We start from the raw sequence: 72,089 nt of genomic DNA, 5'->3' as shown, positions 1-72,089 counted from the left end.
ACATTTTGAATTTTTGAAATTTTTTGCTCAAAAAATAGGAATTTCTTCTCTATGCGTCGCGCCACCTGGCGTTAACTTTTGATAGGAGCCTCCAAATGACAAAAACTTAGCATTTTTGGAGTTTTCATGAAAAATAATGCTTTCCTACCAATGGCCAAGAAATTTGGATAGGTTTTGATCCCTCAAAATGGTCAAAAACACTCAAAAAATGACCTCACTACCCCTATTTTGACACACAGGAAGCAATGTTGGGAGAATTGAAGTTTAGAGGGGAAAATGGAGGCCAAATTGAAAAATTCCACTTGGGTTGGAAAGTAGACAGGTATACCTTTCTAATAAGCATACTTGGAGTGAATTTATACACCGTAATGGCCTCCAAAAGTGGCTTCAAACAGGCACTACGCATAGAGAAATCAGGCGCGATGCATAGGGAAAATTTTGCCAGTTTGACGTATACTCTGTTTTTCGCCTAGCTTTTGCCAATTTGACTTTTTCACCTTCTTAATGTCAAATTTGTGATGTAATTTAATTTACATTGATGAATCGTGATGTAAATATGTCAAATTTTCACTTATGGAGGTAGATTCATCTATTAAAAAGTTGTTTGAAAGTGAATGAATTAGTTCCCTTGTTTCTAGAGGCACGCTGTTCCAATGCCTGATTTCTAGTTCTCAGTTTAGAATTAGTTGGAATAGCTCCTAAACATGTGAGCTCGACCCCTAGAGGCTAGGATGAGCTATAGTTTGTCTATATTATGTGGTTTTTCAGTCATTAGCATGGTTGGACTTTTGAGAAAGCCCTGAGCTTCATTGTACACTCATATCAGCATTTTGGCTAAGGAATTGAGACCAGGGTTTGTAGCACTCTTTGGGATCCATGTGGCAATTTGTCTTGGTACAATTCTTTCCTTTGTAATTGTGAATTTATTTATGTGATTGTATGCCATTATCTCTCTTATTTCTTCTCAGCTAAATCAAACAAGAGTGTAAGTAGAATCCATTGAAAAGTGCTCTACTTGAGGTTTGCTTTAGTTTCTTGATGTTTTCAGTTGTTTGGAGAGGATCCTAGATTTCTCTTGCCCTCTTCAACTCCTCATATGTCTAATCCCTCCATCTCATTCGATTTGAAGTGCCAAATCAGTTGCCTACCTTGCCCCATTGAGATCTCTGCAAAGCTAAGCCTCATTGCCCGCACCCAAAATCTGCTTTTCCATCTAAACCAACGAAAACATCATTTTATTCAATCAAACTCATTTACACACATACCTAGCGTAAAATCAGTCAGCATATCAGTCATCTCAAGCCCTCATCAATCATATTTTTCTGAGATTGACTCGGAGAGAGCCCTCTCCTGACTTGGTAGGGCTAGCTACCAGGTTAAACGTGGTTTGATGTTGGTCTTGGATCCTACCTTTCTCAGCCTGAGGTAGATTTCGGCACTAACATAGTGGCGACCATACTGGGGAAGAAAAGTTTATTTGTTTGTTAGTGTTCTTTGTTTTATAAACTACAGATGGAGTTTGAAGATTAGCAAAGTATCCTTCGAAACATTTTTGCTTTGCATTAGCGAAAGTAGATAAAAGCTACTTCAGTCAATCTCCAGTCTAGTTTATAAACTGAACATCTGACTTGCAAATTGCCCCAGTACAATTTCGTAATCAAGTTCAGATCTGATTGCTGATGGTGGATAACAGTCAGACACATATGAAGGCTGAAATCATCTACCTGGCGACTCCACTGTTCGAAGTCCCAAGTTTCAAAGTATTGATGGTGGCTCCACTGGCTAAATGAAGGACTCAAATGTTGCTTCTATTTGTTCAAGGTATTTATGTATTTATTTTTCTAATCTTCCTAGTTTTCCTAATCAATTACCAAAGGATGCATACATTTTGAGTAATGCCCCTAAATTCAATGCAGAAGATCTAACTTTGACTCTAGAACATATAGAAAATTTTAAAACATTTGTGGACATTCTTAGAGTTAAAAATGAAGATGTCTTCATCAGATTGTTCTTTGATTCTTTTCAAGGAAAATGTAGAAAATGGATTGAAGGTTTTCCTATCAGATCTATTAAGTCCTTTGCAGATTTCTGGCATATCTTTCTTGAAACATGGATGGAGAAAGAGGAAGAATTCAAAATAGAGGTGCCCTCTATTCAAGGTTTTAGAGAATGGGAAGATATGCGCACGGATGATGAGGTAGATGAGAACTTTGCTTCATCTCTTTCTTCTTATCTGAAATCTTGTCGATGCAGCCATGAAGTTAAGCTCAATTTTTTGCAAGAGTTTACCATCAAAATTGAAGGAGATCTAATTAAATTGGACACCCAAATATAGTCCCAGGATCTAGACTGTCGAGTCCCATTCTTTGGGGACCTTTTTCAGTATAAGGAACAGAAGGTAAGGCTGCCCATGGATATTTGCATTGATAATTTGCAGATGGAAGCATGTATTGAGGAGTTGGGGCAGCAAACAAAGTCTATTTTTTTTAATCCTATTGCAACGTACATGGAATTTTTTTTTCAGTTTGAATGATAAATCAAATTGTCTTTTACATAACCAGACTTGTTATGTGCATGTATGGCTGTCAGCATTTACATTTGTGTCCTGGTTGAAGCACTTTCAAGCAGCATCCTTGTCACAGTTACTTGATTGGTGGATATGGTATTACAACATTACTTGATCTATTAATTTTGCAGCAAAGTGGGTTAGATTTGTACATAAATAAGCTGCTCAAGGAAACATTTCATTTTTCAGTATTTGTTTATGTACAAGTTGCAGTATGTATATGTTTTTGGATTGGTATGAGTTGTTTTGGGTTTGTAGTTGTTTGACCATCCATGCCCAATGGAAGAGGCATTGCCTGCATTCTAGAGATCTATAGTTCTTAGGACCTCCAAGGAGCTACCATCCCCATTGGAGTTGATGTTAGTTCCAGTCTTTGCAGCCTGTCACCAGGGATCAACATGAGCTTTTACTATGTCTAGTTTTGTTAGATGTTTTGCACATGATGTTTAGCACAAAGCATGTCACAAGTGTTTCCATCAAAATAAGCTCAGAAAAATCTTTCCAACGGTATATCACACTCCCATAACCGGCTCCCGGATTAGAAGATATGATCGAAATGAATGAGTGATTCTTGGTTATGCATGTTTTGAAGTCAGTTGCTGCACACAATGACAAGTTTAGTACAAAATCAGTTTCTGAAATAATGGTAAGGAATTTTTCAAAAGTCAAAGATTTTTTTGTTCATCACATACTAAATAACAAAAACCCTCTTTCATTTTATGCACCGGTGCTACTATGTGGGAGATATACAGTGATATTTGGAGCTTACATTAAAATAAAGCAAATTTTTCATATTTTTTACTGTTTTAGTCATTTTAGTGCGGGGCCATTTTACAACAGATGGAAAGTAATTTTAAAAACATCATGGAGGTTTTTGTTAAAAACGATCCATATAACAAAAACCTCTTTCATTTTATCCACAGGTGTCATGGATTGGGATATGTGACTAGATCTTTACAGCTCATTTTCATAGATTTAAATTTTTAATGATTTTCTGTTTTAGAGATGATTTTGTGGAACAGATTTTGAGCTACTAGAAACGAATTTCCCAAATTTGAAAGAGGTTTTTCTCCAAAATGAACTTATATACAAAAAACTCTTTCAGTTTTGTAACAGGTGCTATGGTTTAGGAGATACGAGTTCATCTTCAACACCTATTTTCACAAATTCGGCCCAAGTTTAATGTAACTAATTTTATTTTGAAGAAAATCGTTGAGCTCAATCCCTTAGTAAAAGGATGAGAAAATGTATATATTATATGAATTTCATAGTGTAGGGGTTGGATTTTGGTAAAATGTTGGACTTTTTAGAAAGCCTTTAGCTTCAATGTACATTTCATTTCAACATTTTGGCTCAGGAATTGAGACCAGGGTTTGCAACACTCTTTGGGATTCATGTGGAAATTTGTCTTGGTACAGTGCTTTTCTTTGTAATTTTGAATTTTCTTATATTTCATGTATGCCATTCTCTATATTGTTTCTTCTGAACTAAACAAACAAGAGTTTAAGTAGAATCCATTGAAATTGTAGTGCTCTACTTGAAGTTTGCTTTAGTTTCTTGATGTTTTCAGCTGTTTGGGGGGGATCCATGATTGCTCTTGCCCTTTTCAACACCTCATCTGTCTATTCCTTCCATCTCATTAAATTTTAAGTGCCAAAAACAATTTCCTACCTTGCCCCATTGAGATCTCTGTAGGATTGAGCCTCAATCCCTGCACCCAAAACTTGCCTTTCCATCTGAGCCAACAAAACATTATTTTATTCAATCAAACCCTTTGCACATATACCTAGCCTAAGATTAGTAGTTATGTCAGTCATCTCAAGCCTTTAGTGATCATATTTTGCTGAGATTGACCCGAAGAGAGCCCTCTCCTGACCTAGTAGGGCTAGCTACTAGGTTAAGTGTGGGTTGATGTTGGTCCTGGATCCTACCTTTCTTAGGCTGAGGTAGATTTAGGCACTAACAAAAATGATGAGTACATTCACCTTGTGCATTTTCTAAGGTTTTGGAGAAGAACTAGTTGACAAAAAGGGCCAAAAACCCTCAAAAAATGACCTTTCTACCCTCTTTTTGGCTTCGGCACTGTGCGCTGAGCAGTGTTGGGAGAATTGAATTTTGACAGGGCAAATGAAATCTAAATGCCAAAATTCAAGATGTTCTAGAAAGTATACTTGAAGGGCTTTCTAACAAGTTATTTTGAGCCCAATTTGGACACCAGGAAGGCACTAAAAATTCCACCTAAAGATGAAGGGTACGCCTAGCATTGGCACTACGTGCCTGGCATTGGCACTACGCACCTAGCATTGGCATTGTGCATTTGACACTTTGTCCAGATTTTGACTGTTTCATCCCAGTTTTCACTTTCATCTTGGAAAATCATGAATTTATCTATGCAAATGATGAGTTAAATGTAATTATCATATTTCTAGTACTTACTATGGTAAATACATTAGGTAAATCAAGTTCATGAGGTGTGATGAATTAGTTTTCTTGGATTAGGGATGAGTCACTTTGACCACCCTATACTCTAGCTATCAGTTCAGTCTTTCTTGGATCTTTATGTCTTCTCATGGTTTCGACCCCCTGAGGTTAGGATGGGTGGTTTGAAGCCTATATTATGTATTTTCTTAGTCATTTTTAAGGGTTGGACTTAGTGGGATTCTTATGTTTTGATTAGATATCATTTTGTATCGCTTACAACAGGAGATTAATGAAAAATTGCAGCTATTTCTTTGGGATCCATGTGGTATGATGCTTAGTTCAGTTTTTCTTTTGTATTAATGTGTTAGAATGTATTGTTGACTCCATTTCATCATTTCATTACCTTTATGTGAATGTATACAAGTATGAGAGGTAGAATCCATATCTTTTATGCTCTGTTTTGGGTAGACATTTCATAATCTGTGTTTTCTTTAGTTTAGGAAGAATCCATGAGGTTTACATGCTCTTCCTAGCTCCTCACCCGTCTTTCCACCTCATCCATCAAACCCTAAGGTTCTAATCATTGTGCATACCTTGCCCCATTGAACACCCTGCAGTTTTGACCTAATTTCATTTCCCTAACTGTTTGGCTCCTCCTGATGCAGAAAAACGTTTCAAAATCAAATCGAACCTTGTGCTATGATACCTAGCCTAATATTAGTTTCTAGATCCAGTCAATTTGGCTAAGATCCTTACGGAGAGATCCCTCTCCTGGCCTAGTAGGGCTAGCTACTTGGTTAAGCGTGGTTTGTGGTTACCATGTCATTGCCTTCCTTCAGCCCAAGGTTCAATCCAGGTGCTAACATAGTTTTGACTCCACTAGGGAATGAGCGAAAGGTTTCGTATTCCCTGGGAAATATCATCAAAGTTCAGATATAGATCTGATTGTTGATGGTGGACAATGATGAGACACATGAAGGTTGAAATCATTCACCTGGTGATTCGAAATCAGTTTCAAGATCATATCCAAAGACTCCACTGGAGGATGAACCTGACCAATAGAAACATGAAAGGACAGTATGGAAAGATGAGGTATTCATGTTGGAATTTCATCCAAGACATTATGTTCTTTGTCATCAATTATTTTTTCTCTTTTCTCGATAATCTGAAAAAGGTTTTACAAAGTATACTATATTTGAGAAAATATCCTATACCTGCATGTGATTCCTTCCCTTTAAATATTGTGAAAACAAATTCTTCGTATGCCTTTGATCTTGATCAAGACCCTTATTCTGAATCTTATGATGACCATATTCAACTTAATGAGCCTAAAGAGACCAAGACTGATTCTACAACTTCTGTACATACTCCTACACCTTGTAAAATTCCAGATCGATACAAACCACTCATCTTTCCTCATATACTCCATGCTTTCCCTGAACATCATTACCTTTATCTGTCGAGGTATGATGGTGAATATGACAATATCGCTGCTGAGAGACATATGCATAATTTTGAGACTTTCCTTGACCCTTTTGAAGTCGATGAAGAGGATGTTAGTATCAGGCTATTTGCTCTTTCTTTGCAAGGAAAATTCAAGAGATGGTTCAAAAACCTACCTGATGCGAGCACCTCAGATTTCCAACAGTTCGTCAAAGTTTTCCTCGACAAGTGGGTGGTCGAAAAAAACCCTTTCTTGATTCTAGAAGAGTATAACCAACTGAAAAGACTGCCGGGTTTAACCAAGTCTATTTTTCGATGCCTATTAATATAAGGCCTCCTCCTGGATCTACTCTCTTGCACTACCCGGATGCCTTTTTGATTCGAAAATGGAGTTTTAGCTTAGGGAAAGGAACCTTGAAACACTTGAAGAGATGCAGAACAGTGTAGTAGATGTAGAGGCTAATCTGTTGATCAAAAGGGCAAAGCTGAAGGAAGAAGAGAGGGAGAGCATTGTAGAGCATCTAACATCTTCAGAGGTAAAGCTTGACATTTTGGTAAGTAAAATGGAAGAAATGATGCAAAGAATCACCTCAAGAGATGAATTTTCTATTCAATATCACCATGACCCACCTGTCTCAGAAAAATTAAAGATTGCTAGCCCTAAAATTTTCTTGCTAATCCTAACTACCATAGATTTGAAAATGGATTTGTAGATCAATCCGAGGAGAAACAATTTGATAATACAATATGTATGATTGGTGACATTACTTATATTGATGATTTGCAAAAGTTTGATCAGTACGACAATTATTATGTTCTCCAAACAGAAGCTAATATTGCAGAGCAATCAACAGCTAGTTTGTGGGAGGAGGAAGTTAAGTTTCAGCAGCTCGAATACAATAATCAGCCAAAGCATATCAGCTATGGCAGTGATGAGGAAAGTGCAAAAAATTTGGAAGTAAGTGAAGGATCTTTGTCTCTTTGTTTTACTTCATTTCAGTTCATTAGAGGTAACTTTGATGTGATCAGAAATTAGCACTCATTTTGTTTTTCTCTTGACAATCAAGAGGATAATCAAATTTTTTATCAGAGCTCCTTACCCTTGTGTTTCTCCTCATTTGCAAAAATAAGAGAAAACTATAAGCAAGAAGATAAGTTACCAGTCAACACTATAAAGGATAAACCTTCTCATGAATTGGTTGAGGAAATCATTTGCGACATAGAAGCCTCCCTAGCTCTAGATTTGCAGCCACTGAGTTCCATTGAATTTCAAATTACAGATGAAGGCTAGGAAGCTGAAACATATTATCAAATGATGCAAGATGACTCTGTACCACTATGTTTTGAAACACTTCGATTTTTAAAGAATTTTTTTCATAATATCTGTAAAACAAAGGATGAGCTTCCTGTAGAGTGTCATGTAGTCTCATTAAAACTGATGGAAAATAGGTTGTAGCAATCTTTGCATGTTTTTCAAGATCAATAGCTGATGTGTTGGATGATATTTGTAGTAAAATTCCTTCTCTATTAGCTAACTATGAGCATGAAAAGAATGTTGATATAAACTTGATCTGATAGCCGACTTCATTGTCTTGTTCAGTAAGAGTTTCATTACAAAGCTCATACCAGGATTTGCAATCATATCAGGAGAGTAATGAAGAAGATTTTTGTTTTGTTGTTGATCATCAAGAAAAATTAGTCATTCGTGAGTTTTAGGATCCTTTTGTCAATTTGTTGTAGTCATCAAGGAAGGAAAACATAGATGTTAGGAAAATTTTAAAACAAAAGTACGAAGACTACCTAGAGCAGAGTAGTAACATATTAGATGGGCTGGAAATCAATATGTATTCTTATGAAGATACTTTCACATCATTATTGAGGTTAGCAGGTGGGCCCGTGCATTGTAATTTCATCAAGATTCAATCTGTTGACAAATTTTCATGGGAGTTTCCTTTTATTAGTTCTCTCTTCTTTCTCATAAACAAGCACTTGTGGAGAATTCAAACAATAGACATAATTCTTACTCGGTTGCGTTGGTTGTTTCATTTCACTTGATCAGGTGATGAATGGAACAGTTAGAGTAGGTTTTATTGAATAAGCTCCATTTTGAACATCTTTTTCAGTTTGTCAGTTGTGTTTTAGTATTGAGTCAGTTTTCAGTTGAGTAAAAGTCAGTTTGTGTCTTTGAGTCATCAGTATTCAGTCATGTATTTCAGATTGAGTTTTTTTGTTTTTTTTACTCCATGCCCAATGGATAAGGCTACTTGGTCTATGGTGTTCTTGGCACCTCCAAGGAGCTACCATCCCTAATGGAGCTAATGTTAGAGTCAGTATTTGCATACTGCCATAAGTGATCAAAAATCCTCTTTTCATATCATTTTAAGAGTCCCACTCAAAAAAAATTTATCATTCCACTAGGTCATGCAAAAAAATAGTCACTAATGGTAGTCCTAGTTCAAAAACATCACTCTTCCCTAAGTGTGATTACTTGCTGGCATAGTTTCATATCTTGTTGACTGTACACCATTCATAAAGTTAGTTTTATCATGCCATTTGTATCAATCATGACACTCATTTTCATCATGGTTACAACCATTCAAAGTCTCCATTATGTATTAGGGTTTGCAAGGTCCACTAAAACATCATCTCTTGCACAAATGAATAGCAAGTGAGGGAGTAATAATAAACAAGATTTCATTAGAAAAATAGTTTATAATTTCAATATTCAAGCAAAAATGTAATTTTATCGTTTTAACATGTAATAGTTCTCATGGTTCCAAGTGTTGTAAGTTCAAAGTTCCATCATCAAAAAGGAAGAGTTTCAAAGTCATTATGCCTCCAAATCCACCAAGAAGATCAAATTAGAAGATCAAGTCCAAAGGTAAATTGTAAAAGACAAGTCAAGTTTGAGAAAGAAAAGTGGGTCCCAAGACTAATTTTGAAAATATAAACAAGGTATAAATGCCATAAAAGACCAAGGGAAGGCTCATTTTCACTCTTATACATCGATATATCACTCACCTACACTCCATCTACCTCCCTTGACCTTTTCCCATGCCCATTCCTCTCATTTCCATCTCCTAGGGTTTTGAGGGCATTTTTCTTGGTTTCATGACCTTCATGATTAAATCATCAACAAAATGTGTATCCTGATGCTCTTACACCTTACCCTATCCTTAATATACTATCCTAAACACTTTCCATCACTCCTATCCCTCAAAAGCATCATTTGTCTACAAACCCTAGCCTATTGCTTCACTTTTGACACTTTTCCAGACTAGGTCTGTGTTTTGCCCTTTTGGACCCCTTCCCCTCACTCAATCCTTGAAACTATAGTTTCCGCTACTTCCTAACATCCCTCCCTACCCCCTAAATTTTTTCTGAGATTTTAGAAGCCCCGTATCCCCTTTATTTCCCTTCATTCCTATAAATTTCTACAAATCCGGTGTTTTCCCTTCACTAAACCCTAATTTCCCTCCCACTGAGCTAGGGTTTGCTATGGAATCAGAGATATATAAGAAGAGGAGGCATAAGGCATATAATCAGGTATGAGGCCATTTCATATCATCAACATCAGTTCTCCATAATTTGTCAAGAAGTTATTCCAAGGGACAAGTCATTCACCACACATAAGGGCCAATTTTTCTTCAAACTATGTTTCTGACAAGGAAAAGATGAGGTTGACAAACGTGAGAGAGGTTTTTGTCCATCATAGAACAAGAAAGAAAAAAACCCTTCATTGTTTACACAGGTGTCATGGCTTTTGAAAATGTGAAAACTATAGTTGTCACAGGAGAGTTGCTTCACTTCTAGAGTGACATTGGGAGAATCAATTTTTGAGGGGTCAAATCAACTTGAAATGGGAAACTAAAGGCATATTTGGAATCTATATTAACCATGCTTTCGAACGAGCTATCCCAAGCCTAATTTGGACGTTAGGAAAGCATTCAAATTTGGCCTGCAAAAAGGTGTTGCGCGCTTGTTAAGAGTGTTGCGTGTTTGCCCAGTGAGGTATAGGGCCACTCAAAACTTCGCAAAACACTTCCAAAGTTCAGAGTTATGTCACCTAAAGGCTTCCATCACATGAAACAAGTAGGTTTCTCTCTATTTTCTTTGCTCATACATTGTTTACTTGATGTATCATTGTGTTTAATTTTCCTAAATTAAACTAAAAAACCTAACCTTAAGGCACCTATTTGCCTAGGCTCCCTATACCTTACCTCCCTGTCATCCCTTTCACATTCCAAATATCCTTCCCATCCCCTCAAAATTTCCTATCATTACCACATACTCCCTTCATCTATATATCCCTCCATCACCTCCCTATGGTTTCGTTTTTCACTCTAAATTACACAATGGTAGAGGTGGACATGTAGGAAGAAAAAGGCCTCCATCAGAAAGAAACATATTTTGAAATTATAGACTTGGACATAATGGAGGATGAATAGATACCTAAAATGGTAATTAAAGGTTAATATTCTAAGATCAATGAGCTCCAAACCAATCTTGATAGGGCAAGATATGTTATTGACTTCCTAGAGTAGGAAAACAAGCAGCTGAAAACCAAACACTTCATTGATGAAGTGAAATGCATCAAAGCACAAAGAGAAGCAAAGAAGGCTAAAGTATTTCTTGAAGAGAAATTAGAAAAGTATGGTGAACTTGATGATGAGGAGGGCTAGCCTCCAAGACAAATACCTAGCACTAGATGGCTGCAAAGAGCTCTAGAACTAGAAAGGAAAAGACAAGTTGAGCTTGCTGAACAACTCACTGTTGATGAACAATGGGAAAACATGATCAATCAAGACCAGGAATATTGGCTTGATAGAGTCAATGAGCATTTAGAGAAGCTCATGGGAAAGACTATGAAGGATAATGACATTCATAGGAGGATGGAAAAGTATTATGCAAGGAGAAATCAAGTTGTAAGGAGTAAGCTCAAAAGAGCTCATGAGAAAATTGACAAATTGACCAAGCAAGAGGATAAGAGAAGACTTAAAATACTTGCTGAGGCATCCCTACATGCATCTAACCTTTTATCAGTCATAAAATCACATTTTTGGGCATGTTGGACCATTTTTGAGCTTGAAGGAAGTTGTTGTGTTTTTCAGTCCAGTTTTTGCATAGTCATGGAAGGCAAAAGTGCAGCGCCTTGGGCATTGCGCTCTTTTTTGGGGCATCCAATGAGGAAATGGTCAACATTTTGGGATTAAAAATGATGAGTACATGCACCCTATTCATTTTCTAAGGTTTTAGAGCAGAAATGGTTGACAAAAAGGGCCAAAAACCCTCAAAAAATGACCTCTTTTCCCTCTTTTTTCCCTGGGAACTACGCGCTGAGTAGTGTTGGGAGAATTGACTTTGAATAGGGAAAATGAACTTTAAATACAAAAATTCAAGGTGTTATGGAAATTAGACTTGAAGAGATTTCCAAAAAGCTATTTTGGACCCAATTTGGACACAGGGAAGTAACTAAAAAGTCCACCTGAAGATGAAGGGCGTGACTGGCATTGGCCCTGCGCGTTTGACACTTTGTCCAGATTTTCACTATTTTGTCCCAGTTTTCACTTTCACCTTGGAAAATCATGAATTTATCTATGTAAAAGATGAGTTAAATGTAATTATCATGTTTCTAGTACTTACTGGGGTAAATACATTAGGTAAATCAAGTTCATGAGGTGTAATGAGTTAGTTTGCTTAGATTAGGGATGAGTCACTTTGACCACCCTATACTCTAACTATCAATTCAGCCTTTCTTGGATCTTTCCCACTTCTCATGGATTCGACCCCCTGAGGTTAGGATGGGTGGTTTGAAGCCTATATTATGTATTTCCCTAGTCATTTTTAAGGGTTGGACTCAGTGGGATGCTTATGTTTTGATTAGATATCATTTTGTATCACTTACAGCAGGAGATTAATGAAAAATTGCAGCTATTTCTTTGGGATCCATGTGGTATGATGCTTAGTTCAATTTTTCTTTTGTATTCATGTGTTAGAATGTATTTTTGACTCCATTTCATCATTTTATTGCCTTTATGTGAATGTATACAAGTCTGAGAGGTAGAATCCATATCTTTTATGCTCTATTTTGGGTAGACATTTCACAGTCTACGTTTTCTTCAGTTTAGGAAGAATCCATGAGGTTTACATGCTCTTCCTAGCTCCTCACCTATATTTTCACCTCATCCATCAAACCCTAAGGTTCTGATCATTGTGCCTACCTTGCCCCATTGAACACCCTGCAGTTTTGACCTAATTTCCTTGCCCTAACTATTTGGCTCCTCTTGATCCAGCAAAACATTTCAAAATTAAATCAAACCTTATGCTACTATACCTAGCCTAATATCAGTTTCTAGATCCAGTCAATTTGGTTGAGATCCCTACATAGAGAGCTCTCTCCTAGCCTAGTAGGGCTAGCTAATTGGCTAAGCGTGGTTTGTGGTTACCATGGCATTGCCTTCCTTCAGCCTGAGGTTCAATCCAGGTGCTAACACCCAAGTGGAGCCAGATGTTGTAGCATCCATTCTTATTTTAATTTTATTTTCAGTTTTATCTCAAAAATGAAAAAAAACTCAAATATTATGTTATAATGGAAATAAAAGAGAATGCAAAAATTTGAAATAAATGAGTTGTTTTATATTATTGACGACTTTTGAATGTAAGAAACCTGGGAGAAGGTCTGAGCCATCCAATCCATAGGCAACAAATATGATGTTGATTGTGTGGATAACAAGGATGGAGTTTAATTCAAAATCGAACGCGAGAAGTTATAAAACCGAGTTAAAACATTAGTTAATCAGGGCAGTTCGCTTGAAGAATGCAGATCTGATGGTAATCGCATGGTTAACATGGACGAGGTTTAACTCAAAAAATGGACGTGATGGTTTATGGAATCTAATCTAATCCATTGAAGTACGGATCAATCAAAGCCGCTCATCACGAAGGGATGAGATCCGACAGATATCACGTCAAAAAGTGTACGAGTTTTATTATGAATTTCGGACCCGAGAAGTCTATAAATTTCAGCTTTATTTCCTATCAGGTCAATGAGGAAGGCAAAGGTTTTGGGAAAAGATGGACGTGATAAGATTATGAATCGAAGTTTTGTTTCCTTTCGGTTCCATGGAAGGTTTTCCATATTCCACGTAAATCAACGAATTCCGTTGTTTTAGCATAATAACTAAAATTAGAGGTGGATGACCGAAACTCCAAAGGAATGGTGATTTGTTGGGTTTCTTTGTGTTTTTTCCAATCAGAACATTTATGATATATATGTGGCCACAAGGGTTTCTTTTCGTTTCTGCCAATCAGAACATTTCTGATGTACACATGGGTCCATAACCCACAAGTCCACGTATGGAGTTTGGTAAAGATGCAGTTTTCTGCGTTATCATCAGAACATCTACAAAGAAACTTCATCAACAATCAAGCCATAGATTCGAACAACAAGCAACCATCACCTTCTAATTTATGTTATTTCTTATTATTTTGTTTTCTTGAGAAGAATGAGGTGTCTTTTACCCTCTAATGTAATATTCTATAGTGACTTTTACCTTAGATAGTTAGGAGATAGTTAAGTAGTTTGATAGTTTTGGTGATTACCAACTGTCCCATGATGTATAAAAAGAGGGAAAATTATAGAAAAAGGGTTTGAATTTTGAAGAACCTGGAGACTAGGCTACTGTATTTTTGATAAACTGTTGATTAATGAAAGAATCAGAAGTTTTCCACACATTGTTGGGTATGATTTTGTAACTTCTCTGTTATGTGTCATCATATGTCTTATTTTATTTAAGTATAGTAATGAAGTTGCAGGTCTTTGTTTACTTATGTGAATGAAGTTAAAATTCCTTAAAAGAGTGCTCCTATACTTAAAATCCCTACTCCTACATTTCTTCTAAGTTACAGATAATAGTTTCTGTGAAAACAACATATTGTCTCTAACTTCTCAAAGTGTTACAAATAATAGTTTCTGTGAAAAACAACATATTGTCTCTAACCTTTCAAAGCATTCTTCATTCAACATTTATATCCAGCATCATATGTCATGTTTGTGAGAATAATTTTAGCAAAATCACATAAAAAATCATTTGTCGATGCATTTCAAACCAACCAATGTGGTTCATCGTCAGGACATGTTGAAGATCCAATCTGAGTGATAAGTTAAATAGGGACAACAGACCATTCCAACAACTATATTTGACCGAGCAACGGATAAACAAGACCTCTAATGGCTAGATTTGACCAAGGCCCAATGGGAGGGGTCAAGGCTTTTGTAAAACTTTTAAATAAATTATTTATATTGTTAATAATTTTATTAATATAAATTAATATTATTATTCTTATAAATAGTATAAATATTAGGGGAAAATTCTATTAAGAATAATATATTAATATTAAAGATCTTAATCTTATGGTAAATCCCATATTTTAAGTGACTGTTGTCTTATATAGATATTAATAATATTATTATTAAATACATATTATTACTATTATTAATAATGGTGTAGGGTAAAAAATAATAGTAATATTAATATTATTATTAACTTCAAACTAATAATATTATTCTCACAAACATGTTATGGATCACAGAAGTCTCAACTCTATAATCATATGTCATTCTGAGACTTTCATATCACCTAAGTATTAAGGGTTAAGAACCAGGTCTTTCAGGGCCTTCATTTGAAGATATATCATACAAATAAGTGACAAGAATAATAAACATTAATGTCTTAAGCATAATTTCTACACAACCAAGAAATTGGTTTCTTAATGGACAACAGGATCCATGTTCCTAGCCGGGTGGAAATCTAGGTCATTCATTACGTGAATTATCTAACGTAGAAGTTATGTGTATTTTGGGTTCTTTTCCCAAGAAGGAAACCCTCAATTTATATGAGGGGACTGTATTACGGTTGTGTATTAAGTGATTGTATTACTATGTGAGAATGAGAGAAGGGCCTATGTCAGAGCGAAGAGAAAATTATAGTGGATTTGTTGTAGGTTGTATCTCTTCATTTTGTTGGACAATATAAAAGGAAGGATTGGTTGTTTCTCCATGGATGTAACCCAAAATGGGTGAACCACATATTTATGTCTCTCTTGTTTTATGTGTTTTTGTATTTTTGTTTCCACAATATTTTGTGTATTTCATTTCTCCGTTAATTAATTTCTAACGACTAGTATCAGAGATGAAATTCTATTTGGATAGTAAACTTACAGGAGAGTATGGTTCCTGGTTCAACTGGGAGAAATGGTAGAAGATGGTAGGTTTATGGTCAAGAAGTTTAATGGCGAAAACTACCAATTGTAGAATATGTAGATGGAAGATTATCTATAATAGAAAGATACATACCTACTGTTGGGTCCAAAGTTTTTCAAAGGATAACAGTTGTGTAGGAAATTTTGGATGAAACTACTAGAAACAAGGCATCGGAAGACCAAAATGGAAGTAACATGGCTTGGAACTCTTGTAGTAGAAAATAAGGAAGTGTGCCAAAGAACTAGGAGCAGATTTTGATATTTTGATACAGTCAAACAGAAAACCAGAATGATGTCCCTAGGTATTGACAACCATGGATCAAGCGAGAGAGGTATAAGAGCAAGTGAGATTGGTTATAAAACAATACAAAAGGAAGTGAGAAATGAGTTTAGACAGTGTCGTAAAGATCATACCGAGCATGAAAAATAGTTTTCAGTTATGAGATCTGGATTTGTGACGTTTTGTTTGTGTATTTCCTGTAGATTTCGATATTGCACACAAGTCTATAATTGTCGCAAGATGTAATGCTATTGAATGTAATGAAATTGTTCTCTAATGATGATTAATATAAGAAACACATGAAGCCTGGCATTTAATTATGTAATTTATTGGCCCCTTTAAAATTTTCTGCATATATTAAATTTCCTGCTAAATGTATAATGTGAATGGTTAATAATGAATGTTTTGGTACTTTCGCAAGTCACATAATTGGAAGATCTAAATCCCATTTATTTTTCCATGGTTCTGAATTTCCTCGAGTGAGTCACTTCTTCTTTTCAAAGGAGTGAAAATTTCAGCGAAGCGCTAGACTATGCAGGCCTTTTGTTGGCATCCTCGGTTGAACCCTTAGTCAGTTTCAAAGAAAATTTACTACCAACAAGTGGTTTTGTTGCCATGACCGCAAGTTTCATGAAGAGGGGTTTAGATCATGCGACCTCGGTATGTTCGTCAGAATATCTAAACATGGTGGCATCAAATTTTGACTGCTTTATTTTGTAGCATGCACAACTAAGGCAAAAGAATATGAACTAGGTCAAAGAAGAAATGTTCTATGTTGAACTTTATTTCAACCAATATGAGATATTTTGGTGTGATTTTCGGAGAATTTAGAAAATTGGATGACTTTATATAACCATAAATCAAGGGTTCCCAGACAACTAAGGTTGCAAAGAAATTGGACAACACCAGATATGGCCTATATTAATCGATTGGATACAGAACTGATAAGAGCCATTTATTTCTTGGGCTAACGAGATGCATGATAGATATATTTTTGAGTTTGCAGCTAAAAAGCATCAATCATTTTCCCGTACAGAGGCTATATTAAAATTTGGAATACGAGGAAGGTTTTTGAAGGAAATCCCACTTTGGATTAAGATATTTTTAGTCGAACACAATCTATTGGAGTTTCAACCAAATCAAATGGAAACATAATTTACTTACACTGGGGGAATCGATTAAGGGAAAGGGAGGTTGTGTCATTGTGGGAGGATGAATGAATTTATATAATGAATAAATAAGAGTTGCAAAAGGAAAGGGACTTTATGGAGTTGTGTAGGGTGAGAATCACTTAAAAGTGGTGCAAAAATAATTTGAGGGAACTTAGAGCTAGATGAAGGGAACTACAGTGCATAGTTGATGCTATTAGGAGTTTGGCAGAGCGAAAGAGGGAAATGGACACTCTGGAGCTAAGGAGAGGGATTGAGGGAGAGATTTATTTTTCTCACATGATCGCAGTGACCATGGGAGTAGAAGCACAAGTGGAGCGAAGGGATTAGGAGTGGTTACTCTAATTCATGAGGATGTAGAAGGATTTCAAACAGCTGATCCAGATTTTTGACTAGCCCAAACACCAGAAGATGACACGAAAGTAGATGGTGATTTAAATTTCATAATGAGGTGGATTTTCCTCAAAGATGAGCCAACATTAGAAAATAGAATCTTGCATCATAGCAGCATGACTATTCCTCCTCCCCCTAACCTTCCCCTAGTGCTATATCAAAGTCCATATTAATATCTCTTGAATATCTATTCACGCATCCCCTGATGATGGAATCACTTGGTAGTCCGAGAAGTTGGGTTCTTAAAACTCTATATCAGGTCATTCCTCCTCTATCTAAAACTATCTTCACCTATATGGATTCATTATTTAACATATTTTCTCTTTTCAAAGGCATGCAAGTCTATTAAATTTTAGTTGTCACTTAAAATTAAAAGTTGTTCTATTGATGTTAATAAATCAAGTTTAGTTAGGTATTCTCAACAGGGTTCACGAGTGTTCATACTTATTTCTACAATGCAAAAAACCATGGTTGGAGTCACAGATGCATCACTTAAAAGATACCATGAGTTTATAGGAAAGGTGGGAGAATATGTTGAGCAACATTGGTATTTATGTGAAGTTGTTTGGAGAGCTCGTCAGATCCCTGATGCTACCAAGCTCATTCAGTTTCAGACCACATTGCAAGATAGGGCCCTAAGGTTTTTCAGAAAATGGATTGATGCTAACCCCAATGTTGTTATTGACAAGGCTAAGTAGGAATTTATTTAAGATTTTAAGTTACCACGATTAAATCACCATGGATTGACAAAGTTTCTAGACATTTTCCAAAGGGAGGGGGAATCATCTTGGCAATGCATGCATCAATTCAAGGATGTTATTATTAAATTATCTTACTTGATTGATCCCCATCACTAGAGAGACTATTTTATCAAGGTTATTCTACCAATAACCTAGATTATGTTAACTCAATAGAAGGTTAGCACACAACAAGATGCCTTGGAGCAAGAAATACAAATAGAGGTTATGGGTAGTTATCCACAAGATCACAGAGTTGGGGGACCTTCAACTGATTTTGCTATTGTGGGCCTCCAAAATCAAATTGATACATTGATAGAAAGGCTAAAATATCTATCTCCCACAAGTTTGATGAGACCTCATGTTTGGTCTACCCACTGTGAGGTCGAAGGACACCATGCTATAGAATGCTCATTACTTAAAGGACCAAGGCCATGTAGTGCACCCGTGCCACAGCAACTGTCACAGACTCAGGGAGTTTCACAAATATTGTCTGCACTTCCTTATCTTGGTCATACTTAGCTCTAGTCATTTCATAGTCTGCTAGGTATGTCTGCAAATGATTACTGTGAAATATGTCAAAGCTTTGGGCATCAGCCTCATCTGTGTCCTATTTTACATAAGTATTCAAATGTTCCAAATAACTTATTTTGTGAATTTTGTGGATCCCCTAATCATCATACAGATCAATGTCGGTCCTTGGATTCCTTAGCAGACTGTCTTGACCGTTCTTCTTTTCATGTTAATGAGACTCCTCGAGGGCGAGGAGGAGGATCTTTGAGGGGAGGAAGGATAGGTGGAAGAGGTATGATTAGATGTTATAATTGTGATCAAGAAGGCCATGTGGTGAGAAAATTACCTTTTCCACAAAGACCATTGTGTTCATACTATTGAGTAAATACGCATGCAACAAAAGACTTCCCTGAACTTATTGCTCGATGGGAAGAGAGAAATCGGGCAAAGGGAGCTAATTTAGTCTGTGTAGAGCCCCGGGATCCTAGTCCTTCAAAATAGCCTAATATCAATTTTTTTATGAGAGGAGGAAAGATAATGGGAGCTAATCTTGGAGCCTGCATCTCTAAAGAAATCATATGGTCCAAACTAGAAAAAGGACTATTATAGAGATGCAATTGAAATCTTTCTTTAGTTAATATCACCACAGGGACCTTGCAGTGAGTTGCAGAAGAAAGTAAAGGCACGCCAGGAGAAAAATTTTGCAGAATATTCCCAACCTATAATGGATTGGTTTAAATTATTTTTACATATTATGAATGATGAGCAGCTCTCTAGATAGTTGCGAAAGATATTGTAGACCATTGTTAATGATGATGTGTTCTCTAAAGAACTAATTTTTGTAAATATTCCTGAGAGGCATTCCAAACAGGTGCAGAGGAATAAGAAGAGGTTTGGAAGGGAATTTTGGGTAGATGCTCAAATTGCAAGATTTAAAATCAAGGAATATGTTTGATTTGGGATCAAATGTTAATATTTTTCCAAGAAAGACTTGGGAAGCTCTTGGAAAACCCAAGTTGGCTTATTCCCCTATTCAATTGTGGATGGAAAATCAGTACTGTATTTTCCCTGTTGGTAGACTGGAAGACGTTGATGTTGATATAGATGGCATTAAAAGTTATGCATATTTAGAGGTTATTGATATTAGTAGGGACAATGACCCATATCCTTGTATCTTGGGCATTGATTAAGATTTCAAGAATTATACAATCATTGATTTAAAGCGGGCGACTATGACTTTTGAAGTGGATGATATGTGTGTTATACAACCTCTTGATCCATATCAAGGACTAAGGTTTACTGAACCTGTGGATGATGTTGAATCCTCTAGTTTAGTGGACCAGTTGTAACAATTTACTATTGGAAAGTGAGAAAATCACATTAACCCTACAATAGCTAGCTCTATTATTTGTGGTATCCAACATATTGAAGTTGGTTTTGAAGCTATGATGGAAGAGTGACAATAGGGTGCCCATCAACTCCACTCCCAACATTTTTCTACTATTCTATGGATTCATTGGATTGGTACTGAGGTATGCAAGTATATTACTTTTAATCGTACTAATTTTGTTGTAAATTTTATTAAGGAAATTTATTCTTCCATAGAAGAATCAATGAAGATATTTGTAATGAGTGTTTCTTTTCAAGCTACCCCTATAAGGTGGTGGGCAGCACACTAGGATTAGATGCAAGGTTGGATCACTCTTAAGGTGTTTTGTTATATCAATTTTCTCTATCGAATGACCTTTTGAGCAATATTCTATCTATAGAAGTTGTACTTCTCTAGAAGACCATGTTGCACATTGTTCATCTATATGGAAGGCTAATGGTCTAGTAGTTGAAATGTGGCCCCATCTATTTATTCATTCTTTGGGAAATATTCCACAAGCTTGGTATTTACAAGAGGAGCTAAAATGTCAGACAACATTTTAGGATGTACTAACAACTGAGTTTTCTAAACATTTTTCTTTTTCTACTACCAATGAGAAGATGGCATAGGTTCTTTAATATATTAGAGGTTTATTGTTTTTTGAGAGAGGTTGTAGTAGCAAAATGAAGTAGGTATCGATTCCATCACCCTCTAAAAAGTGGTTCCTGTATTCTTATGACTGAATGAAATTTTTTGGTTTGAAAAAGTCTCCCAGTGACAGATAAAAGAGGTTTTGTGTTGATCATCTAGCTTGATAGTGATCTAGTTGTAACTTGAGAAGCCATCCATAAAGGAAAATGATTCATATCTAGTACAATCATCGATGATTTGGTCAATGAATGTGGTAGGATAATTGTCTTTAGGACATGCAGTGCTCAAACTACTATAATCGATGCATACACGGATGTTTCCTTATTTTTTATCAACAAGAATGATGTTAGATACCCATTTCATCAGAGAAACAGGATAGATGAAACCAACTCTCAAAAAAAATCAATTTCCGTCTTGATGGCAACTGATTTGTTGGCTTGGTGGGGCCTAACCTAGCTTTAGCATTAGTTAGCCAAACAAATCCCTACACTACTGACCATTTTGGCATCAACTCGCGCAGCGCGGACCGAAGTCTCACCCGAAGAAGTATGGGGGGATGCTGGAACCAACTTTCCGCACCCTAAGATGGTTGTGATGTCGGCTTATTCCTCTTATTCCTACTTCTGCGTAGGTCATTAAGTTCTAGGGCTTTGTCTATCTAGCCCTTTATTCTGCCCTTCAATACCTCTGCAAAGGGGTACAATTGGCCTTCACGCAGCCCTAACCTGCAGTTCAAGTACTTTCGAGCTACTAAAGCAGTGTATAGAATAGGTTTCCAAGTTATCCTTAAGTATTTAATTATCTTACTAAACAATCATAGTTAGCATCGCGTAAATAGATATTCTTACTTGCATTCGATTAACCAACGTAATTACATATATTCACGCATCACATAAGCATTGTAAATGAAATCCATACACAATATGACAAGATGCATTAACAAAGACATAGAATTTGTAGAATACTTCTCTTTATTGATATCTTTAGATGATTACAAACTCTATCTACCCTGCGCACACAGCTACAAGGGTCCATGCACTCAGTTGCAGAATTCTACCCTAGGCCTCTGCGCACTCAGTTGCAGAGCCTCTACCTACACTAACACCCGAAACTTAGACTTCTCTCCTTATCGCTCAAGACTTCTTCTACAACTTATGACTCATCAGAACTAATTAGAGCTTACTTACTTAGGTTTTTTTATACAATCCCATGGTCTGTGGACCATGGGTAGATATTTTACAACCAAATTTACTTTACAAAATAAGGGTGGACAACCCTTTATGAATCATGACACCTTCGCACTCCGTGACCACAAAATGCGGAGAATTTACAACTTTATTACAAAATTCGACCCAAAACATGGGCTTTTAGCCCAAAAATATCCTTGGGGGATCCCATTCCCAACAGGTCCCCAACACAAACATCACTACTCACCCTCAAGTCACTCGGCAGGTGCGAAGACCTTCCAGCTCGACTTGTATGACCACAACGTCAGCAGTGCACTGTGCGGCCACCTGCTTCATGTCTTCAACCATCTGCTCAGTCACTACTCCTGAACTGTTGGCCTGAAGCCTTTGCTAAGTTGCTTGCAAAGTCACAAGATTTCCTTCAATAGAGCCTATGACCATGTAAGCCTCATGCAACTAGGGCTTCAGTCATGCCTTCAGCACTACTTCCTTGTGCAACGCTGCATCCACCTGTTTCTCTACCTGCTTAGCCTCCTGCAACTTTGCCAATTTCTGTGTGAGCGTGATGGTTTGCACTATGCCTTTGACCCCATCATAGCATTGTCGTAGCTTGTGCACTTCTGTCTCAAGTCGTTGTACATTAGGGTCCTCCTGGAAGCTTGTCAAGACCTCAAATGACTGCTCAAAGAGTTGCATGTTGTCTGCTACTACACTATCAACGGCCACTATTGCTTCTATGACAACGATCACCCACTGCTTCTTTACTTCTTGTGGGGTTGAAGGTTGGGCCTTCAATTGTAACTCTGTGATCTGCAGGTTCAACTCCAACTGAGCTCTCGCCATTTATGTATGAGCATCGCGCACCCTTGTAGCCAACTTGTAGATGCACACCTTGACTAGTTCTTCCTTTGGAATGGCCAACTCTGGAACCATTCAGCATGCCTCCTTGATGACTTGCATTATAAACTTGTTCTCATTGGTCACCTTAGTCACAATGGCAATGGCAGAGTCTCGTTGTAGTGTCATCTGCTCATTGTTAATGCGCTGCTCACTAATCACCTAGAGGGTGCAGTACTCACAGGCCCTCAGCTCTGCGATCACTCCATCCTGCAAGAGGTGGAGCACTTCACCAGGAAGCGCTCCTAGATTCAACCCTACTCCCTTGAGGGTGCTAACAGTGGGCCTGTCAGCTTCATTCTCAATGGTCAGTGCTCCATCCAGAAGCACTATCATGCTAGAGGCCTTCGCGTGCAGCATCTCGACAACTTCTAAAGTGCCGATAGCAAGGCTGGTAGACACCATGCCAACCTGTGACGCATGGGTCTGTAGCTCCTGCAAACCTGTCTAGATAGCCCCCAAAATTATTTTTGCTACTACTCAAACTATTGTAGAGCCTCCGCGGTGACATCCCGCACTGGGTCTAGTGATGTCTTAGTAGCCTTGGATTTCTTCCTAGACCCTCCTTTCCCTTACTCCCTTGGACGCTTGATGCGGGTAGACATCGCCTATGGGTCCATGCCGTGTTGTTCTGTCTGCTCATCTGTCTCCTCCTCTATCTCAGGTGAAGGTGACCTTGTGCCTTTGTCAGAGCCATTCTTTGTTCCACCTGTTTTCTTCATTTTCTACTGAGCAACATCGCACTTTTCCTGGGCCTTATCAGCAGCCTCCTTCTTTCTCTTTTTGGCTAGCTGCGTCACCTTGAGATTGGCCTCCTCCTTCTTTTTCTGTGCAGTTGACCTTCTCCCTCCCACCACCAAGTTTGCTGTGGTGCACCATTCTGCTAGCCATTGATCAAGTACTACAAAAATGGTGTCATCCACTGCTAGATAAGGCAAGTCATACCATGTCTGCGTAGGTTCCTTCCGCGCCCTATGGACACATGGTGAAAATTTGCTTTAAACTCTACGTAGCCCTGCAGGTTGGAAAACATCGTAGGCGAGAATTACAGTTTGTGATTGATGGCCATGTGGATGTTCATCTCCATCAAGATCCAGAAGATCTTGTTATCCTTGATGCGATGTGCATCCTTGGTCACCCATAGTGAAGCGTACTTTGCTGCTTCTGGTAGGTTTGGCATGACTGAAGGGAATTGGCTATCCTCTAGTAGGTCCCATGCTACCAGCACAATAGAGAGCAAGAGCCATGCATAGTGGAACATATTGTTGAGCTCCTGTGCTTCGCGGTAGTTTGCTAAGAACACTCCATGAAGATAAGCTGACAAATTGAACTGGACTCCTTCGGTGCACTGGGTTGCTAGTGTGACGACAGGTGCTAACACCTCTTTGGTGCAACACTTCCTCATCACCTTCCCTGCTAAAACCTACGTAGCCACCTTCACAGCAAGGTCACTGATGTTAGATATGGCATATCCACATGGCTTCTTTACCAGCTTAAACTTCTCTTTCATGGCCTCCGCGAGGGCCTTCTCACCACCTTCTCCACCAAATATCATGGCCAGATTTTCTCCTTTGTAGGGCAACCATGTGATCCTATGGATCAACCTATCAATTGTGGGTATTGGCTCCTACATCCACAGACACCCATCATGCACCAAGCATAGCAGCTGCCTGATGACCAAGACTATAATCGGGGTGCGGTTGTACTGCGACACCCATAGCATATTGAGAAAACCTGCCTTTTCTACTCCTCTTAACCACCTCCGTGACTACAGTGCAGTCATTCTAGTGGTTATATTGATAATGCGATGCATCAACTACTAATTCGCCAGGTGTGGGAACTTCTCATGGTCAACCAAGTCCTAGTATTCAAGTTTTAATAGAGGAACCCGCCCCAAGCGAGGTCCTTCAAAAACAATTTCATCCTGCAGCAGAGGGGTTTCAAGGGGACCTTGCTCTCATCGATACAGTACCTTGGCCTTGCCTTTGTGTGGAGCGACATACTTAGGAAACCAAGTGATAGGTTCAGCACCCTAGGCTTCAACATGTTGAAAATGCAACAAGATGATGGAGCTTAGTGAAAAGAAGTCGCCTTCACTAAGTGGACCCGCAGGTTATTTTTGGCGCAAAGTGTATTTTTAGACATATGGATCATGGTCTATGAGTTGCAGGATGCTATTTGTGGATGATTGGTCATGTTGGTAAAATAGATGGACTTCTATTTTTAGACATATGGGCGGAGTCTATTTTTAGACTGCCAGGCTAAAAATAGAAGAGTCGAATATTATTAGCTCTTAATAATATTTGGACTATAAACATTATCTTATCCTCTTAGAGCACTTCAGTTCGAGCTACGGATGTGGCACATGCAACTGCCTGAAGGAAATACACTTTTCCTATGCGTTAGTTGAGCTATTGCATGATGGACTTGAGTTAGAACTCAAGTGATTGAGTTTGGTGGAGTTGATTGAGGAGTTGATGGAGTTGTGTTCAGTTTGACTTAGTTGAACTAGTTGTATTTAGTCTAACTGCAAAATACACTAGTGATGAGTGATGTGAATTAATTATTAATTAATTCACTAATTATTATCTCATAAATCAACTAAATAATACATCAGTTAACTCATTGCATGGATAGTTCAGTGGAGACAAGTGTTAGAGGTGGGTGAAATAGTGAGTCTACTATCAGTTGTGACTATAAATGTGCATGAGATTTGCACAATCAATGATGGAGATTTCCAATTAGGATTTCATAGTACAAAAAAAGGGAATTCGAGCTTGGATCATTCCTATTCTTGCTTTGGATTGCGCAGTAGAGGCAGGCAGACAGCGGAGGAGATTTGAACCTGTGACTTGATTCAGATCTGAGCTAGTTTGTGTGTAGCAGGTGGAGATAGTACTGAGTACTTGTGAGGAGTATTGTACTATGTATTGTTACATGTTCTCTATCATTATAATATACATATAGTTGGGGGTTTTCAGTTGTATGCTTTCCCCGGTTACATACTGTGTTAATGTGTGTATGCGATTGATGTTTCATTTTTTTTAATTCCACAAAATTGATGATCAACATAGAGGAGGTTATGTATTATGCATGCATTCCACAAATAGTGTATAATTGGGATAATCTTTATGAATAAGTGTCATATTATTCAAAATTTCTACATGGTATCGGAGCATAGTTGACCATCAGATCTATTATTTAGAAAGTGATTACATTTTATTTCTTCAGGCAAAGTCTGTAATCGGGCCAGGTAGCCTATGGATTCATCTTTCTTTTGGAAGGTGAGATATCCAGTAAAATCCCATACAGTCAATCTCTGTACAAGAAATACTTTGTTCTCACGAATTTTAGATCAAAAGTGGTTGAGTTTTGAGCTGGTGGAATTCGAATTTGCAGTAGTGTTTTCTTGGTGTCAAAGTTGAAATGTCTTTCAATGGATTGCGATTGGAGTATACTCTTGAAGGCAGCTCAAATTATATTGCATGGAAAGACAAGATGGAGGCGGTGTTAGATGACATTGGGCTGAAGGAGTTCATAGAGGCTGAGGTCCCAAAGCCTACTGATGTTGCTGACGTTGAGGTTTGGCAAAAGAAGACAGCAAAGTGTCGAAGGATTTTGTTGGAGGGCGTGAAGGATCACATTGTATCCAGCTTGCATGGAAAGGCTTATCCATACTTGATGTGGAAATCATTGACATATATATTCCAAAGCAAGAGCAACCAGAGGAAGTTGGCGCTCAAGGATAAACTCAGAAACATTAAGTGTGAGAAAGGAGACAGTATGCCCAAGTATCTCACGAAGTTCACTCAATGCCGGGATGAGCTGGGAAGTGTGGGGGTGACTGTTGATGATGAGGACTTGGTGAGCTTGGCTCTCCTTGGTCTTCCAAAGAGTTGGCATTCCTATCAGGACTCTGTCAATGGTTGGGAGAAATTGCTAGGATGGGAGAGAATTTGGTCAGATCTTGTGCAGGAGGAGATCAAGCGAAATACTAGGGACGGATCTTCATCAAAGGCATATGATAAAGAAAATTGCACTTTGGCTGCCAAAGGAAAGAAGGGGAAGAACAAGAAAGCTTCTCATTCCGGTGTGAAAGGCAAGCAGCAGGACATGTCCAAGGTGAAGTGATTTCACTGTCACCAGCATGGAGATTATGCCACAAATTTTCCGCAGAAGAAGAAAAATAAGCGAGCTGCTAGATCTGCAGCGGGAGAGACCTTAGCCTCGCAGTTTGAGTTGGATTTCACACTCTTTGCATGCATGGTTTCATCCATGGTGGGAAGTGGTTGGTTTCTTGACAGTGGAGCTTCTTTCCACATGACCGGTGACAAGAGTTTGTTCAATACTTTGGAGGAGAAATATCTCCAGATACTCATAGCGATGGGTAATGATGAGAAGTATAGTGTCTCAGGTGTAGGCAAGGTTATTTCTCAGAGGGAGCATGGAGCTCGCCTCACCTTGACCGATGTCAAGTATGTACCAGGACTGAAGAGAAACTTGGTGTCAATCGCGATGCTGGAAGACAGAGGCTATGATGTAGTCTTCAGTAAGGGAAAGGTTTTCCTTGGACACATCATCACTAGATAGGTGAAGCAGATTGGTTCATGGGTCAAGAACCTGTATGCTCTTGAGGTTCAAGATGCATGCAAAGCCTTGAGCAGTGAGGCAACTGATGGAGACTTGGTGGTTGAGTGGGAGCATTTATTACCTCTCAACATACAGAGCCAGAAGAAGTCTCAGACGATTGTGGAGGAGCCATGATTGGTGCAGCAGATTCAGGAGGTTGTGGAGCAGCCACAACAAGGGAAGCTGAGAGGAGATCGAGTAGAGACATCTGCTGATGTAGAGACCTCCAGTAGGGGGAACTTCGATCTAGGTGGGCTGAGGGATCGCATGTAGCCATACCTCCAAGTAGGAGGTGGGGCGATATAGAGTGATCGTCCCAAGGAGGAGGGGCAAGATCCTTGAGGTACCCAACCTCTTGGATGAGACCTTACTACGGGAGCCCCGATGTGGAGTAGTAGGAACTGACTAATTAGGTAGAGACAGATGCGGATGGAGCGGCAGAGAGAGCGACAGTCTAGGGAATCCTAGGACAACGCATAGCTAGCAGGCTGCAGCAATGCGAGAGGCACAAGTGTTTTACACAGTGCTAGGTGGCACAGAGAAGTGTGCAATGGTGCGAGATGCATGGAGATGTTGCAGTAGCACAGATGTCAGAGAGGGAGCACTTGTCAGCAGCAAGTAGAGCTTCAACATCAAAGTATGTTCCTAGCCCAACAGAGTGGTCAGTTGGGAGTGTTTTTGTTCCAAGTGTTGTTGGAGCAAGTGGACTGGGAAAATGTGTTACATGTAGAACATTCCAGAGTTGCAGGATAGGGGTTGTAGATAATACATATCGTTTTGAGAGGGAGTGTTGAAAATGCAAGAAGATGATGGAGCTTAGTGAAAAGAAGTCGCCTTCACTAAGTGGGCCCGCAGGCTATTTTTGGCGCAAAGTTTATTTTTACACTATTTCTATTTTTAGACATATGGATCATGGTCTATGAGTTGCAAGATGCTATTTGTGGATGATTGGTCATGTTGGTAAAAATAGATGGGCTTCTATTTTTAGACATATGGGAGGAGTCTATTTTTAGACTACCAGGCTAAAAATAGAACAGTCGAATATTATTAGCTCTTAATAGTATTTGGACTATAAACATTATCTTATCCTCTTGGAGCACTTCAGTTCAAGCTATGGATGTGGCACATGCAACTGCCAGAAGGAAATACGCTTTTCCTATGGGTTAGTTGAGCTATTGCATGATGGACTTCAGTTAGAACTCAAGTGATTGAGTTTGGTGGAGTTGATTGAGGAGTTGATGGAGTTGTGTCCAGTTTGACTTAGTTGAACTAGTTGTATTTAGTCTAACTTTAGAATACACTAGTGATGAGTGATATGAATTAATTATTAATTAATTCACTAATTATTAACTCATAAATCAACTAAAGAATACATCAGTTAACTTAGTGCATGGACAGTTCCATGGAGACAAGTGTTAGAGGTGGGTGAAAGAGTGAGTCTACTATCAGTTGTGACTATAGTTGTGTATGAGATTTTCACAATCAATGATGGAGATTTTCAATGAGGATTGCGTAGTACAACAAAAGGGAATTCGAGCTTGGATCATTCCTATTATTGCTTTGGATTGCGCAGTAGAGGCAGACAGACAGCGGAGGAGATTTGAACCTGTGACTTGATTCAGATCTGAGCTAGTTTGTCTATAGCAGGTGGAGATAGTACTGAGTACTTGTGAGGAGTATTGTACTATGTATTGTTACATGTTCTCTATCATTATAATATACATATAGTTGGGGGTTTTCAGCTGTATGCTTTCCTCGGTTACATACTGTGTTAATGTGCGCATGCGATTGATGTTTCATTGTTTTTAATTCCACAAAATTGATTATCAACATAGAGGAGGTTATGTATTATGCATGCATTCTGCAAATAGTGTATAATCGGGATAATCTTTGTGAATAAGTATCATATTATTCAAAATTTCTACACAACCTCCTCCACATATACTCCCACATCCTCATTGTCCAACGGGATGTCTTCGATTTCTTCCTCCTCGGGGTCTAGATTGATAGCTTTGCCCTTTTCCTATGTGGTGGGCTTTGGTTGGTTTCTTCTTGGTGATGCGTGCACTGGTATTGCAAGATGCTTGCCCTTCTTATCCTTTGCGCTCTCCTTGGTTGGGGTCAGCTTTGGTCTCAGCATCCTTGGTGATTTGGGGACTTCCGCTAATACTTCGGTAACCTCTGGAGCAACTACATCTACCTTGCTAACCACTTCCGACATACCCTCCTCGTTCATCACTGCTTTGGTGTCCATGGTTGAGGTAGGTGTTGACATAGCGCTCATCAACAATGCTTGTGATATCTCTAGTAAGTTCTCAAATGCTGGACTCACTATCAGAGCCTCAAAGAATTCTCGGTTCATGTGCGCCTAAGAGCTCAACAACTCAATTCTCAAAATTCCAAGTGTTTCTCTCTGGGAAACCACCTATAATTTATAGGGCATTTTGAATTCAAATCTGACCGTTCCCCCCAAAATCAGTTCGTTAATGCTGGAATGGTGGTAGATTTTCAAGGATCTAACCCATAAATTCCATCTTAAATGTCGATCACCCACTCCATTTGGCCACATTTCTACTATCAAATCATGAATAGTGACTTTAACAGTCACCTTTCGACCGACCTGCATGATTTCTCCCAGGGTGGCGCAGCTCCCTTCGTGTTGTCGTGAACCCTGTGACACTTCCTTACTTTGCACAATCCTCCAATCATGGAGAGCCCCAACTCGGGTAGTGTAGTTTATAGTCTCGTGCCTTCTTTAAGCTCCTTGGAGTGCTAAGACTGTGCTACCTTCATGTAGTCACGTGGCTATACCACCGGTGTATGGCTTCAATCGACTACCATTCACATTTCCTGGGAAGGGATCTCCATTCAATTGGACCAGTTGTACTACTCCTCCGTATGTAATCTCGTTAATGACATAGGGCCCTAACAAATGCATTCTAAATTTCCCTGGAAATTTATAAAACTTGCTATCATATAACAAAACTAGGTCATTTGCCTTAAAGGTGCACATCATAATGTGCTAATCGTTCCATGCTTTTTCATGTTACTTTTGGACCTGTTGGTGAAATCCATCTAGAAACCTCTCTTCCTCAAGCTCAGCCAGCTGCGCGAGTGTTTCTTCCAGTGCTCCATGATCCGTCATACCTGTGAGTGCCACTATACGTAGACTAGGCATAATGTATTCCATGGGCATCACTACTTCAACACCATAGACAAGCCTAAAGGGTATTTGTTGAGTCAACTTCTTACATATCATCCAATAGGCCCATAGTACTGCAGGTATGTGTAGGTCCTAATCACTTTGCTGAGAATTGCAAACCTTGGTTAGCGAGTTCTCCAACACTATTAAATTCTTCCACCATCCTGTTAGATTGTAGGTGATAATGCATGCTCTTCTGGTGATATACTTGAAATTCCTCTATCAGCACACTGATCGTTTCATTCAGAAAGTGCGTACCATGATCACTCATCAAAATCTATGGACACCTGAATCACGTTAGTACATACTCAAAGAAGAATTTTGCAGCAATCGCGCCTGTGCAATCCTTCATAGGCTATGCCTCTACACATCGATTCAAATACTTTGTCATGGTGACAATGTATCTCACTCCCATCTTCTTCCCTTGGGGCTGAATGGATCCCACAAAGTTTATGTTTTGGAGAATTTGGTATCTACAGATAAATACTAATTCCCTAGATAAGTAGCCATATCTAGAACAATGGTTTAAAGTATTTTAGTCTTTTCCTATAAATAATAGATAAGATGAGATGATGAGAAGACCTACTTGTAGTTTCTCTTTCCTCTCATCTCCTATGTATCGATCCTCTCACTCCTTCCTATACTTAATACGCTTGAGAAGTACCTGTAAACACAAACAAAAAAAAAAGAATCGATCAAAGAAAAATATCTATTGAATAGATGTGAATGGAATCAGATACATTTCACACATAGAAGAATTTTAAGACAATACAAACATATGGGAGAACAGTTCAAATACTTTATTAAATAGAAGAAGGAATTACAACCATTGTGTCTGATTCAAAGTCATTCCTCTAGCTTGGATCCCATCCACATCACATCAAAAGCATGACAAACTTGTAGCATTACAATACTTGCTTCGAAGCCAATTCTCATAGCAACATTATCTCCTTACAATTCAACATAATCTAGCTCCTCATCACTTAGATGAGTAGTAAATTTATAGGGAGATGAAGGAGGTTTTATCATAAATGGTGGCATTGAATGGCCTTCCATACTTAGAATTAGTTCCATGGAGGAAGGGATGAGAGGATAGGATGCATCTTACCTCATTCCTCATCCATTTTCGAGCTCATAGGAGTTGATAAGTGAGGGAACCTTCTAAATGACTCCAAAAGATATGAATATTCCCAAAACCCTATGTTAATTTCACTCAAACTCACCCATCACAGGTGAAAGGAAGCCTAAGTGCTCTACAGAGCACCTTGGCATGGACTTAATTGTTCTACAATGCACCCTTACATGGGCCTACCTACGCTGGTCCCTCTAGAGGCCATTTCTTGATGTCTTCAATTCATGAAACTATCTGGGAAGGAGGCATTCAAAGGGGTGACTTATTTAGGGCATGTAGCAACTAGAATTATGGTTTGATGAGCCCTAAAACATTGATCTAGATGATGCGATTGATGTTCCCAAATGGATCTGTATCAGTCTATCACCCATTTCTCAAAGGGTTGTAACGTCATATCTGGATTCAGAGGCAGCTCATCCCTCTGCAGTGGCCTGTCAGTCCTTTGACACACATCACACGCTTTGCAGTAAGCTTTGGAATCCTGATGGAGGGTTGGCCACCACAAGCCCGCGTGTAGAATCTTCTACGCAGTTGCTCTCCCTACATAGTGTCCTCCCGCGATGCCCCCATGAGCACCCACGAGGATACTTCTCCTTTCAAACTTCGGTACATATCGTCGTAATATCTCATCAAAACCCATTTTTTACAGATGCCCGACATTGACATAAAATTCTGTCTCGCACACCACTAACTCCTTCTGCTGGACAGTGTATCCTTCCTGGGTAGTTCCTGCTGTTAGGAAGTGTATGATATCTTCAAAATGACCATTCGTGACGCATACTACAAAAATTTGTGCATCAGGCAATCCCTCCTCCAAATTAGTGGGCTCTTCCCCTATTTCGATGTGCGATAGATGGTCTAGTCCCGAGTTTAGTCATCCAAGCTTTACAATAAATTCAAAATCATAGTCCTGGAACAATAGCAACCATTGCATATTCTCTCCCCCAACACAGGCTTATTGACTAGGTATTTCAACGTGGAATGATCTATATACATTTTAAAATGGCCACCTAGCATATAGTGTCTAAACTTCTGGAGCACGTATACCATGGCTAACCCTTCACACTCAATCGTGGAATAGTTCTTCTCCTCTTTGGATAACCTCCTGCTTGCGAATGTTATAGGATGGTCCAAGTCTCCTCCGCCAACCTGTGTAAGTACTACTCCCAATGCTATACATGACGCGTCGACATGTACATGAAACTCCTTCTTCCACCATGGGAAGACTAAAATTGGCACGGTGACTATGTTTTCCTTCAATAAATCCAAGCTTCTCTTATAGTCCTCGTTTCAGCAGAATGTGACATCCTTTTTCAACAACTTCTCCATATGCATTGTGATCTGGGCATAGCCTTTGATAAACTTTCTGTAATATCTAGTATGTCCTAGGGTAGCACAACTGTTTCAAACTCCTCAGTGCTTCTAAGTTAAGTATCACCGCAATCTTCACAGGATCTACCATCAGTCCCTCGCTACAGACCACATGACCCAGCAGGTTCCCAAAACAGGCACTTCCTCATATTGAGTGTGATCTAGTATCTTTGATAGGTATCTAGCATTAGGCACAAGCTTGCCACATGATGCTTCACTAGCCAAACACAGTCCAGTCATCAAAGTATACTTCCAGGAACTTATGAATAAACTCCTTGAATGCCACAATGACTACATGCAATAAAATAGCAGGTGCATTCTTCAATCCAAAAGGCATTACAGTGTACTGAAAGCACCCCCACTTAGTCACGAAGGTTGTCTTGCTCCTATCCTCCAACGTGATTTTGATCTGATGGTACCAAAAGAACCCATCAATGAAGGAATATGCTTCTTGGCCACCTACATTGTCCAACACCTCATCAGTGAATGGATTCAAGAAAGGATCATGTACATAGGCATCATTCAACTTCCTGAGATCTATGCATATCCTTATTTCATCCTTCTACTTCTTTTCCTATACTACCATTGGGCTTAACCAATTAGATTCTTCTACAGGCTCATTGATGCCTGCCACGAGCATCTTGTCTAGCTCTAAGTGGACCTTCTCCTTATACTTTAGATTGAGATGGTAAGGTCTTTTCTTAACCAGTTTGGCATTGGGCTTCAACATGGCCTTCATAACACCCAGGTCCCCGATTATCCCTTTTAGATCTTTAAACTTGGTAGGGAACAAATATTGGTATTTGCGGAGAAATTTAGCAACTTTATCCACCATCGCATCATCCCAGTAATCTCCAATCTTCATGAATTTGGGCTCCGCCTCCATACCAATATTTACCTATTTCTTTTTAAGTGGCACGGTTATATCAGAATTCTCAATCTGCAGTCCTTCAACCTCGCGGTGACCCTTTGTTTCAGGGATGTTAATATTTAGCGAATCCTCATCTTCTTCTTTAGTAGTTACGTTATAGCATTCTAGCGCATGACTCAGCTCAGTGGTCCAATCAAGTTGAATAAGGTCCAAAGGATCTTGCAGTATCCTAAAGATCACTGATTTCACTTCTTGTAGTGCTTCGTCAATACAATCAACCCATCTTCAAAGCTGAATGTCATTATGAATCCTTCGGGTAGAATATCCCATTCTCATGTACCATGGTGGAGCTCTGTTTCTAAGTACCAATTCATCAGGATGACATCCAGGGTGTGACAGAACAAGTGCACCCATTTAGGTTGGGGCTTTTCTCAATAAGCCTTAGCCCATTTGGCCAAGTGGGTGCATGGATCATCCTTCTTGTCATACTTGTCTGTCATTCGTACCTTTGACTTCCCAAAGTGTGTTCTCATGATCCTCCTACATTCGTGCCAATCCTCAAAGCCACCCTTGTGCGTACCCCACTGCCTTGCGGGCATAACGTGCAGTGCCCAGTCCAAATCCTGGAAGCGCTGCTTTTCTTGTAACTCCCTCTCAAATGCATCCAAAAAGATATCTACATCATTCAGGCCATCATAAGTCGACAGATTTCTTACCTCTGAAGACACACAATGTAGCGACTGGGTCATCATGTTACAACTTAGCATGGTTAATTCATGTAACTGATTTTGCTAGTGCTCTAATTCTTCATCAGAGTTTGAGGTGCAGGAGCTCTCGCGATCCCATGTAATTCGTCCATCCACTAATGGATTCACCCAATCTTGGTCTCGTTCTGTTATCTTATATATACAGTCCAAATCATCATCGCTCTCATAATCTTGGAGTGGTTCAGTATAGAGCGATCCTTCAGCAGGATCTAGGGGTACTATTACATGGAGCGATTCATTTTTGAATATCATCTTTCGCTTCTTTAGGTTGATTACCCCATTCATATTAGTAGCCCAATCAATGCCAAGGAGTGCAGGGTAGGGGTTGTTGTCATCCACAATTTATATTACTTCGAATTCAGCCAACGCACTTGCACCTTCAATATCTACATTCACCCCTTGCAGCCACCCCATGGGGATGATCTTCTGCTGATTTTCCATCCTTAACTAATCAGCATGGGTCTTCCCATCCATTCCCAAGTCTGATTTGGTAGGACATTTGTGTCTGATGCCAGATCTAAAATAACCTGATCCATTTCGTACTCTCCTATCTACATAGTCAACCTCATCTCTCATCCTGTTCTTGTTTTATGCTTACCAATCTTTCATACCACATGCAGTTCACCTGGTGTGTTTCCGACACATCTATTTATAAGCTCTTGTAATCCCTTCACAGCCTTGCTATCACGCAACAAATTCATGTAGGTTTCTAGGAAGGTTGTAAGCATAGAAGGGACCATTTCCTAATCAGGTTTATCCTTGCTCCCTGAGGAGGAGGCCTCAACGAAGCTCTTCTCCGCTTCCATGAATGTTTCGTGTGCGCACTCCAAATCAAAGTCAGCCTTCTTTGCCAGAGCTTTGTGAACCCATGCATTGTCTTCAAGATGTTTCCCCTTATCATCTCTTGTTGAAATTCCACTTTGGAGCACTATATTCACATTTGGATCCTCTTCAGGAGGATCAGACCTCATCATCTTCAAGTTCTGAGTCGGTTGAGGTGGTATTGCCCCTTTGTCACGTATCCTCACTATTAGTGTAGGACAATCCTTCGTTTCATGGTTAAACATGGTGCAATATTTGCACGATGGATGCATTGGGTTAGTGCAATCACGAGCATAGTGTCTTGGTCCTCCACAATTGTAGAAGATTAGTTGTCCCCGACCTCTGCCAGGTCCTCCTCCGCCTCGGTCTCGTCCATGCCCCTGAAAGCCTATTTGTACCATCCCCGCGCTCTGGTCAACAGGCCGCGTCTTTGACTGAACCCTATACGTGGGTGTTCTATCCATCATTAATTCATAACTTCTGTAGTTGCGCTCATCATGCCCTACAGACCTACAGAAGTTGCAGAAGAGTTGTCGTGTTTGTACAAACTTCTGTTGTGAATGAAAGTTATTCATCGTATCCTTTCCTGCTACCTGACATATAGCGCACCACAATGCAGGCCGTACGCTTGGTCCTACTTGGGCCTCCAGCCTCAAAGGCATCAGTTCTCCTCATGTAATATAGTTCGCAAAGACCAGGAAATGGTCTTTTTCATGCCCTTGATCCTTGCATTTCAGGCACCATACCTCTTCGTGCACCTCTAGTCGAACTGTCCTATCCCGCTTCAAGCTTTTCATTTCAATGAAAAATTTTGCAACTGTGCATGGATCTGCTAAACCCCTAGATTTGGATCCTGCATCGGTGTTTCATGCACTCTCATTGCAATCTCCAAGGCCTCTACCTAAGTTGTTATCTTCTATTGTGACAGTACAATGCTTAGGTGTGGAAGGAGTGAAGCCACGAATCATTCGCAATGCTATCCATCTGTTAAGTTCATATTAGCTTCGCAGATTTTACACTTCAACCTCTAATCTAATTCACAAGGTGTCTCACCTAGTTTCCTCACGATTTATTTGAAACCCACAATCGACTATGCCTTGGATCTAGGCCTACTAAACTCTTTATTTAGCGCAGTTTGGATGTCGGCCACCCCAGTGTTTGGGTTATCATTAGAGTACTTGATGTAGCAGGTTAGCACACAATCCTAAAGAGCACTAACCAGTGTTTACTTCTTCATGTGATCATCTGTAATGCCATGAGATTCCCATACAGCTTTCACGAAAAACCAGAACTCATCTGGGTCCTCATTCCCCAAGCCTTTAAACAAAGGTACCTTTACTAAATTTTCAATGCTAAACTGCGGTGGAGGTGCAGGTGGTATGGGTGAAGTCGCAGGCGATGGTGGTGAAGTTGGAGGTGGTGTGGGTAGAGGTAGCAGTCATGGGAAACCTTGTCTTATTAACTGACTAACACTTCGCGGAGAAACCTGCGCTACTCCCTCTTCGTCACCCAATGGAGGCGGAATCAAGGGACTATATTCAGGACCCTTTCTTACTTCGTTCCTGTAAGTTTTTCCACTTTGCGTAGCTCCAAACATCAAGGTAACTGCATAACCTATTTTTCACACAATAACATCTTAATCCAGGTATTAAAAGACTTTAAGTACTTACCTTGTGGTCCTTTGAAAAAGTGCTACTCCGTGTCGTTATAGTTGACTGAGGTATCAACCGTGAATTCAGTCACAAATCCTTCTATAATGCGATCGAGCCAATGATCGACAATGTGGGCGATCTTATCCTCAGAGGCTTCCAATATTTGTACTAACTCTGGGGTCCACACAATAGGACCGTCAAGTATCCACATTCCTTGGATATCTACTAGCTTTGTGATCCACTCATATATCTCAACCAAAAAGGAACAGAAAAATATCTCGTGGGTTTCTGTATATAGGTACCTATCCAGCCACTATTCCTTTGCCAGTCATGGATTTTTGTTCCCCTGTGCCGCAAATTCGTGGATTTTCCTATCCAACCAGTCTTCGATCTCTTTCTTAGTTGGATTCTAGTGATACAACATCACATATATCTTATGCAGATTCCGGGTCTCGACAGTGGAACCATTTGTTGTCTTGGTGGGGCCAGACTCAGGTTCATCATTAGTTAGCCAAACAAATCCCTACACTACTAGGCCTTTCGGCATCAGCCCATGGAGCGTGGACCGAAGTCTCACCCGAAGCAGTATGGGAGGATGCTGGAACCAAGTTTCAACATCCTTAGATAGTTGTGATGTCATTTTATTCCTATAATTCCTACTTCCATGTAGGTCGTTAAGTTCTAAGGCTTTGTCTATCTAGCCCTTTATTCTGCCCTTCAACACCTTCGCGAAGGGGTATGATTGGCCTTTGCGCAACCCTAACCTGTGGTTCAGGTACTTTCGTGCTGCTAAAGAATCATATAGAATAGGTTTCCAAGTTATCCTTAAGTTTTTAATTATCTTACTAAACAATCACAATTAGCACCATGTAAACAAATATTCTTACTTGTGTTTGATTAACCAACATAATTACATATATTCGCACATCACATAAGCATTGTAAATGAAATCCATACACAATATGACAAAATGCATTAACAAAGACACAAAATTTGTAGAATACTTCTCTTTATTGATATCTTTAGATGATTATAGACTCTATCTGCCCTACGCACATAGTTGCAGGGATCCGCGCACTCAGCTGCAGACTTCTACCATATGCCTCTGTGCACTCATCTTCAAATCCTCTACCTACACTAACGCCCGAAACTTAGACTTCTCTCCTTATTGCTCAAGACTTCTTCTACAACTTCTGACTCATCACAACTACTTAGATATTACTTACTTAGCTCTTTTTATACAATCCCATGGTCCGCAAACCATGGGTAGATATTTTACAGCCGAATTTACTTTACAAACTAAGAGCAGACAACCCTTTATGACTCATGATACCTTCGCACTCAGTGACCACAAAAATGTGGAGACTTTACAACTTTATTACGAAATTCAACCCAAAACATGGGCCTTTTGCCCCAAAACTGTCCTTGGGGGATCCCATTCCAAACACCCATCTTCTTATGATTGCATGAAATTTCTTGGTATGAAAAAGTCTCCCAATGATAGATAAAAGTGGTTTTGTGTTGATCATCTAGTTCGACAATGATCTGGTTGTAACTTGAGAAGCCATCCATAAAGAAAAATTATTCATATCTAGTACAATCATTGATGATTTGGTTAATGAACGTGGCAGGATAATTGTCTTTAAGACATGTGTTACACTAAAAAATGTCACCTTGACTACTTACAGTTAGTATGGCTCAAATCAACAAGTCATGCTACCCTCTTAGGCAAGTCTCATGCCTCTGTTATCCATCTCAAACTCAAAGAAGAGAGAAAGTCTTATAAAAATCATGTTTATCTCTGGGGTCGCAGGTTCTCTCTAGCCTTACCTGCGGGGACGCTGACCATGTTCACAAAATCTGCGTCCATAGACGCTCTGTATGTTAAGGGACAGGTGCGTCCCTCTGTAAAAGGCAAAATGCGCGAGTTTTATCTTGAAAAAGTTACTTGTGGTTACTTCTAGAACATTCTAGAGGTCGGTTTGATGAAATGGATGCGCCTCCAGTTGGTTCATGTATCTCTATTAAGGGGGAACTTATCCCATCAATAAGGGAGCTATCCCACCCATAGAGGGGGATGATCCCATTGATAGTGGACCTGAATAACCTCTTTACAGCACTATAAATGAAGGCATTGAGCCAGAAGGAGAGGAGGTTGGAGCTATACATTTTCTTTGGGTAAATGCTGCAGGATTTAGGTCTTCCATTAGAGCCTTTGTGAGGAGAGATTGTCTTCACTTGATTCTACTTGGGAGAGGGTGAGCTTTGTCAAAGTAGAGGAAAACCCTTGATGGACCCTGGGAGGAACTTGCACAACACCAAGGCTAGGTTGTAAGAGTTTCTTTGTTTCGTTATTAATACAAACTGGTTTATTTTTCTCAATAGCTTGTGTTAATGAGTTATTTCATGTGTTCCTTGGTCTGCATGTTGAATATATGTTTTATTATATGAAATGCAAGTGCTTGGTAATTGTTTGATTGTTTGTGGTTGCAGGAATTGACTTGAAGGAGGAGCTCATCCGGATTGGCAAGGACAAACTACAACAACAGCGTTTTGGAATAAGGTAAGCCTAAACACTTGTAGTTTTCATGTTGTAAAAGGTGTATTTAGAGAAAGATCACTCCATTTTGTCTTGTTTGTCATTAGAACGTCTTAGACTTCTAGGAAGGTCAGCTGTGTCCGCACCCTTGACAAATTCCGTGTGACAAATTGGCGACTCCACTGGGGATAGGAAGAAAGATTAGGAAGAGGAAGAAATGGAGGAAGAAAGATTAGGCAAAGAAGGTAAAGGGTCAACAGAAGGTTGGTGATGTTGAGATGGTGAACTCTGTTGAGGTGAAGCATCCGGTTGAGATGGAACAATTGGAGTATTTTGGGCCAACGAAGTTGAAAATAACCATATCGGTAAACCTATTGTAAATCCAGGTAATGACAAAGTAGCCATATAAGGAGGACCAACATTTCCAAAGTAAGGAAAAGTACTAGGATTCTCATTAGGAGGGGTTCCTAGGTTGATAAATTCCGGAACATTTGCCATTATATTCAACTTCAGTGAATTTTATTAACAATTTAAAACTAAAATTAACAATTAACAATTCACACCTAACAATTAAAATTCACAATTCACACCTATGGTCTCTAAAAGTAAAAACAAACAAATTAACACGCGCTATCAAATCTAGGAGTCAAACCACACACAAACAGTAAGCTCTCCGGACCAAAAACACTAGTTGGTGATGAAGCCCAACCTCGCAGAATTCCGTGTGACAAATTGGCGACTCCGCTGGGGATAGATTCCGTTGATGAGAAAAGTCTTTTCCTTTATGTGAACTTTGCTTTGAGAAAATTGGTTTATTTTTCTGGTTTTGGCTCTGTGATTCTGTCTCTGGGTGGGTTAGCTTAGGATTAGTTTTATTTTGGTTTTTCTTGAGTTTTTCAGACGGACGCACCCTCTGAGTGCTGCACAGTGCGTCCCCGGACGCACTTTTGCTGTGTGCACAGAGCGGGCCCGCACCTGTGCTAACGGGTTGCTTGCGTCCCCTGCCAAAATTTGAGAAAATTCCATTTTTTGCCTTTTTTTGCTCTTAGATTTTGTTTTTTCTTAGTTTTTTCTGCCCAGATTCATTAGTCCCTTGTCCAGAATCTTCACCTTAGCTTGTTCCTGCTCTTAGCTTTCATCAATTGGGTGTTTTGAGTCTCTTTCTTGAGAAATTCTTGATTTATTTTCCTTTGGTCATTACTTGGAGGTTTCTCTCAGTCTTTTCACAATTTTGCATCTTTTTGCTTCTGTTTTTGCAAAAAAATTTCCCCCTCATTCGCCGGGGGGGGCTAAATTGTGTATGAGTGTTAATCGCCTTTGAGTGTTTTTATTTTTGATCTTTGGAACTCTCACCCAATTTTCTCGACTTGCACTTGATTGGTTCTTAGATGACATTAGAATCATCTTGTGTTTGAGGATTCTCTTGTATAGATCACATTTGCATAAATAGATTTCTCATTTTCAGAATATGAATGAAAAATGTGCATAGATTACATTTGCATATTTTTCAAGTGAATTGTGCTTAGATTACCATTGCATAGTTTACATTCTGAAAAATCAATCGTAGATTTAGATCAGCTTTCTTTGATTTGAATTTACACAAAAAATAAAAATAAAAAATTGTTTGGGAATTGATTTGCATTAGTTTTTCTTGATGAAATTAGTGCATTAGAGAATTTGTTAAATTTTCTCTTAATGATCAATTTTTTGCATTGTTGGAAGTGAATGGAAACTCTCTCCTTACTCTAGTTAGGATTCATCGAATTGAAAGGATTGCATTATCATATTCGATTGCATTCAGTTGAGTCGGGTCATAACACCATTGGTTTCATCTCCATTTACCCATTTGAGTAATAACAGCCTTAATAACACAGCGCTTAATTAAAATTCATCTAGTAATTTTTACATTTCTAGGGCTCTGAAACACCAACATAGCTTAGGCTAGGGTCTTGGAGTAGGTAAGTACTTAACTCTCCAAGACAACAAAACCAAACAGATAGTTTATCTTGAGTAGAATAAATCCAATTGTTTCAATTGCACTCTGGGAAAGCTCCTCTTAAAGGAGAAGCACGAGCTCGTGTCCGAACCAGTGAGGGGATCATTCCCCCCTCGTTGGGAACGACGCCAGACAGTACGTATTACAAACGGTAAACCTCGGATTAACCATTGTCGAGGAGCCAGGGGTCACTTATCGGTAAACCTTGGATTGTTGTCAAGGAGCCGGTAAGGGGATTGAGCTTGCTACTCTGCCCTTGCGTGCTGTCGGAGTTTAGACTGTTCCCCCAGGTGTATTTGTTACTGTTGGTGACCTTAGTGACCATAATCTTTAGGGTTCTACCGAGGTGACGGTGGAGGGAAGGTCCCACTGTACCTGGAGCAGACGTCGGTTATACTCACTTGGATTTTCCGGGGGGTTCACTTCACTTCGAGACGGTTAAAGTGGAGGAACTTGGTCCGGTCTATTCATTAAGCAGGTTGCCGGGGTAACTGTTCCACCCGCCATTTCTGTACTGAATTCTGCGAGGTTGGGCTTCATCACCAACTAGTGTTTTTGGTCCGGAGAGCTTACTGTTTGTGTGTGGTTTGACTCCTAGATTTGATAGCGCGTGTTAATTTGTTTGTTTTTACTTTTAGAGACCATAGGTGTGAATTGTGAATTTTAATTGTTAGGTGTGAATTGTTAATTGTTAATTTTAGTTTTAAATTGTTAATAAAATTCACTGAAGTTGAATATAATGGCAAATGTTCCGGAATTTATCAACCTAGGAACCCCTCCTAATGAGAATCCTAGTACTTTTCCTTACTTTGGAAATGTTGGTCCTCCTTATATGGCTACTTTGTCATTACCTGGATTTACAATAGGTTTACCGATATGGTTATTTTCAACTTCGTTGGCCCAAAATACTCCAATTGTTCCATCTCAACCGGATGCTTCACCTCAACAGAGTTCACCATCTCAACATCACCAACCTTCTGTTGACCCTTTACCTTCTTTGCCTAATCTTTCTTCCTCCATTTCTTCCTCTTCGCCTGGTAAAAGCCTTGATGTTAGTAACTAGGAGGCTACGAAGAAGAAGAAAGGGAAGAAGAAGAAGAAGAAGAAGAAGCAAGATAAGAAAGAAGTCAACCAACCAACCATGGCTGTAAGTGTTAGTTGTGTTGAGGAAAATTCCGACATGCATCGTAAACCCAAATACCCTTGCAGGCTTTGTAAGGGTGACCACTTCCTTGTCAATTGTCCTGGTATTCCAAAGGTCTTGGAAGTATGGTCAGAAAAATCTCATCAACTGTCCATTGATCCATCAACCAGTGATAGTCAGGTTCCTGGGAAAAAGGGTAAAGTTAGGTTTCCTTGTAAGTTATGCAAAGGGAGTCATCAAACTCACATTTGCCCTCACATGGATGAAGCCTCAACTTTGTTGGAAAACCTTACTGTCCCACAGCAAGAATTTCCAACTGGTTACCGTAAACTTTCTCCCAACCTACCGTCATCTAACGGAGTGATTGATTTAAATTCAAGTATAGTCGATCACACTCTCCCATTGGAGAGTGAAACTCATGTCACTCAGGTTGATGATCCATTAGTTGATCAAGTGGTCGATTCAATTTCACATTCAGTCGATCACACTCTCCCTTTCGAGAGTAAATTTCATACCGCTGATGTTCTTCTCATTACATCAGATTCTTCTATGCCGGGGGGCATTTCACCTGTTTCTACAGAACCCCCTCCAAGTACTGAGGTCTTTTCCTTTGATTGGAATAGACTGACAGAACCTCGTCTTCCTTCCTCCATCCCTTTCCAAATCATTGTCAAGGCTGGTGGTAGGGACATACATCGTACTCAGGTAGATGAAGGTGCTTCTGTTAGTATTTTATCCTCAGCTGTTTGGAAAGCTTTGGGTTCCCCTCAGCTTGCACCTATTACGCAAAATCTGAAAGCTTTTAACAGAACAATTAGTGAACCTTTAGGGATCCTTCCTAAGTTTTCTATTACCTTGGAAGGTAAAACTGTTTGTGTTGATCTTATGGTAGTTCGAGGCCCCTTGGATTTCAATTTACTCCTTGGGCGAGACTATGTTTATGCAATGAAAGCCGTCGTATCGACACTCTTTCGCGTGATGTCTTTCCCTCACAATGGCAGTATTGTGACTGTAGACCAGCTTTCGTTCCCTAGTTTTTTTTCAACTACCAATAATATGACACCCCTAAATGTTCCTGATTCTAAAGTGGTATCTACCCTGCCACGGGTTAATTATGTGGCAACCGGTCCCATGATTTCAGTTACTGGTGTAAGTGAGCCTCTCACTGTTTGCTCATCTTCCTTTGATTTAGCTCCGGTAATTGACATGGAAAACTCTATGGGATTACTTGAACACGATGTTCTTATCCCTTTTGAGTCTCTTGACATGTGTTCCTTTCCGAGAACTACTCTTCCTTCTGATGAAGACCTCTTGGAAGCCATGATCAAGGTGTGTCCATTGACATGTCTTTCTTCCAGTTGGAAGCCATGATCAATGCTACGAGGATAGTTTTTTCTTGTATCAACCTCGTTAAAAAATGAAACAGGTGTCCACGAGGATAGTTTGTTCCTCTCTCAACCTCGTTAAAAAATGAAATTGGATGGTACGAGGATAGTTCCCGTTACTGAGTCAACCTCGTTAAAAATGAATCAGGTATGAGGATAGTTCTTTTACTGAGTCAACCTCATTAAAAAATGAATCAGCTAGATTTTAGGATATGTAGGTAGATTGTAGAAAGTAGGATTTTGAGGACAGTTCCTGTTACTGAGTCAACCTCATTAAAAAATGAATCAGGTATGAGGATAGTTTTTTCCTGTATCAACCTCGTTAAAAAATGCTTGTTATAAGTCCACATGCCCCCAGCATAAGGACGCAAATCAAGGTACAGTTTTTCGTTTCAAGCTTGCGTAAACATGAAACCGAATCCGAGCATAGTTCTTTTCCTGTGTCAAGCTCGTTAAAAAATGAAACAAATCCTCCTCTAATTGAGTCGAGAGTTTGACTGGATCTCGTAGATGTTAAGTTGTATTTTTAGGTTAGTTATTTCAGTTTTTGCATAGTTTTCTTACAGTTTTAGGTCGAGTCTTTCCAACGATCTCGTTCATGAACCTTCATTCCATCCAGCTTGTGCTTAGTTGAATGAAATGAAGTTGAGGGGCATCCGCTCTAGCAGTTACGCTTAGGGGGCATCAAGCACAGTTTTCTCTCTGTTTGAAGCTTGTGTAAAAATGAAACTACTATGAAGCATAGTTTTACTCTATTTCAAGCTTTTGTAAAAATGAAACCTAGCTCGAGTCAATTTCAGTTATTTTCAAGACTCGTTAAACTCATGAAAATACCGAGATTATTTTGCTATTTTTCATTCTCGTAAAACAAATGAAAATGCCGAGTTCTTTCCGTCTTTTCCTGCTCGTAAATTAAATTGAAAGTCGGCCATATGAGTACATTTTTATCATTTTTTCGAACTCATTAAAATTTACAAAAAAGTGAATGAGTACATTTTTATCATTTTTTCGAACTCGTTAAAACTTACGAAAAAGTGAAACCTTGGAGTTCTCTTTTAAGCCCTTTTCAGACTCTTAAAACATGAAAAGATTGCCGAGCGTTTCTTTTACACTCGTTAAAACGGAATTAAAAGACGGTCCCCTTTTAGCTCTTTTCTGACCGCAAAATCAGGAAAAGATTGCCGGGTTTTTGTCGTTTCGAACTCGATAAGGAAATAAAACGACGTGTCCTTGATCGCTTTTTACTTTTCAGGTCAACGACAATATTATGAAAGTACTCCTTGGTCGCAAGATCAAGCGGTTCCCCCAGGTATTATTTTATACTTTTTCGGGCTTGAGGGACACAAATATACGAAAAAGTTCAACGTGGAGTCTCCTTTAGTTTTTTCAGACTCTCTAAAATTGAAAAACGCCGAGTTTCTCCTATACTGGGCTCGTTAAACTTTTACAGTAGAGGACTTGTTCAATTACAAACAGGAACGAACCACTCCTTCCTAGGGTTCGAATTTAAACTAGGTTGGACTCATCCGAAGGATGAGCTTATAATCAAGCATATGTTATCCTCCTCAAGCTTGTTAAAAATAAAGAGGTACTTGCCAGAAATGGTGGGGGAAAAGAGAGAAGAATGAACCTGTTTGTCACCTTTTGTCTCAGAAGAAACTTTATTACCACTCTTGAACACGACACTTTTCATTCACCTGGGTTGGGAAATCTTTTACCTCACAGTTGACCAAATCACTTTGAAAGTCTTTAACCGGGTTCCGGGGATTAACTTTGAGTTATTCGTCACCAAGCCATCTGTCGTGTCATTATGTGTTCAAGAGGTCTGCAAGCAAAAACTTTCATCTGCAAAATACTTGTCATCCATTTGACCATCCCTGAGTCAGTCCTTACAGCAACATTTCTTCAACTTGAACAATGATTTCGTGTTGCGGGCTTGCCTGCAACGGGTCGCTTTCTATCGACATCGACACATTATCTAGAAAGATGACTTAGGAATCGACAGTACCTTGAAGTCTGCATGCATCAATGGCAGGTTTCTCGCCTTTGACGTCAGTTTACATCATTGACTTTCGATCAGAGGATTCCGTGAAGTGTTCGACATCAAAACATCTATTCACATTTCACGGGTTGTGCTTGGTACTTTGAGAACCATTTACATTACTGGTGGTTTCTCTCACGCTTGTTAACAGTTTACATCATTGACTAGTAATCAAGTGGTTTCTACCATGTTCGATATCGAATCATTTAGTCACATGGTTAGAATCGTACCAATTCGGGAAGTAGAAGTGAAGACCCTGGATCTAGTTTCTACCATCCAGGCTGCGAGGAGTTTTGTATTCATTATCTATGTAGACTAATCATGAACAGATGGCTGCGTCCATACTGTGTCTACAAAAGTCTATAAAAATGATGTACTGCAAGATCATTCCTGTATCAGAATAGTTAGTCCATTAGTTAAAGTTTTGAATCTGAGTATGGGAATGCCTGTTAGGATATTCCGACACATAGGATATAGTTAAGTTCAACTTGGTCTAGTATAGAGTTAGGTTAGAGTTAGGTAAAGTGTGTTTCTTTACCGTTGTACATTTTGTAACTTACAATCCGACGGTCACGATATGTAGTGATCCGACGGTTCACTCTCACCTCGGTATTACCGACACTTGATTCGTGGCTTGACACCCGATTGGTCCATGAGTTCTATTTAAAGCGCATGGAGGGTCATTGTTCGGGTAATCCGTGCATGAGAGAAGCTTATGTAAATTTTCATTCTTTGATTAATAAATTGTCTGTACCCACGTTGGGACAGGCCGTGGACTGTTTCCCTCCTTGCACTCTGAGGGTTTTAACCACGTCAAAAATACTGGTGTATTGATTTGAGATCTGGTTGTGAGCGGTGTCCTTTTGGTATTCTTCTGTGGAACTTACCCTGTAAATTCCTACATGGTATCAGAGCTATTTGAGGGCCGCGTCCGTTGGTGATCCAAATCTGAAGCCGGTAGAACTGCATGCGGCTGTCGTTTCCTAGATCTGCTGTTTCTGACTGCTTTCGGGCCGAGAGGACTGCTCTGTTGCATTCGGAGCATCTGTTTCAGTGAGGAACCCCTTTCGTTTCACGCGAAAAGGTTTCCGGTAGCCCTAGCTGCGTCATTTTTCAGATCGGGAGGTATACAGTGTTTTTTTTGCAGTTTACTGTCATTTTCTCTCTGCTTATTTCGGTTTCGGTTTATTTAGCCTTTTTTTTTTTTTTCCCGGATCTATACCTTTCATTTCTGCGTATGCTCTTTGCCCTGCGACTCTGTGCGATCTGGGCAAATCAGAAACAGAAAGAAAGGATTTTTCTCATGCGTATGCTCTTTTCCCTGCACCTTAGTGTGATCTCGGAAAATCAGAAACATTGAGGAAAATATTTAGTTTTTCGGCTAAAAGCTAACTTTGAGATTTTTTTTAAATTTCTAGTTTTTTGGCTAAAGCTAACTTCGAGCCGTAAGGTTCGTTTTTCTTTGGATATTCGTGTTGGGTTTTGTGTTTTGTGTTTTGTAGGGGAAAAGAGTCTTCCCAAGGCAAGCACGCAAATCGAGGCCCCCCCCCCCCCCCCCCCCCTCTCTCTCTCTCTCTCTCTCTCAAATCTTTTGTATAGATCAATTGGTTCAAAGACCTTTTAAGAGAGTAGAGGTCTTGGGTTCAAGTCTCCATTTTGTGGGGGCGGATTTTTTCATTCCCGCACATTCGCGCACTTTGCCGGCAACGTCAACAATTTTTTTTTCAAAAAGCCATAACTTCTTCATCCGGAAGCCTTTTTCAGAGCCGTTTTTTTTAAAACCACCTATTTTTTCGAGATCTATCCATTGGACCACTCACTTTCAGCATCTTCAGCTTCAGTTGTTTTTCAAAAATGGAAAGTCCATGCCAAGTCATTCTTGACAGCACTAACTACTTCCAATGGGTCGCCTACATGGGAGATTTACTTAGAAGTAAAGGTCTCTTCAGAATAGCCACAGACCAAGAGAAGAAACCCAAAGATGAAGACAAGGCCGAAAAATGGGAAAATCGACAAGATCAAGCACGTGGCTTGATAGGAATGTCTGTTTCTCCTGATCTTAGATTCCACATTGCAGAAATTGAAACTCCTCATGAAGCATTAGAAAAACTTGCTAAAGTTTTTGGGATTAAAAATGAAATTAGATCCCATCAACTTGAAAATGAGCTGCTTACTTTGGATCCTAATAATTTTTCTTGCATTGAAGATTTCTTGTCAAAATTCAAGAACCTTAGATATCTCTTGGAAGGTGTTAAAGTTAAGAAAGATGATGGTAACCTTATTTATTCCATCCTCACTAAGTTAGGGCCAGCCTACTCTGTATTTGTTTCCACTTTCCATTCTACCAGGGAAGCTTTCATTTGTCAAGGCAAAGACTACAAGCCCCCTTCCTTTGACTCCTTTTGTGATTCCTTAATAAGAGAACAAGAAAAACTCTTACACCTTGGTCTTCTTAATCTTGGAAACTCTTCCACAAAAGCGTTAGCCGCCCAGCAGTATCCAAATTCAAAGAATCCTAAGAAGTCTTATCCTCAAAGGAATGGTCCTAAACCAACTCAGCCTCAAGATGAAAGATCATTTCAGCAATATGATAAGCCCAATAAAAACAAATGGAAGAAGACTGAAAGACATTGTAACTTTTGTAATCGAGATGGCCACTTAGAATCTAAATGCTTTAAGAAGATGGAAGCCTTGGAAGCCGCAATGAAGAAACATAACATCCATCTGGAGCCTACTTCAACTTCAACTTCCGGAACGGCATTTTCTGCATGTCATCGTCAATCATCTCAGTCTGGTTATGCATTAAATGTATCTTCTTCTTCTTCTCATTCTCATGAGTGGCTCATTGATTCTGGAGCCTCTTGTCACATGGCCAAAAACCAAGCCATGTTTTCTTCTTTAAATGATTGTAACACCAAAAATATATATGTTGGTGATGATAGATCTCTTAATGTTGTAGGGACTGGAACTGTTCATCTAGACAATGGTCAGTTCAATGATGTATTATGTGTTCCAAACTTATCCTGCAACCTTCTATCTGTCTATCAGATAACTCATTCAGGTGAAGGTAAAATCGTTGAATTTTCACCTCATGATGTTGTAATCAAGGATCTAAAAGATCCTAAACAGATTCTAGCTACTGGTCTTGCTGATGATTCCAAAAGGTTGTATAAGTTTCACAACTTTGGGTCATCCCATCTTCCCTCAGTATTTGTTGCTCATAATGATGAAGTGAGCAAACTTTGGCATGAGCGGTATGGTCACTTAAACTATCGCTCCCTTCAGCATCTATGTAAAGAAAACATGGTGACAGGTCTTCCTATGGTATCTTGCAAAGATGGTGTTTGTTCCGGATGTGTACTCGGAAAACATCATCGGGACAGTTTTGACAAACGTGCCTCTTGGCACGCCTCAGCCCCTTTACAGCTTGTGCACAGTGATTTATGTGGTCCTCTTCCTGTTGCTTCATTCTCTGGCTGCAAGTACTTCTTAACTTTCATTGATGATTTCTCTAGACGCACTTGGGTATACTTCTTAAAACTCAAGAGCGAAGTATTTACCACCTTTTTGGCCTTCAAAGCATTCGTTGAAAAACAATCTGGACATCAAATTCTTAAGCTAAGAACTGATAATGGTGGAGAATATGTTAAAAATGCATTCATCACCTTTTGCACCGAAAATGGAATTCAAATGCAACATACTGTTCCATACACTCCACAACAAAATGGTGTAGCTGAAAGGAAAAATCGCACTTTAAAGGAAATGGCTAATTGTATGCTGCAATCTAAAGGACTCAGTCTTAGTTTTTGGGCCGAAGCAATTAATTGTGCAAATTATATAATCAATCGCACTCCTACTAAGGTTCTAGAGAATATCACTCCAGAAGAAGCTTGGAGTTCCATTAAACCAGATGTAAGTCACTTTCGTGTGTTTGGAAGTGAAGCATGGGCCCATATTCCAGATGAAAAGCATAAAGCCTTAGAACCTAAGAGTGAGAAATGTACTTTTGTTGGATATTCTGAAGATGTAAAAGGCTATAGACTTATTCCATTTAAGTCCAAAAATGTTATCATTAGAAGAGATGTAAAATTTGATGAAAATAAATCGGCCTGCGAGCCTAGTCCGGCGGATGTGCCACCTCTTCCCATCTCTTCTATCTTTGAGAACATTTCTTCTTCTGATGATGAAAGCGAGGATGATAATCCTTCCCCACCTTCTCAGGATCCTCAACTTCCAAGATGGGTCCGTGCTACTCGGGATGCAGCAGGTGATCTTGCCGGTGATCCTACAGATCAGCGACGTACACGTTCTCAGTTTGAAAGAGCCTCTTCTTTACTGGCTCAAGCTCCAGTGAATCATGATCCTGACACTTTTGCAGAAGCTTCAGGCCATCCACATTGGGAAACAGCTATGAATGAAGAATATCATTCATTGATGACAAATGATACATGGGATCTTGTTCCTCTACCAAAGGGACGCAAACTTGTTAGATGCAAATGGGTTTACAGAACCAAGTATGGACCAGATGGGAAAGTTAACAAACATAAAGCTCGTCTAGTTGCTAAGGGCTTTTCACAGGTTGAAGGCATTGACTACACTGAAACCTTCTCTCCAGTTGCCAAAATGAACTCTATCCGCCTTGTTCTTTCCCTTGCTGCCTCTTTAAAATGGGAAGTACATCAAATGGATGTTAAATCTGCCTTCTTGCATGGGGACTTGCAGGAAGAAATCTATATGGAACAACCCATTGGCTTCATACAAACAGACTCCAGCCTCGTTTGTCGCCTTAAGAAATCCCTTTATGGCCTCAAGCAAGCTCCTCGAGCTTGGTATGCCAAAATGGATAGCTTTCTTTTAGAATCTGGCTTTTCTAGGTGTCATTCTGACAATACTGTCTACACCAAGAAAGTGGGCAACTCTCTCATCATCCTTGTTCTTTATGTTGATGATCTTATTCTTACTGGTAGTGATCCCAACCTTATAAACCATGTGAAGTCCAGCCTTAAAAAGAAATTTGAAATGACAGACTTAGGACACTTACACTATTTTCTCGGTCTTCAAGTCTTGCAATCCCAAGAGGGTATTTTCCTTTCCCAGTCCAAGTATGCTTGTGATATTCTTCGTCATTTTCACATGGAAGACTGTAAGCCAGCCCCTTCTCCCTTTCAGTCTGGAGTCAAACTTTCAGTCTCTTGTACTTCTCCTGAAGTTGATGCTACCTTATACCGTCAACTTGTCGGAAAACTCTTGTATTTAACCCATACTCGTCCTGATCTTTCCTTTGTTGTTGGCCTTGTTGCTCGTTTTATGCAAAACCCCCGTGAAAGTCATTGGAAAGCAGCTAAAAGAATACTTCGTTATGTTCGAGGTACAATACAGTTTGGGATTCATTACAGTGCCAAAGCAGCTCCTCTGTTAGTTGGTTTCACTGATTCTGATTGGGCTGGTGACCTTGATGATCGGAAGTCTACTGCCGGTTATGTCTTCACTCTTGGTTCAGGACCTATTACATGGGCTTGTAAGAAACAGGCTGCCATTTCTCTTTCGTCAGCAGAAGCAGAGTATCGTGGTGCCGTGGAAGCTAGTAAGGAAGCCTTGTGGCTTCGTCAGATCCTATCAGAGTTTGGCTTTGAGCAGCAGCATCCAACCACACTTTGGTGTGATAATCAAAGTGCCATTCAGCTATGCAAAGATCCAGTCCAGCATCAGCGCAGCAAACACATTGAACTACACATGCACTTCATCAGAAAGCTCATTCTTGACCATGTTCTTGAAGTGCAATATTGTCCAACGGATGATCAGGTTGCAGACATCTTCACAAAGGCTCTCACAGAGGCGAAGTTCACTAAACTTCGATATATGCTTGGAGTTCAGGAAGTTGTCACTAAGGGGGGATAGGCTCTAGTGCCTCCTTCCTTCTCCTATTGTGTCATATTTGTAAATCCTTCAATCCTATCCCAAGTTGTTCTTAAGGGGGGATGTTAGGATATTCCGACACATAGGATATAGTTAAGTTCAACTTGGTCTAGTATAGAGTTAGGTTAGAGTTAGGTAAAGTGTGTTTCTTTACCGTTGTACATTTTGTAACTTACAATCCGACGGTCACGATATGTAGTGATCCGACGGTTCACTCTCACCTCGGTATTACCGACACTTGATCCGTGGCTTGACACCCGATTGGTCCATGAGTTCTATTTAAAGCGCATGGAGGGTCATTGTTCGGGTAATCCGTGCATGAGAGAAGCTTATGTAAATTTTCATTCTTTGATTAATAAATTGTCTGTACCCACGTTGGGACAGGCCGTGGACTGTTTCCCTCCTTGCACTCTGAGGGTTTTAACCACGTCAAAAATACTGGTGTATTGATTTGAGATCTGGTTGTGAGCGGTGTCCTTTTGGTATTCTTCTGTGGAACTTACCCTGTAAATTCCTACAATGCCTACCTCAGTAATGATATAATCTTATCCATGTATTTTGTGTTGAAAATTGCAGGTTCCAACCAGGCCATCCACAAGGCAATCCTTGAAATGATAAAGCGCTTCACCCTTCCTAGAATTACAAAACCCTATTCTATTCCAGGCTTCGCACTTTAGGGGGCAATCTGTTACACTAAAAAATGTCACCTTGACTACTTACAGTTAGTATGGCTCAAATCAACAAGTCATGCTACCCTCTTAGGCAAGTCTCATGCCTCTGTTATCCATCTCAAACTCAAAGAAGAGAGAAAGTCTTATAAAAATCATGTTTATCTCTGGGGTCGCAGGTTCTCTCTAGCCTTACCTACGGGGACGCTGACCATGTTCACAAAATCTGCGTCCATAGACGCTCTGTATGTTAAGGGACAGGTGCGTCCCTCTGTAAAAGGCAAAATGCGCGAGTTTTATCTTGAAAAAGTTACTTGTGGTTACTTCTAGAACATTCTAGAGGTCGGTTTGATGAAATGGATGCGCCTCCAGTTGGTTCATGTATCTCTATTAAGGGGGAACTTATCCCATCAATAAGGGAGCTATCCCACCCATAGAGGGGGATGATCCCATTGATAGTGGACCTGAATAACCTCTTTACAGCACTATAAATGAAGGCATTGAGCCAGAAGGAGAGGAGGTTGGAGCTATACATTTTCTTTGGGTAAATGCTGCAGGATTTAGGTCTTCCATTAGAGCCTTTGTGAGGAGAGATTGTCTTCACTTGATTCTACTTGGGAGAGGGTGAGCTTTGTCAAAGTAGAGGAAAACCCTTGATGGACCCTGGGAGGAACTTGCACAACACCAAGGCTAGGTTGTAAGAGTTTCTTTGTTTCGTTATTAATACAAACTGGTTTATTTTTCTCAATAGCTTGTGTTAATGAGTTATTTCATGTGTTCCTTGGTCTCCATGTTGAATATATGTTTTATTATATGAAATGCAAGTGCTTGGTAATTGTTTGATTGTTTGTGGTTGCAGGAATTGACTTGAAGGAGGAGCTCATCCGGATTGGCAAGGACAAACTACAACAACAGCGTTTTGGAATAAGGTAAGCCTAAACACTTGTAGTTTTCATGTTGTAAAAGGTGTATTTAGAGAAAGATCACTCCATTTTGTCTTGTTTGTCATTAGAACGTCTTAGACTTCTAGGAAGGTCAGCTGTGTCCGCACCCTTGACAAATTTCGTGTGACAACATGCAGTGCTCAAATTGTTGTAATCGATGCATACACGGATGGTTACTTATTTTTTATCAACAAGAATGATGTCAGATACCCATTTCATCAGAGGAACAGGATAGACAAAACCAACTCTTAAAAAATAATCAATTTTCGTCTTGATGGCAGCTGTTGGGTGTGGAGATTGATTATCTTCTTTACTGTTCGGAGATTTTTGTTTAGTCACATTGGATCCCTATTCCTAGCAGGGCAGAAATATGAGTTGTTCATTAGATGAATTATCTTATGATAGAATTTATGTGTATTTAGGATTTTTTCCCCAAGACGGAAACCCTCAATTTATATGAGGGGATTGTATTATGGTTGTGTATTATAATTCTATTTGAGAAAGAGAGAAGGGCCTATGTGAGAGCGAAGAGAAAATTATAGCGGATTTGTTGTAGGTTGAATCTCTTAATTTTGTTGGATAATATAAAAGGAAGGAATGGTTGTTTCTCCATGGATGTAGACTAAAATGGGTGAACCACATATATTTGTGTCTCTCTTGTTTTATGTGATTTTTTTATTTTTGTTTCCACAATATTTTATGTATTTCATTGCTCTGTTAATTAATTTCTAAAAACTAGTATCAGAGATTGTTGGGAACGGGATCCCCCAAGGACATCTTTGGGGCTAAAAGCCCATGTTTTGGGTCAAATTTTGTAATAAACTTGTAAATACTCTGCATTTTGTGGTCGCGGAGTGCGAAGATGTCATGAGTCATAAAGGGTTGTCCACCCTTAGTTTTGTAAAGTGAAGTCGGCTGTAAAATATCTACCCATGGTTCGCGGACCATGGGATTGTATAAAAAGAGCTAAGCTTTAAGTAGTTTTAAAGTAATTTGTTGGAGCTAGATAGTTATAGCTCTGAAGTTAGAAGTCTAAGTTTCAGGTCATAGCATAGGTAGAGGCTCTGTAACTGAGTGTGCAGAAGCCTAGGGTGGAAGTTCATAGTTGAGTGCGTGGACCCCTGCAACTGTATGCACAGGGTAGATAGAGTCTATAATCACTTGAAGATATCAATAAAGAGAAGTATTCTGCAAATTCTATGTCTTTGTTACGATTAATGCATCTTGTATGAATTTTCTTTCTAATTCTTATGTGATGCGTGAAAGTGTATAATTATGTTGGATAACTAAATGCAAATAAGAATATTTGTTTACGTGGTGCTAACTGTGATTGTCTAATAAGATAAGTAAGACACTTAGACTAGTTTGGGAATTTGCATGGTACGCTGCCTTAGCAGCGCGAAAGTACATGAGTTGCAGGTTAGGGTTGCACGAAGGCTAATCGTACCTATTTGCAAATGTACTAATGGCCGAAGTAGAGGGCTAGTCTGGAAAAACCTAGAACTCAGTGGCCTGTGTGAAAGTAGGAATATAAGGAATAAAACGACATCACAACCATCTCAGGATGTGGAAACTTGGTTCCAACATCCCCCCATACTGCTTCAGGTGAGACTTTGGTCTGTGCTCTGCGGGCTAATGCGGAAAGGGCCAATAGTGTAGGGATTTATTTGGCTAATTAACACTGAACCTAGGTCAGGCCCTAACAAGCCAACAAATGGTTCTATTATCGGGACCGAAATATGCATAAGATATGGGTGATGTCGTATCATTGGAATCCAACTAAGAAAGAGATCAAAGACTTGTTGGATAGGAAGATTCACAAATTCATAGCGCAAGAGAATAGAAACCCATGATCGACAAAGGAATAGTGGCTGGACAATATTTATATATATCAACACATGAGATATTTTTTTGTTCCTTTCCAGTTGAGCTATACGAGTGGATCACAAAGCTAGTAGATTGCCAAGGAAGGTGGAAACTTGACAGTCCTATTGTTTGGACCCCAGAGCTAGTGCAGAGATTGGAAGCATCTGAGGATAAGATCACCTACACTGTCAATCATTGGATTGATCGCATCATAGGAGGATTTGTAACTAAATTCGCAGTTGACACCTTAGTCAACTATAGTGAGGTGGAGTGGCCTTTTTTCAAAGGTCCACGAGTTAAGTACGTGAAATATTGAATACCTGGATTAAAATTTTATTGTGAAAAAAATGGTTTATGTAGCTACCTTGATGTTTGGAGCTATGTAAAGTGGAAAAACACACAGGAATGAAGGAATAAAGGGTCCTGAATATAATCCATTGATTTCACCTCCACGAGGTGGTGAAGAGGGAATAGTGTAGGTTTCTCCATGAAGCGTTATTCAGTTGATAAGACAAGGATTCCCGTGACATTCACCTCCACCTAGGCCACCTCCAACTTCACCACCATCACCTGTGACTTCACCTGTACCACCTCTTCCTCCACCACAGTTCAGTATGGCAAACTCAGTGAAGCTACCTTTGTTCAAAGGCTTGGGAAATGAGGACCCGGACTAGTTCTGGTTTGTAGTAAAAGCTGTATGCAAAGCTCAGGGCATTACAGATGATAACATAAAGAAGGCAACCCTGGGTAGTGCTCTGCAGGAGCACGTGCTAACCTGGTACATCAAGTACTCTAATGATAACCTGAATGCCGGACTGGCATACATCTGGACCGCACTAAACAAAGAATTCAGTAGGCCTAAATATGAAGCATAGTCTATCGTGGGGTTCAAATAAATCGCAATGCAACTAGGTGAGACACCTTGGAAATTAGATCAGAGGTTGAAGTGTAAGATCTGCGAAGCTAATATGAATTTAACAGACATACATAATCACGAGTGGTTTATGGCTTCTCTCCTGCCACACTTAAGGGTTGCGTTGTCACAACAGAAGATAACAACTCAAGGAGAGGCCTTGGAGATTGCAATGATACTGCATGTAACACCGATACAAGATCCAAATTTGGGGGTTCAGTAGATCCATGTGCATGTGAAAAATGTTTGCCTAGAGATGCAAAGTTTGAAGTAGGACATAATAGTTTGACCAGAGGTGTGCGAAGATATATGGTGTCTGGAATGCAAGGGTTAGGGGCATGACAAAGACCATTATCCGATCTTTGCGAACTATATTGCAGGAGGAGGATCAATGCCTTTGAGTCTGGCAGCTCAGGCAGAACCGAGCATAGGGCTTGCATTATGGTGCGCTATATGTCAGATAGCAAGAAAACATGCCATGAATAATTGTCATTTGCTACAGAAGTTTGTACATACACCTCAAAAATTGTTCTACAAATTTTGTAGGTCAGTAGGGCATGATGAGCGTAATTGCAGAAGTTACGAATTGATGATGGATAGAACTCCCACCTATAGGGTTCAGGCATAAATGTGACTCCCTGACTAGAGAGAAGGGATGGTGTAGACAAGCTTTTAGGGGTGTGGACGAGGCTGAGGTGGAGGAGGACTTGGTAGAGGTCGGGCACAGTTGATCTACTACAATTGTGAAGGACTAAGACACTCTTCCCATGATTGCACTAACCCAATGCATCCATCGTGTAAGTATTACACTTTGTTTAATCATGAAACAAAAGACTGTCCTACGTTGATAGCAAGGATACATAACAAAGGGGCGCTACCACCTCAGCCAACTTAGAACCTAAAAATTATGAGGTCTAGGCCACACGAAGAGGATCCAAACGTAAATATAGTGCTCCAAAGTGGAATCACAACAGGAGATGATAAGGGGAAACAACCTGAGGACAATACATAGGTTCACAAAAGCTCTAGCGAAGGAGGTTGAGTTCGATTTGGAGCGCGCATGTAAAAAATTCATGTAGTCGAAGAAGAGATTCGCTGAGGCCTCCACCTCAGGAAGCAAGGATAAGCCTGATCAGGATATGGACCCTTCTATGCTTACAACCTTCCTAGAGACCTACATGAAGCTATTACACAATAACAAGGCTATGAAGGGGTTGCAAGAACTCATAAATAGATGCGCCGGAAACACTCTAGCTGAGTCGCACGTACTATGAAATCTTGGTAAGCATAAAACAAGGATGGGACAGGAGATGAGACTATCTGCACAAATAAGAGAGTATGAGATGGATTAGGTTAGCTTGGACCTAGGGTCAAATGCGATGTCCTACCAAAGCAGACTTGGGAACAGATGGGGGACCCACATTGCAATGGATTCCGATTCACCTAAGAATGGTGAATCAATAGAAGATCATCTCCATGGGGTGGCTTAAAGGGGTGACTGTAGATATTGAAGGTGCGAGCACACTAGCTGACCTTGAAGTAATAGAAATTGTGGATGACAGCAACCCATATCTTGTGCTCCTTGGAATTGATTAGGCTACTAATATGAATGGGGTAATCAACCTAAAGAAGTGGAAGATGATATTTGAGAAGAAATCGCTCCATGTACTAGTACCCATAGATCTTGCTGAAGGATCACGCTATACTGCACCAGTGCGCGATTATGAGAGTGATGACGATCTAAACTGTATCTATAAGACAACAGCAGGAGACCAAGACTGGGTGAATCCAATAGTGGATGGACGAATTACATGGGATCGCAAGAGTTCTCGCACCTCAGACTCTAATGAAGAATGAGAGCACTAGCAAAATCAGTTACATGAAGTAACCATGCTGAACTGTAACATGATGACCTCGTCACTGCACTGTGTGTCGTCAGAGGTAAGAAATATTCCTACTTATGATGGCCTAAATGAAGTAGATATCTTTCTGGATGCATTTGAGAGGGAGGTACCAGAAAAGCAACGCTTCTAGGAGTTGGACTGGGCACTACACGCTACGCCCGCAAGATGGTGGGGTACGCACAAGGGAAGCTTTGATGATTGGCGTGAATATAGGAGGATGATGAGGACATGCTTTGGGAAGCTGAAGGTACAAATGATAGACAAGTATGATGGGCAGGATGACCCATGCGTGCACTTGGCCAAATGGGCTCAGGCTTATGGAGAGAAGCCCTAGCTTGAATGGGTGCACTTGTTATGTCATCCCTTGGATGTCATCCCGATGAATTGCTACGTAGAACGAGAGCTCCGCCATGGTATAGGTAAATGGGATATTCTGCATGAAGGATTCATAATGACATTGAGTTTTGAAGAAGGGTTTGACTGTATTGATGAGGTGCTACAAGAAGTGAAAATAACAATCTTTAGGGTACCACGGGATCCTTTAGACCTTATTCAGCCTGAGTGGGATACTCAGCTGAGTCACATGCTAAAATGTTATAACTATTAAAGAAGAGGACGAGGATCCGTGAGAAATTAACATCCCTCAAACAGAAGGTCACCGCGAGGTTGAAGGACAACAAGTTGAGAATCCTGATATATCCCCGCCGCTGAAAACAAAACAGTAAACATTGGTACGGAGGAAAAGCCCAATTTTGCGAAGATTGGAGATTACTAAAACAACGCGACGATTGACAAGGTCCTTGAATTTCTCTGCAAATGCCAGGATTTATTCCCTACCAATTTTACGGATCTAAAAGGGATAATCGGGGGCCTAGGTGTTATGAAGATCACGTTGAAGCCCAACACGAAGCTGGTTAAGCAAAGACCTTACCATCTTAGTCCAAAATATAAGGAGAAGGTCCAATTAGAGCTAGACAATATGCTCACAACAGGCATCATTGAGCCTGTGGAAGAATCTGATTGGGTAAGCCCAATGGTGGTACAGGAGAAGAAGCAGAAGGATGAAATAAGGATATGCATGGATCTCAGAAAGTTGAATGATGCTTGTGTATGTGATCCTTTCCTGACTCTATTCACTAATGAAGTGTTGGACAATGTAAGTGGCTAGGAAGCATATTCCTTCATTAATGGGTTCTTGGGGTACCACCAGATCAAAATCGCACCAGAGGATAGGAGAAAGACAACCTTTGTGACTGAGTGGGGTCGTTTCCAGTACACTGTAATGTTGTTTTGATTGAAGAATGCACCTGTGATTTTCTCATGCGTAGTCATTGCTACGTTCAAGGAGTTTAATCATAAGTTCCTGGAAGTATACTTTGATGATTGAACTTTGTTTGGGTTGGTGAAATGCCATGTAGCAATCTTGCATAGGTTGTTGTATACTTGCCAAAGATACCATATCGTGCTCAATCTGAAGAAGTGCTTGTTTTGTGTTCCTTTTGGGACCCTGTTGGGTCATGTGGTTTGCAGACATGGACTGATGGTAGACCCTATGAATATCACGATGAGACTAAACCTAGAGGCGCCAAGGAGTGTGAAACAGTTGTGTGCTACCCTAGGACATACATGATATTATAGAAAGTTTATCAAAGGCTACGCCTAGATCACTGCTCCTATGGAAATGTTGTTGAAGAAGGATGTTACATTCTGCTCGAATGAGGACTGCAAGGAGAGCTTGGATGTATTGAAAGAAAAGATGGTCACCGTGTTGATTTTAGTCTTCCCGAATTAGAAGAAGGAGTTTCATGTGCATGTCGATGCGTCATGTATAGCGCTGGGAGTAGTACTGACACATGCTGGTGGAGAAGACTTGGACCATCCTATCTCATTTGCGAGCAGAAGGTTATCAAAGGTAAGAAAAAATATTCCACCACTAAGCACAAAGGGTTAGCTATGGTATATGTGCTCCATAAGTTTAGACACTACTTGCTGGGAGGCCATTTTAAGATGTACACAGATCATTCCAGAGTGAAGTACCTGGTCAATAAGCTTGTGTTGGAGGGGAGAATCTGTAGATGGCTGTTACTATTCCAGGAATATGATTTTGAGGTTATTGCGAAGCCTAGATGACTAAATGGGGGACTAGACCATCTGTCATGCATTGAAACAGGGGAAGAGCCCACTAAATTTGGAAGAAGGGTTGCTCGATGCGCAACTTTTTGCAGTGCGTGTTGCAGATGGTCATTTTGAGGATATCATACGCTTCCTGATGATAGTAACTGCCCCAGAAGGATATACTGTCCAACATAAGAAGGAGTTAGTGGTGCGCATAGTAGATTTTTTTTTCATTATTAGGCATCTGTACAAAATGGGATCTGATGAGATATTACAACGATATGTACCTGAGTTTGAAAGAAGAAGCATCCTCGTGGATTCTCATAGTGGCGCCGCGGGAGGACATTATGTAGGGAGGGTGACTGCGCAAAAGATTCTACGTGCAGGGTTGTGGTGACCAACCCTCCATCAAGATTCGAAAGCATACTGCAAGGCATGCGATGTATGTCAAAGGACTAGAAGGCCATCACGTAGGAATGAGATGCCTCTTAATCCACAAATAATGTTGCAACCCTTTGAGAAATGGGTGATAGATTTTTGGGATCCATTGAGCCCCAAGGAAAAATGGGAGCAAGGTACATTATCACCGCAACGGAGTATTTGACTCGTTGGGCAGAGGCACTGCCTATGAAGGATTGCACAGGGGCGACTTCTGTAAAGTTCCTCTTTGAGTATGTACTAACGTGATTTGGCTGTCCAAAGATTTTGATGAGTGATCGTGGTACACACTTTCTGAATGAGACGATCAGTGCACTAACAGAGGAATTTTAGGTATATCACCAGAGGAACACACCTTATCACCCACAGGCTAATGGGATGGTGGACGCATTCAATAAAGTGCTAGAGAATGCACTAACCAAGGTTTGCAATGCTCAGCGAAGTGATTGGGACCTATGCATACCTATGGTACTATGGGATTATCAGAAGAGATGCAAGAAGTTGACTGGGTAGACTCCTTTTAGGCTTGTCTACGGTGTTGAAGCAATAATGCCTATGGAATATATTGTGCCTAGTCTGTGCATAGAGGCACTCACAGCTATTACAGATCACGGAGCCCTGGAGGAGAGGCTTGTGCAACTGGATGAGCTTGAGGAAGATAGATTTCTAGCGAGATTTAACCAATAGGTCCAAAAGCAGCACAAAAAAGCATGGAATGATCGGCACAGTAAGTTGCACACCTTTAAGCTAAATGACATGGTTTTGTTATATCACAGTAAATTTGATAAATTTCCTGGGAAGTTCAGGATTCATTGGTTAGGGCCCTATGTCATTAAGGGGATTACTGACGGAGGAGCAGTATAGCTGGTCAAATTGAATGGAGATCCCTTCCTAGGAAAGGTGAATGGCAATTGATTGAATCCATACACTGGCAGTCCAGCCATGTGACTAAATGAAGGTAGCATAGTATTAGTGCTCCAAGCAGCTAAAAGGAGGCATGGGACTATTAACTACACTACCTGGGTTGGGGAGCTGCATGATTGGAGAATTGTGCGAAGCAGGGAAGAGTCACAAGGTTCACGACAATGCGAAGGGAGTTGTGCTCCCCAGGGAGAAATCATGCAAGTCAGCCGGAAAGTGACCGTTAAAGTCACTATTCATGATTTGGCTATAAAAATGCAGCCAAATGGAGTGGGCAACCAAAATTTATGACGAAATTTATGGCTCAGATCTTTGAAAATCTGCCACCAATCTAGCATTAATGGACCGAATTTGGGGGGAATAGTTGGATTTGAATTCAAAATGCCCTATAAATTACAGGTGGCTTCCTAGCGAAAAGCACTTGGCATTTTGAGAATTGAGTCATTGAGCTCTCAGGCACACATGAATTGTGAGCACTACAAAGTTTTGATGGCCAGTACAGTATTTGATACATTGCCAAAGGAGACATAGGAGTTCTTGCATAAAATCATGTCGGCACCTACAGAAGCTATAGATACCAAAGCAGAGGAGTCGGCACTGAAAATGGAGATAGAGGTAGAGGTAGCTACTCCAGAAGTGGCCAAAGTATTAGAAAAAGTCCCTAAATCACCAAGGATGCCTGGACGAAAGTCGACCCCAACCAAGGAGACCGTGAAGGATAAAATGGGTAAGAAACTTGCCATACCAGTGTGCACATCGCCAAGAAGAAACCCATTGAAATCCACTGCACAGGAGAAGGGAAAAGCTATAAATTTGGAGCGAGAGGAGGAAGAAATTGAAGACATCCCAATGGGTGATGAGGATGTGGGAGTTGGAGTGGAGGAGGTTGAAGCCTAGGGTGCAGACCCTGTTACTTGGTTGCTTAAGTATGTCCCTCTATGCAAGCCCAAGACCAAGGTGCCAAAGGACATAAATGAAAGCAACACCCCCTTGTAAACCCCTCTGTTGCCAGATGAGATTGTTTTCAAGGGGCCGCGGTTGGCACGGGTACCACTGCTGAAACTTGAAGACTGGGACTTGGCCAACCACGAGAAGTTCCCACACCTGGCGACCGAGCAATTGATGCACCGCATCATTGATACGAATACTAGAATGACCACATTGGAGCCATGGAGGTGGCTCCGAGGAGTAGAGAAGGTAGGGTTTCTCAACCTGCTTTGGATGCCACACTACAACTGCACCTCGGTGATAGTATTGATCATCAAGCAGCTATTGTGCTTGGTGCATGATGGGTGTCTGTGGCTTGAGGAGCCAATGCCCATCACGGATAGATTGATTCACTAGATAACGCAACTACCTTACATAGGAGAGAATCCGGCCATGAGATTTGGCTGAAACAATGGTGAAGAGGCTCTCGCAGAGTCTATGAAGGAAAATTTTAAGTTGGTGAAGAAGCTACGTAGATATTATATATCTAGTGTCTGCGACCCTATTGTGAAGATAGCTATGTAGATTCTAGCAGGAAATTTAATGAAGAAGTGTCACGCCGATGAGGTGTTGACACCTGTCATCATGCTAGTAGGCCAGTGCGCTAAAGGAGTCCAGTTCAACTAGTCAGACTACCTTCGCGGAGAGTTCTTAGCAAACTTCTGCGAAGTGTAGGAACTCAGCAAGATGTTCCACTATGCATGGCTCTTTCTGCCAATTGTGATGGTGGCGTGGGAGTTGCTAGAGGACAGCCAATTCCCTTTGGTTGCGCCAGACCTCCTAGAAGCAGTGAAGTATGCTTCTCTATGGGCGACCAAGGACACACAGCGAGTCAAGGACAATAAGATCTTCTGGATCCTAATGGATATGAACATCCGCATGACCATCATCGCAAACCATGATTGTCACCTACGGTGTACGCTAACCTGCAGGGCTATGCATAATTTAAAGAAGACTTCCATCATGTATCCATTAGGGTGCAGAAGGACCCTATATAGAAATGGTATGAATTGCCTTATTTGGCAATGGATGACACCATTGATGTGGTACTCGATCAATGGACGATAGAGTGGCGCACTACAACAGACTTGGAGGTGGGAGGGAGCAAGTTCATTGCAGAGAGAAAGAAGGAGGAGGCCAAGCTTAAGATGACATAGCTAGCTGAAAAGAGGAAAAAGGAGGCCACTGATAATGCCGAGGCAGAGCGTGAGGCCGCACAACAGACCGTACAGCTGTCAGGTGGGACAGAGTGAGGCTTTGACAAAGGCACGAGGTCACCTTCGCTTGAGACCGATGAGGAGATAGATGAACAGCACGACGTGGACCTAAAAGAGACGTTCACTGGCATCAAGCACCGAAGGGAGTTGGAGAAAGGAGGGTCCAAGAAGAAATCAAATGCTACCAGGACATCACTGGACCCCATCACACTAATAGAGGGTGATTTGCATGATATCAATGATAGAGTGAGGGATGTCACTACGAAGACCCTGCAACAGTTTGAGAAGTAGGAGTAGATAATCTTGGGGGCCATCTAGAAAGGTTTACAAGAGCTACAAACTCGCATGTCGCAGGCTGGCATGGTATCTACCAGCCTAGCTATCGACACTTTAGAGGCTGCTGAGATGCTGCACACGAAGGCCTCCAGCACGATCACGTTACCTGATGAAGAACTAACCACATAGAATGAGGCTGACAAGTCCACTATCAGCACCCTAAAGGGAGTAGGGTTGAATCTGGTAGTGCTCCCTCATGAAGCAATCAACCTATTGTAGGATGGAGTGATTGCAGAGTTGAAAGCCCATGAGAATTGCGCCCTCCAGGTAATTAGTGAACAACGGCTCAATAATGAGTAGATGGCACTACAATGAGATTCTACCATCACCGCTGAAGCCGATGCAACCAATCAAAGCAAGCACATTATGCAGGTCATTGAGGAGGCCTGCCAAATGGTCCCAGAGTTGGTTGTTCCTAAGGAGGAGGCAGTCGAGGTGTGCATCTGCAAGCTAGCCACAGGGGTGTGCGACACTCGCACTGATATGGTGAAGGTTTAGTTGGAGTTGAACCTACAAATCATAGAGTTGCAGTTGAAGGCCCAACCTTCAACTCTGCCAAAATTCAAGGAGCAGCGGGTGACCACTATCACAAAAGCAGTAGTTCCGGTGGACAGTGCAGTAGTAGACTGCACACAACTATTTAAGCAGTCATTTGAGGTCCTGACAAGCTTGTAGGAGGAAACCAATGTACAATGACTAGAGATGGAAGCGCATGAGTTACAATAGTACTATGATGAGGTTAAGGGCACAACACGAACCGTCGCACTAACACAAAGACTAGCAAAGCTACAAGAGGCCATGCAGCTGAAGGGACAGGTGGATACAACATTGCACAAGGAAGCAGTGCTGAAGGCAAGACTAAAGTCCTGGATAGATGAGGCTTACAAAGTGAAAAGTTCTATTGAAGCAAATCTTGCGACTCTGCAAGCGACACAGCAAAAGTTTCAGGCCGATAGTTCAGGAGCGGTAACTAAGGAGATGGTCGAAGACACAAATTAGGAGGCCGCACAGTGCACAGCTCAAGTTGCGGTCATCCGAGTCAAACTGGAAGGTCTTTGCACAAATATCTATGCACCTTCCAAGTGACTTGAGGGCGAGTCATGATGTTTGTGTTGGGGGCCTGTTGGGAACGGTATCCCCCAAGGATAGTTTTGGGTCTAAAAGCCCATGTTTAGGGTCAAATTTTGTAATAAACTTGTAAAGACTCTGCATTTTGTGGTCACAGAGTGCGAAGGTGTCATGAGTCACAAAGGGTTGTCCGCCCTTAGTTTTTTAAAGTGAAGTCGACTGTAAAAGATCTACCCATGGTCCACAAACCATGGGTTTGTATAAAAAGAGCTAAGCCCTAAGTAGTTTTAGAGCAATGGGTTGGAGCCAGATAGTCATAGCTCTGAAGTAAGAAGTCTAAGTTTCAAGTCGTAGTGTAGGTAGAGGCTCTGTAGCTATGTGCGCAGAAGCCTAGGGTGGAAATCCGTAGCTGAGTGCACGGCCCCCTGCAGCTATGTGTGGAGGGTAGATAGATTCTGTAATCATTTGAAGATATCAATAAAGAGAACTATTCTACAAATTCTATGTCTTTGTTCCAATTAATGCATCTTGTATGAATTTCCTTTATAATGCTTATGCGATGGGTGAATGTGTATAATTACAATGGATAATTGAAGGAAAATAAGAATATCTGTTTACGTGGTGCTAACTGTGATTATCTAATAAGATAAGTAAGACACTTAGACTAGTTTGGGAATTTGCATGGTACGCTGCCCTAGCAACACAAAAGTACCTGAGCCGTAGGTTAGGGCTACGCGAATGTCAATCGTACCTTTTCACGGAGGTACTGACGATCGGAGTAGAGGGCTAGTTTGACAAGCCCTAAAACTAAGTGACCTGCATGAAGGTGGGAATAGAAGGAATAAAACAACATCACAACCATCTCAAGGAGTGAAAACTTGGTTCCAGCATCCCCCCATACTACTTCGGGTGAGAATCCAGTCTGCACTCCATGGGCTGATGCCAAAAGGGCCAGTAGTTTAGGGATTTGTTTCGCTAATTAACGTTGAACCTGGGTCAGGCCCCAAAAATCCAACAAAGATGAAGGTCTATTTGGCTAATAAACTTGCAGGAGAGAATGGTTCCTGGTTCATGTGGGAGAAACGGCAGAAGATGGTTGGTTTAGGGTCAAGAATTTTAATGGACAAAAATACCAGTTGTAGAAGATGTAGATGGAATATTATCTATATCAGAAAGATATGTACCTATTGTTTGGTCCAATTTTTTTCAAAGGATAATAGTTGCAAAAGACATTTTGGATGAAACTACTAGAAAAAAAGCATCGAAATACCAAATTGGAAGTAAGATGGCTTGAAACTCTTACAACAGAAAATAAGGGAGCATGTCAAAGAACTAGGAGATAATTTTGATATTTTGATACAGTCAAACAGAAAACCAGAATGATGGCCCTAGGTATTGAAAACCATGGATCAAGTGAGCAAGATATAAGAGCATGCGATTTTGGTTAAAAAATAATACAAAAAGGAAGCGAGAAATGAGTTTAAATAGTGTCACGAAGGTCATATTGAGCCTAAATAATAGTTTGTAGTATTGAGATCTGGATTTGGGATGTTTTGTTTGTGTATTGCATGCAGATTTTGATATTGCGCACAAGTCTGTAACTGTCACAAGATGTAATGCTGCTGAATGTAATGAAATTGTTCTCTAATGATGATTAATATAAGAAACGAAGGAATTCTGGCATTTAAGTATGTAATTTGTGGGCCCCTTTAAAATTTTCTGCATATACTAAATTTCCTGCTAAATGTATAACATGAATGGTTAAGAAGGAATATTGTGGTAGTTTTGCAAGTCACATAATTGGAAGATCTAAATCCCATTTATTTTTCCATGGTTCTAGCTTGCCTTAGGTGAGTCACTTCTTCTTTTTGAAGGAATGAAAATGTCAATGAAGTGCTAGACTATGTAGGCCTTTTGTTGGCACCCCCAGTCGAACCCTTAGTCACTTTCAAAGCAAATATTCCTACCAAAAAATGGTTCCATTGTCATGACCTCACATTTCTTGAAGGGGGTTTAGATCATGTGACCCTAGTATGTTTTTTGGAATATCCAAACATGGTGGCATAAAAACGTTGACTACTTTATTTTGCAGTAGGCACAACTAACGCAAAAGAATATGAACTATGTCAAAGAAGAATGTTGTATTTTGAACTTGCTTTCAACCAATATGAGATATTTTGGTGTGATTTTTAGAGAAGTTAGAAAATTGTCTAACTTGATATAACCATAAATCAAGGGTTCCCATACAACCAAGGTTGTGTAGGAATTAGACAACAACAGATATGGACTATCTTCATCGACTAGATATGGAATTGATAAGAACCATTTACTTTTGGGTTAACGTGATGCTTGAAGGATATATTATTTAGTTTGCATCTAAAAATCATCAGCCATTTTCACGTGTAGAGGCTATATTCAAATTTGGAATAAGAGGAAGGTTGTTGAAGGAAATCCCACTTTGGATTAATATATTGTTAGTCAAACACAATCTATTGGAGTTTCAACCAAATAAAATGGAAACATAATTTACTTACACTGGGGGAATGGATTAGGGGAAAGGGAGGTCGTGTCGTTCTGGTGGGATGATGGAATTTATGTAATGAATCAAGAAGAGTTGCAAAAGGAATGGGACTTTAGGGAGTTGCAAAGGGTGAGAATCACTTAAGAGTGGCGTGAAAAGAATTTGTGGGAACTTGGAGCTAGATGAAGGGAACTGAAGGGAACTGTTGGCTTGTGGGGGCCTGACCCAGGTTCAGAGTTATTTAGCCAAACAAATCCCTACGCTAGTGGCCCTTTCAGCATCAACCCATGGAGCGTGAATTGAAGTCTCACCCGAAGTAGTATGGGGGGATGTTGGAACCAAGTTTCCACACCATTGAGATTGATGTGATGTCGGTTTAGTCCAACGAAGCCTACCTTCGTGCACTGTTCTACCCTTCAGTACCTTCGTGATTTGTTATAATCGACTTTCACGTAGTCCTAACCAAGGGCTGAAGTCCTTTCAAATTGTTAAGGCAACAAACTGCGATATCTCCTAAACTGTGCCAAATATCTTACTTATCTTATTAACAAGTCTTTTTTTATCTTCATGTAAACAGATATCCTATCTTGCATTAACTTAGCTAATACAATTATACACACTCGTGCATTATATAAGCATGAAAAGTGAAATTCATACCGAATATAATAGATGCATAAAACATGAAATAAAGATGCAGAATTGATATAAACTTCTCTTTATTAATACTTCCACCGTTTACAGACTCGACTCGGCCTGCGCACTCAGTTGTAGGGCTTCACACACTTAGCTGTGGAATACTAGGCCTCTGCGCACTCAGTTGCAGAGCCTCTTCCTACGCTACGAACCAAAACTAGACTTTACACTTCAGAACTATCTCGCATACATCATTCTTCCTTAGACATTCTGTAATTCGTTTCCTTAACTACTATGAGAATTTCTCTATTTATACAATCCCATGGTCTATGGACCATGGGTAGATCTTCTATAGACAACATTACATTATCAAAATTAAGGTTAGACAACCCTATGAATCTTTAACAAACTACGCACTCGACGCCCACAAAATGCGGAGTCTTTACATTGGAATTACAAAATTGACCCAAATCTAGGCTCTAAGTCCCAAAACTTCCCTTGGGGGATCCCATGCCTAACAAGCCCCCACCATAAACATCGTGACTCACCCTCGAGTCACTTTTTAGGTGCGGGGATCTCTGTGCGAAGACCTCCCAACTCTGCTTGGATTGCTGCAAGTTCGGTAGTACACTCAGCGGCTGCCTGCTTAACTTCCTCTATGTGCTTGTTTGGTGACTGATGTTGTCGAACTACTGCCTTGAATCCTCTCTTGAGTTACTTGCATCTGTGTGAGCTTTTCTTTAATGGAGGCTGTAATGGCATATGCCTCATCAATCCATGGCTATAGGTGCGCTTTCAAAACTACTTCCTTATGTTAAGTAGCATCCACCTGCTCCTTTAGCACCTTTTCCTGCTGCATCCTTGCGAGCCACTGCGTAAGGGTAACCGTTTGCACAGTCCCTTTTACCTCGTCATATCTCTACTGTAGCTTGTGTGCCTCTGTCTCTAGGCACTCTATATTTGGATCCTCCTGCAGGGTGGTGAGGACCTCGAATGAATGCTCGAACAACTTCATGCAGTCTGTCACTGCACTGTTAACCGCCACCATCATTGTTGTGATTACGGTGGTGTTATGTTCCTTAACCTCTAGTAGAGTTTGAGGCTATGCCTTCAGCTATAGTTTGCTATCTGAAGATTCAGCTCCAGCTGAACTCTATCCATTTATGCTCTGGCGTCGCGTACCCCTGTGGCTAACTTTCAAATGTGTGCCTCAACTATTTCCTCTACTTAGATGGCCAAATCTGGGACCATCTGGTAAGCTTCCTCCATGACTTGCACTATCTATTTGTTCTGTGCCACTACCTTATGTGTTGTAGTCTCAACTTCTCAATGTTGATGCACTACTCATTCATTACTTGTAGCTCACAACTCTCCCTAGCACGTAGTTGCACAGTGACTCCATCTTGCAAAATATAAAGCATCTCCCAAGGGAGTGTAACCGTGCTTAACTCAATTCCTTTCAAGCTTCTGACCATAGGACTATCGACCTCATTTTCTATAGCGAGTGCTCCATCTGATAGCACTATTGTGTTGGTCACCCGTGCACGCAACATTTCCTCGACCGCGAATGTGCTGATTGCAAGGTTGGTTGACACTTTGCCAACCTGCGGAGTGCGCACCTGCAACTCCTATATTTGTGTCTAGAGCCCCTAATACCATCTCGTGTTGCTCCTCAAATTATTGGAGGGCCTCTGTGGTGACATCCCACACCGTTTCACCGATATCATGTAGACCCCCCTCAGTGAGGGTGCTTGGGTCAAACAAAATTTTTGAGGCCTTTGTCTTCTTTCGCGGCCCTACCTGCTCTCTTGGGCATGGACTTTTTAGCTGGGTGGACGTTTCCTACAGGTCCATGCCACCTTGTTCTATGTATTTTGCTAGCTTGACCGAAGGTGAATTCTATCCTTCGCGCTCTTCTTCTGCTACCTTTTGCTGTTCCTTAGCCAATTTCGCAACATCGTGCACCACCTGGGCCTTAGTCAATGCTTCTTCCTTCCTGAGTGTTTCTGCCAGCTGCACCATCCGTAGTTTCATTTCTTCCTTCTTTCGCTATGTTATGGAATTCTTTGCTTCCACTGCTGAGCCAACTGGAGCCTGCCACTCTGGCAGCCAAGACTCAAGGACCACGAAAATTACATCATCAGTCACTAAGTAGGGTAGTTCATGCCACATCTTCATAGGGTCCTTCCACGCCCTGACGAAGACATGGTGGAAGTCTGCTTTGAACTCCACAAAGCTCTGCAGATTGTTGTAGACTGGGGGTGATAACCATGGCTTTTGATTAATCCCCATTCTGATGTTCACCTCCATGAGCACCCAAAAGATATTTCTCTCCCTTATCCTCTATGCATCCCTGGTTTCCCACAATGAAGCATACTTCGCTGCCTCTGGAAGGTCCTATGCAATCGATGAGAATTGGCTATCTCCAGGCAACTCCCATTCCACTAGGACTATCGAAAAAAGGAGCCATGCATAATGAAATGTTTTTCCCTGCTCCTGTGCCTCGCGGAAGTTCTCAAGGAACCCACTACATAGATAGTTTGCCCAGTTGAACTGGACCCCTTCTATGCATTGCACTACTAGTGCAACCACTGGTGTGGGCACCTCGTCTGTGCGGCACTTCCACATCACCTTCTCTGCTAATATCTGAGTCACGACCTTAACTGTAGAGTTTTTGTTGGGTAAAAGAGGTCCCGCGTAACAGTTTTGGGTATGATAGCCTAGAAAGTAGGATAAAAATATTGTAAACCTTTGAAATATGTGGAGCACGAAATGTAAAAGGTCGAGTCAAAGGGTTGTCTGTGCAACAAATAATATAAAATAATAGGAAGTAAGTCAGCCCACAAACCATAGGAAGGTATAAATAGAGTGCATCTCTATGAGGGAAAGATAGTTTTTTTTGGGTTTGATCTTGGATCTAAATTATAATGGGTTTTTGAAGGAAGCACTCTGAAAGCATCTGTAAGTCCAAGTCAGAGGTTTGGGTAGTGGATCGAGGCTTTGCAGCTATGTGCGCAGAGGCCTGGAAGAGTCCAAAGGTATGTGCACGGACCCCTACATCTGAGTATGTAGGGCGGATCTGGATGTATTGGTGATAAGTGGAAATAAGGATAAGTTTCTTCTGCAAATTCTGTGTTACAATTTGAGATATTGCGAATATGATTGTATGAATCATTGTTATAACTAGTTAATCTAAATGCATAT

Source organism: Pinus tabuliformis, chromosome Q (assembly GCF_031772625.1).
Source record: "Pinus tabuliformis cultivar Carrire ecotype Pingquan chromosome Q, CPIR1, whole genome shotgun sequence".
In the NCBI taxonomy this organism is placed as follows: domain Eukaryota; kingdom Viridiplantae; phylum Streptophyta; class Pinopsida; order Pinales; family Pinaceae; genus Pinus; species Pinus tabuliformis.
Note: the sequence above shows the minus strand (reverse complement) of the source record.